The 72089-nt window shown below is 42.3% G+C and overlaps 1 protein-coding gene across 1 annotated transcript; it reads right to left on the reverse strand.

Moving 5' to 3' along the window:
* Positions 1 to 12189: 12189 nt before the first annotated feature.
* On the reverse strand, positions 12190 to 33973 carry MAP10 (microtubule associated protein 10). Its single transcript, XM_020786789.3, has one exon. The coding sequence runs from the start codon at positions 19982 to 19984 to the stop codon at positions 17399 to 17401; it is 2586 nt and encodes an 861-aa protein (XP_020642448.3). The 5' UTR covers positions 19985 to 33973; the 3' UTR covers positions 12190 to 17398.
* Positions 33974 to 72089: the final 38116 nt, after the last annotated feature.

Here is a 72089-nt window from a genome sequence, read left to right on the forward strand (position 1 = left end):
TTATTCCCTGAATCCAGGAGTGATTATCCAAAAGTAATTTTCTGAGCTCTAGTAAATCTAAGAGTCCATTGCAGTAGCAACTACGTAGGTGCATTTGATGGTGGCACGGGAGAGAGACTTTTAAACTTCCTCCCACAGGAGGACAGACTGGCTCTATCTTTGCTGTCCTTCCTCAAGCAGGAGACCTTTCGTCGTCGTTTAGTCGTTTAGTCGTGTCCGACTCTTTGTGACCCCATGGACCAGAGCACGCCAGGCCCTCCTATCTTCCACTGCCTCCCGGAGTTGTGTCAGGTTCATGTTGGTTGCTTCGATGACACTGTCCAGCCATCTCATCCTCGGTCGTCCCCTTCTCCTCTTGCCATCACACTTTCCCAACATCAGGGTCTTTTCCAGGGAGTCTTTTCTTCTCATTAGATGGCCTCAGACAAGTGTTCCCTCAGTGACTGTCTGACTGGGTGGGATTTTTTAAACAGATTGTTATGCATTACTGTTTTGACTGTGTTTTTAGTACTGCTTTTGTTAACCTTTTGTCAGAGTAGTATTTGTTCCTTTTTAATATTTGTATACTTATTGTTTTTAGCTTTAAATATTGTCTTTTAATGCTGTAATTCACCTTTATATATCATTGCTTTTAGCATTAAATATTGTCTTTTGATTGTAAGCTGCCTTGGGTCCTTTTTAAGGACAAAGGAAGGATAAAAATATTTTTAAAAAATAAAAAAATAAAATAGGGGCATAATATCAACTGAAGACCAAAATTCCCCAGAATCAGTCGTCTTTATCTCTTCTACAAAAAGAACTTTATGTCAGCAGAGAGTTCAGTCAATCCACAGACTGGGAGAAATCATGGCAAAGACCTTGCTCCTTCAAACAGATTCTCCTTCTTAATGATTATACGGCCGCACAGCAGAAGAATCCACCACCCCCAAACACAGGCAGAAGCTTATACAGCAAGAGGCAATTTAACACACACACAAGACTGCAGTTTAGGACTTTGAAGGAAAGAGATGAGCACCTTAATTAGTAACCATGGTAGATTCCTAATGGATATGAATAGATTTCTTCAACTTCCCAGCCTCAACTAAGGCTGGGAAGTAAAAGCAGAATGTTGGTGGGCACTAATATTCTGCAATAGGGGTACAGTTGTAGTAGCTTCAAAGTTGTCTTACAACATGACCTCCTGTGAAGCATACAATAGTTCTGAATCTTACAAAGGCCCATGCTTCAAACTGACATGTTCCCCCTTGTCCTAAACACTTGCAACCAGTGCTCAAGATTAGTGGTTCCCAAACTTGGGTAATCTAGGTGTTGTTGGAGTGCAACTCCCAGAAATCTTGGCCACCACAGCTGGTGAAGGCTTCTGGAAATTGTAATCCAAGAATACCTGGGTTACCCAAAGTTAGGAGCCACTGCTCTAGATTAGTGGTACTCAAACTGGAATCTCCAGATTTCTGGAAGTTTGAGAACTATTGTTCTAGATCAGGGGTGTCAAACACAAGGCCCGCGGGCCAAATCCGGCCCGCCAGACCTCGTCTGATGGCCCGCGGAGCCGCCGCCAGCCTTGCAGCCTCCCCTTTTTTTTTTCAATGAATTTACTCCATGCCTGCACGGAGTAAATTCATTTAAAAAATGGCTCAAGTTAACAAAAAAAATATTTTTACTTACCTTCCGGGACCTGGCCCGACTTCTTCCTGCCCCACACTGCTCCCTGGGTGTCGGATGTGACGTCATCACGTGACGTCCATCCGACATCTCCAGGGATCAGAGGAGCGCGCGGACGCCGCGGAGAGGAGGGGGGGCGGAAGGAGAGAACAGTCCTCCGCAGAACCCGACCCGCATCTTGCGTGCACGTGAGAACGGGAGCATCCTACCTCCCTGGTTTGTTTTCCCCCTTTTTTTCCAGGGTGGGGCGGGCTCGGCCTCCCGGATCGCCTTTGGAACTCCCCCCGTTTTCTTTCCCCTCCTTCCTTCACAATCTGGGGGCTCAGCTTGCACGCCAGCCTCTTCTCTCCTCTCCCCCCCTCGTCCCCTTTCCTCTTCCCCCACCCCCTCCTTTCTTTCAATAATTGATCGCCACCCTAAATAATAGATCCCGGGGCTTTTGTTGGCCTCCCCGGCTCGCGCCCCCCCGCCGCCCACAATGTCCTCCCCCCGCCTCTCCTCCCAGTTATTTATATTTATTTATTTCCTATGCGCCCGGACCACTTTACGAGCTCCCCCGGCCGCCCTTGTAAGGTGTAAGGGACAGCCAGGCTTTTTGGGGGGGGGAGAAAGAGGGGGGGCAGGAAGGGAAAGGGAGGGAGGGGGAGAGAAAGAGAGAGGGAGGGGAGAGAAAGAGGGAGGGGGAAAGAGAGAGGGAAGGGGGAGAAGGGGAGAGAGGGAGGGGGAGAAAAAGACCCTGGGAGGGGGGGACAGGGAGGGGGGGAGCTCATGGCGAGGAGATGAAGGGCTGGTTTGATGTGCGTTCGTGCAGAGGGGCTTTTCTTCTCGCTTGCTCCCTCGCAAAGGCTTTCTCTCCAGCTCTCCTTCCTCCCCCCCTCCCGGCTTTTTTTCTCTCTGTCCCTGCCCTTTGATGGGGACCAAACTGCTGAAGCGGCCCCCGATGAATTTGAGTTTGACACCCCTGTTCTAGATGAAACTGATAAAAGCTGTTTTGAAGGCTTCTGCTCACTGTCAGCATTGTCTACCTCGGAGTAACCTGGACAGTTGCAGGTTGCTGACTTAATCAGAGAGACTACCAGTTCATCTATCACAGAATGGCGCACTCCCTTCCAGAGATTTGGAATTATAGTACCCTCTGTAATGTTTGCATCCTGTTTCACCCTGATAAATTTCATATGCTTAACTACAGCCTTAAGGTGCTATCTCAGAAATTGAGGCAGCTGTTCTTGAATGTTTAGTAAACAAAATATAGAGCAGGAAGTCATCAGCCTTTTGATGTTACCCAATTCTATGGTCTGGAAGATCTCTCCCAACAGCTTTTTCTGTATGTTAAACAGCATTAGTTAAGTGAACCATGAGAGACACCACATCATTCTCTAGAGGGCAAAGTAGTATCCATGGTAATAAAACTAAGAACTTTTCCAGAAAAAATGCTGAAGAAACAGACCTGCTATGCTCGTTTGCTTTTCAATATGAGACAATTTAGTTAAAATATTTCTTCCTCACCTACTGGAGGTGGGCGGAATAAAACCCTCACAAAATCAGCTTTGAAAACACATTACAGTATGCAACATAGATTGAAAATACAAACAGCTGAAACCTCAGAGTAAAACACAGAAGAGTTTTGGTAAACTCAGGAAAGCTTGAAAAAAAATAATGACATTTCAGCATTTGTCTAAAAATGGCCAGGGAGAATAAATCGGGGAGTTGCAGAGATGTGGAGCCACTGCTCAAAAAGTCCTGTTCCAACTTCCTTCCGAACTGATAGTTTTTAAAGACAGGGTGGAGTTACCTACATCTGAGGCTTGACCCAAAGGGTCACAGGATTATTGCAGATCAATGATCTAGTTCTTTAAAGGTCAGTATCCACACTTTATATTCAGCTTGGAAATGAACTGGCAACTGGTGTACAGTAATGGAACAATGGAACACATTGCATTAAAATCCCAAATGCTGAAAATTCCAAAAGTTTCAAAAGAGAGGAGTTCTCTTGTCAACATCCATGCATAGTTCATCCCACTGGCCCATATGATATATTTCAAGGTATGCTATATCAGGAACATCCAAGAGGACTTCTACTCAAAACATTTGCCGTCTGCTGATCCATCAACTGTTCTTTAATGAGTATGTGTGTACCAATGCTCTGCTAATCATTTGATGTTCTTTTCCCAATTAGATTACAACTGCCAGCATACAGACTTTAATGGTGTGCAAAGGTAAAGGTTAAGGTTCCCCTTGACAATTTTTGTCCAGTCGTGTTCGACTCTAGGGGGCGGTGCTCATCCCCGTTTCCAAGCCATAGAGCCAGCGTTTTGTCCGAAGACAATCTTCCATGGTCACATGGCCAGTGCGACTTAGACACGGAACGCTGTTACCTTCCCACCGAGGTGGTCCCTATTTATCTACTTGCATTTGCATGCTTTCGAACCGCTAGGTTGGCAGGAGCTGGGAGAAGTGACGGGCGCTCACTCCGTCGCATGGATTCGATCTTACGACTGCTTGGTCTTCTGACCCTGCGGCACAGGCTTCTGCGGTTTAGCTCACAGTGCCACCACGTCCCTTGGAATGGTGTGCAAGTGAGGGACAAAAAATTGGTTCTCCTACCTTACATTTTAAAGAAGCCATACACAAAGAGTGATTGTGTTTCACTGAAATGTTAATTTATTATATCTATAAAGGTAAACATTTAACACTCACCATCTGTTAATCATCATCATCATCATCATCTTAGAATTGCAGTTGGAAAGGACCCTATGGATTATTGAGTATAGCCCCTGTCAAAAAGGCACAGTGGGCAATCGAACTCCCAAATTCTGGTTCTGCAGCCAGAGTCCTAAACCATTGATCTGTCTAGTAGTTAATATACAATACTGCATTTTACTCACAAGCAGGAGAGTACAAGCTCTGTCAGGAAAACTACAAATCAATGGCAGGCAAACTCTAGTGCAACTTCTGAACCTGGACCTATCAGTTGATTAAAACAGAACGCCAGATCATGTGTCTCAACTTGATATTATTGCATTTCTAGATGAGAAAAGATTTGTTTTTAAAAGCAGCATTGTGGGTACTTTTGCACAGTCTGAGATTTCACAAAAGGTAAGTGCTAATCCACAATGTAATATATAGGGCTCCCCTAATCTAGCCGCACTGTATTTTGAGGCAAAAAAGAACTGCCGATCTCTCCTGGAGGGGAAAAGACACACTTGTGCCCTAAGACAATGGGCCAGATTAATACTGTTCTCTTATCTACCTCTAAGTCAGGCTTATACAATTAATCTCAGCTTTTGCTGATTTCTGCTCCAAGAATGATCTAACCATCAACGCTGATTAATCAATGATCTTGATAGTCTCCAAATCTTGGAAACATAACAGCTGGAAAATAAATGAGAAGCCAATAGAACAAGTGAAATCTTTTCGGCTTGTTGTTTCGTTACAAATTAAACTGGTCTTACCATTGTAAGAGAGTTTTGGTCTTACCAAAAGCCAGAGAGTTCCAGAAAAACATCTACTTCTGCTTCATTGACTATGCAAAAGCCTTTGACTGTGTGGAGCACAGCAAACTATGGCAAGTCCTTAAAGAAATGGGAGTGCCTGACCACCTTGTCTATCTCCTGAGAAACCTATATGTGGGACAGGAAGCAACAGTTAGAACTGGATATGGAACAACTGATTGGTTCAAAATTGGGAAAAGAGTACGACAAGGCTGTATATTGTCTCCCAGCTTATTCAACTTATATGCAGAATACATCAGGCGGAAGGCTGGACTGGAGGAATCCCAAGCCGGAATTAAGATTGCCGGAAGAAATATCAACAACCTCCGATATGCAGATGACACCACTCTGATGGCAGAAAGTGAGGAGGAATTAAAGAACCTTGTAATGAGGGTGAAAGAAGAGAGTGCAAAAAATGGTCTGAAACTCAACATCAAAAAAACTAAGATCATGGCCACTGGTCCCATCACCTCCTGGGAAATAGAAGGGGAAGAGATGGAGGCAGTGACAGATTTTACTTTCTTGGGCTCCATGATCACTGCAGACGGTGACAGCAGCCACAAAATTAAAAGAGGCCTGCTTCTTGGGAGGAAAGCGATGACAAACCTCGACAACATCTTAAAAAGCAGAGACATCACCTTGCCAACAAAAGTCCAAATAGTCAAAGCTATGGTTTTTCCTGTCGTGATGTATGGAAGTGAGAGCTGGACCATAAAGAAAGCAGACCGCCGAAGAATTGATGCCTTTGAATTGTGGTGCTGGAGGAGACTCTTGAGAATCCCCTGGACTGCAAGGAGAACAAACCTATCAATTCTAAAGGAAATCAACCCTGAGTGCTCACTGGAAGGACAGATCCTGAAGCTGAGGCTCCAGTACTTTGGCCATCTAATGAGAAGAAAAGACTCCCTGGAAAAGACCCTGATGTTGGGAAAGTGTGATGGCAAGAGGAGAAGGGGACGACCAAGGATGAGATGGCTGGACAATGCCTGCGAAGCAACCAACATGAATTTGACACAACTCCGGGAGGCAGTAGAAGATAGGAGGGCCTGGCGTGCTGGGGTCCATGGGGTCACGAAGAGTCAGACACGACTAAACGACTACACCACGATGACCATTGTAAGGTGGCAGTTCCTTTGGCTATTAATCAACTTTCTCCATTAGTCAGCTTCCATTTCCATAGTGGACATCATTATGTTCCTGATGCTCTCCATGTTTTCTAGGTGAAAATCACTAACCAGCTCCTCTTTGGGGTCCCTGTTTGGATTATGGCTGCCAACTACAAGATAGACCACATAGCTGCCCTCTTTCTGCGCAAGATTTTAGGCTTTCTGAATACGATTAGACTTGTAACATTATTAAGTAACTTGAGCTTCATTTTCCAATAACCCTTTGCCTGGTTATTCACTATTAAGTTTTGGCTTCATTTACACTTTCAGAAATCTTCCCAATCCCTTTTGACTGATTTATTAAATGATCCCTTTATCTCCATATGGTACTCTTTTTTTAACTCTAAAATCAATTCCACAGGTATTAACCTGAACCCCCTGACAAACTGTTGAGAAACTCAACTTTACCGTATTATCCACCAAAGAATTAGGGACATTGAACTTCAGACTCTGGCAGCTGATTTGAATTTAATTTGCTCTTCCTCATTTTTATGGTTTTCCCCCTTTGTCTGTAACTGGTGCCAATTATTTCACCAATCTCATTAACCCACTGTGGCACCAGGCACTTATGCTGGCCAGATTTAATATATTTCCCTCAACTGTTCTTTCCAGCAGATATCGTAACATCCCTTTAAGAACCACTGGTGTAAGCACTGCTTAACGGAACCGGACTCCATTTTACATATTCTTCTTTAGTGTCCTAAATTTAGAAAGCTCTGTCAATTAGTTAGCTCTGTTATTTCAAATTTCTCTGGCTCCCCCGAGAGCTTAATCTGAATTATGTTAGCAGATAAACAACCTGATTTCACTAAGCGGGTAGCTGAATATCTTGCTATTGTAATAAACTAGGCTGACTGTTTCAAGGAGCCTTGCTGTAACTTGATCATATTTATCTTATTGCAGTGGAAAGTATAATCTTGATTGTATGGTTACTGGTTTTAATGCCAATAAACGTTTTGACAGATATATAAGACAAGTAAATTTCTTTCTTTGATGATATAAATCATTAATAAAAATATTGGCCAAAATCCTGTTGCAGTTATGCAAATTGCTCAAGTTTGGGAAGCAAACAGCCAGTTAAGGAATCACTGTTGACATTATCAGTTGCATAGTGATATGCAATTAATAATCTCTACAGTAATTTCTTAGTTTAAGGCAATTAATCCCACAAAGTTGGGTGTAATGAGGCAAGGGGATATGGCCACTGAATAAAATGGACAAGGTGTTTGGAGGAATTACACCATCTTGCCTCAAATTTGAATGCTTGCTTGTAATTACTATCCAGTAATGACTCATAAAAACCCAGCTTTTAAAAATGAATTGTATTTTTACCAGCAGTCAAAAGCTAGAATTATTAGATAATAGCATTTCCTTTATCCCCAAACCCGGACCTCCATAGATAAGGGAGCTTGCTGAGTGTACAGATCATAATTTATGTTTGAGTGAATTGCCACTCAATGCTCTAAAAGTTTTTTTCTTTTTTTAAAAGCAGGAAGGACGTACATAGAAAGGATCAAGACCCACTTAGATACTGTAGGGAAGGAGAACAAAGAAAATACTGAAAGTTCTGTAGGTTGGTGTAATACTGGTTGCTCTTTGTGCCACTCTGTGCACACCATATATCAGGGATAGGAAATATGTGGCCTTTCAAATGTTCCTGGACAGCAGTTCCCATTGTCCCTCAGTATTTGCTTTGCTGGCTCTAACTGATGGGATCTACAGTTCAACAAAAACTGGATGCCCACATATCCTCCCTATTCCCCAGTTTATACACTGATGTGGAAATGATCGGTCATCATCCTCAATTATGTTATTTGTAAATACAATGGTATGGACAATGGGGACTTTGTGAGAATGTTGCAATAACTATTAAACCCCAAAAGTGAAGTCTCCAGGCAAGAATCCAATTTCACAACTATCACACAATAAAATGTTGCCAATTTGTATGCCAAATATACCAGCTTCAGCAAAAAAAAAAACATATTCTGAAATTACTTTAACATATGTGAGTTAAGATAATTATGCTACATTGCTTAAGGCTTGCTGTACAGCTGAAGATATTTTGTATCTTGTAAAATTTTGTTTTCATCTTGTCTGTGCCTTTCGTAGCAGCCACAGTTGAATGCATTTTGAAATGTAATTTTTATAATTGAATACATTTTTTAAGCTGAAATTTTGCCAAAAGCAATTGTAATTGCTGACTATAGTTATAAGCTTTCTCCACCCGGCTGTGTGATTAAAACAAGAACCATCAGCTGCCAGTGGATTTCTTAGTATCTGCAGCATGGACTGAAAAGATTTAATAGCTAGATTTCAATATGTCCTGTTAAAAATACCAAAGACAAAAGAAAAATAAAACATAAAAAAGACAAAATGTTCTGGCACTTTGAAAGCTAACTCTTATATTTTAGTGTGAGCTTTTGTGGATCAAATCCACTTCCTCAGACATGAAGGAGATTTCATGGCAAATCTTTGTAAGAGACAGTGGTTTGCTTATTATTAGACATAATTTGCAAATTGCGTGAGTCAGTGTAATATTTCACACTTGGTAATGACTTCCTTTTGATATTCAGGTATTTTCTATTTAAGCTTTGTACTGTAAAAGGCAACAGTGGTTCATTGCTGAAGACACCCCTAGCATAGAATAACAATAACTGAAACATGATTGTTAATTATACATAGCCAAAACAAAAGAGACTGGCATTTCACAACTGGGAATGACTTTTAAGACCCCTGTTTGATATTCAGTTCCTTTTTCAGAGGTTTTATTCTGTACAGAACAATTGTAGGTGGTTAATTTAACCCAGCTACAGATAGCAAGACAACATGGTTGTGGTGCTCACCCTTATTATGCTGAATAGGCTATGCATTATTCATGTTCTATGCTGATGTGGTTGAGAGGTGGGGCCACCTGAGAGGTTAAAAAGGCGGAGACTGAGAGGAGAAGAGGGGAGTAGAGTTCATTCAGAGTTAGGGAGGGAGAGAGGGAGGGAGAGGTAGTTGGGAGATCTGAGATGTGATTAGTCTGAGGAGTGAATAGTAACCTGTGAGATTTAAATAGAAGATTGATGCTTGATGAACCTGAAGTAAATACAAATTATTAAAGAAACATCTGTAAGTAATAAACCAGCTTAAGAAAAAGTGAAAACTGAATGGGCCTTCATCTTTCCTAAGTAAAGTACGTCGATTTAGTGATCAACTGGTGGCAGCATGTGAAAAGGTGTTTGGTTTGCCTTCGTGTGCTCTGCGTTTGGAAGACAAACAGGGGCCATGAGGGGCAAATGTCACAATGGTAATGACTCATTACTAACAAATTAAAAAATTCTGATTACCTTTGAAGCTTTAAAGGTGGGGCTGGGAGATACAGCAAGTGCAGCACAATTATTGTAGTGTTTAATATTTTGTAGTGGCCTAGGAAGACTTGGCTAATATTAAGTCCCTTGGAATGGATTCCCAGCATGTGTATATATATTTCTCTTTTTTGTTGCCATGTACTAAAATTTGCCATGTAATCTCACTCTTATGTCTGAGGAAGTGGATTATAGCCAAGAAAATTCACATTAAAATATAACATTGAGTTTTTAAGGTGCCATCATGTTTTTGTCTTTTTTATTTATTTTTCTTTTGTTCTTGCCTAATATGCTTGCATAGACTAACAGGGCTACTTCTAAAACTACCACTGTTAAAAAATAACATCCATTCCTGAAATTCTGTTGTGTAAGCTATGTAGCAATTTTTCAAAAAGAAAATATTTCTGATTCCTTCCTCAAAGGTCCTGAAGCTCCCAGCCGCAATGATTTTCAGTACAGACTTTCCCTTCCCATCCCATGGCCTCCAATGGCTTCCCACAAAGATGAAAGGGATTCCACAGGAGCCTTGGAACCTCTGGAGGAGAAATCAGAAATGTTTCAATTCCAAGAAACTGCTCTGACCAACACCATTCTTAGCCTTATGTACATACAGTAGCTTACAGCTACAGGATTTTGACCATCTTGTAGGTAGCTTTAATATATTTTAAGAAATTAATGAGGCAAGACCAACCTCAGCTTAAAAGAGCATAAGAAATACTGATCACACCTTGGAAATGATTCCTTCAAGGAAGCAAGGAATGTAGTTTACAATTACAAAAGTATGTGACAACAAGCAAGAATGATAATCTAAAATGAGATAACACAGGGCATCATCCTAAAATACAATGTCAAATTGCATAAAACATATTTGTAATGCTACAGTCCCAAATATATTTGCTAGCAAGATTTTGATCTAAATTTTATTGACAAAAACACTTTCAATCGGCAGTGTACCAATCCAACTAAAACTGCACTTTAGAGCCATGGTAATTTGTGATTGTTTGAAAACGAAGACATTCCACAAACAGAGCGTTAACAGCATTTGGCTAGTCATATCTCATTATACAATGGACTGTGTTGTTTAAGAAGCATTTGGAAAATATTTCTAAAGTAACTAATGCAAGATCAACAAAGAGTTCTGTGGCACATTCAGACTAACAACTTTGTAACAGCATGAATTTTCATCGGCTGTAACCTACTTCATCTAATACAGAAAAGATTGCCCTGAATTTCAAATATATAAGCAAAATGCATAGTTGAGGTCAGACTGTAGTCAGTGAAGTCTGAAATAAATAAATGAAGGTACGGATAGTGACAATTCCATCATTAACACTGCCAATTTGCTGAACTGTTCACCAATACTCTGGTACTAGGTATCTCAATTAACATGTAAAGAAACTGTAACCCCAGTTCAAATTTGGAGGACAAACTTTGGGAATGTCTACCTATCAACAGAATGTTGAATTTTTAATAGACAATCTTATGTATTATAAATGGGATGCTGGCCATTGGACTGTCATGACTTAACAGAATTGTTTTGCATGCATTTCCTTCACTGTTATAGATTGTACTCACTTTATTATTTTTGCTGGCCATGTCGCTGTAGTTCTTTATTACAGCAAATGGCTGAGAAAAATCATAGAATCATAGAAAAGTGAAGTTGGAAGGGGCCATCAAGTCCACCCCCTTGCTCAATGCAGGAATACAACCAAAGCATATCTGCCAGGTGATTATCTAAGATTATCTGACTTTTAAAGAAAAACAATCTAACTGAAATTGGTTGTGCTTAATCCCCACCCATATTAATAAGTAAGGTTTGAAAAATTATTAATTTGTTCCATTGATTTCAGAAAAATAAAACATACGCAATTTAGAAGGTTAAACCTTGTAATCTGCTGCAGTAGACCTGCCAAATCAATGTGACTTTTGTAAGTATTAACAGTCCCATTATTTCACTTGCTCTACTCTAGTTAGGACTGATAATTGACTTTAGCCTACAGCAAACAGCAAAGGTGATTAGGGAAGAAACCCCCAATTTTCATGTTCACACACTAAAAAACCTGAATTAAATATTTAGAAGATAGCTACAGAAAAATAAGAACAATAAATGATCAAAAACATGTGCACATGTCACTGGTTAGCTGTAGGCAAGCAGAAATCATCTGCAGCAGAAAACCATGGATTTAAAACAGCACGTAATATAAAGAGGTTATAGATAAACATATGCTGGGCTAATAGGACATGTCTGGAGAAAGCCTTCTCCAAATGTAAGGAAAAAGAACAGAAGGAATATTACAAAAACATTTATCTTTTCTGCTAATAACTAGGCACTCATAATAAAACATATTATCTTGAAAAATAATATAATACTATATAATGTGGCTCACGGGTAAAAAGACAAACACTGCCTAATTTGCATTGTAAATTTCCTTACCATGACATAGTTTATTCTTTACAATGAGACTGTAATGCAAAAAGAACACATACCAGAATTCTATAATGAATGTACGTAACACTCACTACAAATAGCAATAGTTTATTCATGTTTAATATTGCCAAGAGTTTAGCATTCAAAATAAGGCATGTTTAGGTTATATACATAGCACTTCAACACTCAGCAGTTAATTACCTTGGGTTAAATCTAGTGTTAGTCCTACAGGGTGTAGAATCAGAAAAATAAATGAGACTTGTTAGTCATAGCTAAATAAATCCCCCTGATTTTACAGAACTATCTAAATTAGGAGTAATGCTGGATTATCCTACTACACTTTTTTCTTACCTTAGTCAATTTGTATGTTTTCCTACCATAATTTCAGTCTATCTCAGACATCCAATGTTGTTATTTTGCCTACAAACATTTATGAAACAATAACCATATGTGACACATATTTCAAACATGGAGACTTGTTGCGTGATAAATACTAATAGTTACTGTATTGTGATCCTCCATAGCACAAGATACATTAACTACTATCTTCATGTGGCAAGATGCTTGTTTTGTTAGTCTTTATGGTACAATAATATTTGTTGTTGTTTAGTCGTGAAGTCATGTCCAACGCTTCGTGACCCCATGGACCAGAGCACACCAGGCCCTCCTGTCTTCCACTGCCTCCCGGAGTTGGGTCAAATTCATGTTGGTAGCTTTGGTGACACTGTCCAACCATCTCATCCTCTGTCGTCCCCTTTTCCTCTTGCCTTCATACTTTCCCAACATCAGGGTCCTTTCCAGAGACTCTTCTCTTCTAATTAGATGGCCAAAGTATGGGAGCCTCAGCTTCAGGATCTGTCCTTCCAGTGAGCACTCAGTACTAATACAATAGTACAGTGGTGCCTCACTTAACGGGCGCCCCGTTTAACGCCGAAACCGCTTAGCAAAGATTTTACGATTGCCGGCAAAAATGGCTGCCGTATGGAGGATTTTCGCTTTAAGGTGAGTTTTAAGCCCATAGGAACACATTGAAGGGGTTTCAATGCATTCCTATGCGCTTTTTATTTTTGCATAGCGATGAAATCACTTTGCAGAGATTTTTGCTGCACGGATTATCGTCACTATGCAAGACACCACTGTATTAGTATGTGATCAAAACACTAGCTCCTATTCAAATGGACCTATTGAATCAACTGTTGAATGTTAAGTCAACATGAATCCCATTAATACTATTCTCGGTGGAACTATCAATACAATTCTGGCTTAGTTGTGCAAAAGCCCCACTAATTTAAGTGAAATTTAAACACAGCTTATCCTTTCTGGATTGCACTTTTGATACTACACCATTAGTTTTGTTTCTTTCTCCATAAATCCTCTAGCATTACAGAATCTGAGAATATTACTCCAAAGGATTCCAGCAAAGCAATGAGTATACCATGCTAAGAACTCTGTGATATGCATTATTTTGCTTTATTACAGTATTGCCAAAAATGTTTCACTGTACGGAACCTTGGATCCTTAATATAAATTGAGTTTGGTCCTTGGAACAGATTTTACGTCTATTTTATGGCTGCACCCTGCAAAATGCTGCTCCTAAGAATCTGAGGGCCCTCTAAAAATGACATGGTATACTGGCTTGCAGCACTGTGTCTGAAAATATTTTTTAAATGGGTTGTTTTACAGTTCAGTTTATGTATATGGAAGATGTTCCCAGAGTCAGCTGCAAATTATTTGACTGGATAAAAGTAGTCCACTAGCACACGTAAAAACAAAAAACAAAAAAACCCTAAATTATAAAATATCCAACTATCCCATTTTAAAACTAAGGAAAACATATTATGAGAAACTGGAATTTCTCAGTGTTAAAAATATTTCATAAAATATTCTTGCTTTAAAATAACAATTCTAATGAAATGGAGCTATAACACACCTTGTTAACCAAGCAGGCCCAAGACATCTAAACAGCTCTATTTGTAAATCTAAACCAACTTCTAGTGGAAATATCTCACTTCTTGGGTGGCATTTTGTTCTACATATTTAAAATACAGAAGCTAATAAATCTAAGAAATGCAGAATTACTTGGATTCGATACAAGGAAATCTTGATAAAGAACAAGAGATTGGGAAGAACAAACTATAGAAAACACAGCATAATACAAAAGGTGACCTCAAACTTCTAAACCCAGCCTGCCACTATTAGTGTCTCAGTACCTAATCAAAAGCCTGGTGGAGTCTGTTGAATCCTACTTGTACCTAATCACTTTTTTATTACAAGATAGTTGCAAAATAATTTGGCCATCAACAAAAGTAAAAAACCTGAACACTTACTGCAGTGGTCCCCAACCTTTTTGGGACCACGGACCGGTTGGGGGGGCGGGCTCTGTGCGCGGGGCCCCCCCACACTTGCAGGGGGGGTCGCGCTCGCACGCATGTGAGTGCGACATGCTAACTGTGCGGGGGAGGGGCGAGATCCGTCTCCGCAGCCCAGTTCCAGCAAGCCCACGGACCGGAGTTGGGGACCCCTGACTTAGTGCACATGCAGATTTCCTTATACAATTGAAGCATTAAATTCTACATGATAGTTTGCAACAGTACCCTAAAACATAAATTACTCCATGTTGATGTACCATACCAAGAGCCAATGAGTATTTAGAATGTTTTACTTGTTAAACTGATATTTCATTCAACATTTCATTGTTTTCATTTCTGACAAAGTGGACGTATCCACAAAAGCTTACATTAAAATATAATAGTTAAGATGCCCTATATTTTTGTCTTGGTTGTGTTTTGATTCTTTAGATTTTGCCTGATATGGCAGCACAGACTAACACGGCTATGTCCTCCAAAACTAGTTAGTCCAACATGTTGAAACCAGATACTCCCCAGTCTAGTTGTATAGCATTCTTAATGCTACTAGCCCATTCCAAACTTAACTGAAATTTTCCTCCCTCCAGTTAATCCACTCTATTGTTCTATATTTTTATTTTATAATGTTGCTTAATTACTTATTTTAATCTATATTCCTTTATTATTTATTTATCCCTTCTCCCTGTAAGAATCTTATCATATTGGAAAAAAGAATACTGAAATCTACCCTGTGTAACTGGAAGCCAAGTCATGTCAACTGCCACGACTCAACTTCCAGGTAACCACACCTGTATGACTGAGACTCTTCACAGAAATACTTTGTGTAGCATACTAGTGTTACTTATGTTTTAGATAAACTATTCTTCTAATGAAACTTAAAATAATTTGTATTTTTATACAAACATCAGAGCAATCACAGCTTGCAATGATGCACTAACAGCCATTTTGTTCAAATGCATCACTCAATTCAATGTCCTTAAGTACAGTATTTCCCATTTCTACAATTAGCTAAAGAATTTATTTCTGTCTTCTCAGAAATAAGCCCTACTATGTTTGGTGAGATTTACTTCCATGCAAGTGAGTACATGACTGTAGTTTAAGTAGTTTTTTTCACCTTTTTGTGTTTTAGTCCAACTGATATGACTGCATATAATACTTTATCACAAAACTCCAGCCACTCAGATTAAGCAGAAAGTATCAGGATGCATCTTATTTAGTGTAGACAGTTCAATAATTCCTGCTACATAAATGTAGGAGTGATTAGTAAAATCTGGTGCATGTGTGTAAAAACCATTCATGATCATATCATAACAGGTTTCCTCCTCTTACAGTTTTCTAATAATTACTTTTCAAAGAGGTATCTATGTTAATATGTTTTAGCATGAATTCACAGCAATGACAATGTCTTGCGGCACCTCTAAGACTAAGAGATTCATTTTAGGATGGTTGTCCACAAATTATAATCCACTTCTTCAGGACATTGTGTACGCCATGGTCTCAGTATTGAAGATGCAGATTATAATCCAGGTTCATACTAAAATAAGTGTTGGACTTAAAGGTGCCACAAAGTTTTGTTTTGTTTGTGCTACACATAAAGAAAACAAATCTTTTGCTGTTTATTCATTAAAATGTGTAGCTTCTATGCCTTATTTGCCTACATTCACACTGTTTTAATTATCAGAAAATCACTGGATGCTGGTGTAGTCGTACAAAAACACTTTATGTGCAAGAAGGTAGTACAAGAAAGAACTGAATACCAATTTATACAACTGTCTGAGCGGTGACGAGTCATTTAGTGCAAGGTGAATTTTTTGAATGATTGTCATACACAAGATTTGACTTTTTACTTACCAGCTCAAGTACATAAAACCATTTGCAACAGCATGGCAAAACCCACACCTGGCAACAAGTCACTGAAAGCCACACACTGAAAGCTTTACACACTGAATTTAGGACTAAATATGCAATATGCTAAATAGGTAGCATGCAGCTAAAACTCTTTTCCCTTTCAAGTAAGGCTCTAAGTGGGACTCTTGCATGTGCATAAATAAATCTTCCTCCCAGTGTCTAATTTTCTTCAAATCATTCACCCAACCCTTTTAGTTTTAGTGCAGAGATATTCTCTTTGAAGTATTATCTAATGGCTTTGCTTGCATTTTTGCACCAAAAGCACAAATGTATTTGCACAGAACCTTTTAAAAATACCTGAACAGACACGCATACATAAGGAATGAGTCATACATTATCTCTGTGAAAAAATGCATGTGCCTCTCATCAACACTGGTAGTCATGGCTAAAGTGCACTCATCTTGGCAAGGGATCAGGTGACTTTTGCAAGTATTCTTCTGCCACTCTTTGCTGTCTACCAAAGAAAACAACCTCCTGCTTTTTTTCCTCTGGAAGCTTATTTTATGTTCAAGACCTGAACTCACACTGTCCCATCACTGAGAGTAACAGATAAATCAGCCATATAAATGAATTAGGCATTCATTCGCATATGAAGTGAGATTTTGTTAGATAATATTCTATGTTATTTTCACTCTCTCAAATTAAATTTGCCATGCAAATACCAGATATGGAAACAGACTTTTCTTCTTGCATAAACTCTAGCTGCTTCTAGGTGTTAAACTGGAAACTACCTTTCAAGTCTCTTAAGTTTCAAAACTTACTAGGATATGGCTTGGGAACAAAACATCTGCAGGTATACAAGCTTATATATGTGAGTGAAACTCCAAAATATGTATTTTAATTGTGCAGATTTAAACATATCATACAGTCTCTAGATTGTTCATTAATCTAAAGATACCAATTGAACATTTCTAAATGCATTACTTATACAACAAAATTTGCATTTGTGAAACACTAAGATTGTTGTAAAATGCTTGCTTATAGAATAAAGACATTTTCACTTTGATCCAGTCATTGTTATTGATAACTACATTGTATACCCAGGAAGTTTATTTACTACCAATTCACTGATATGTTTACACTGATTAGCAATATCCACCATCTCAAAGTCATCCTCTTTTTCTTTTTCAGATGCATTGCTTTCTTCTAAGCCACTAAGATCAAGGTCAGATACATTGGACGGTAAATAAGAGCTAACCTGAGATGTCCTTAGTGAATTGCTCTTTTCTGCAGATGACTGGTCTTTTGCTATGCTACATCTCATATCAGAGTACACTTCTTTAGTCTCCAAGGTCTGCTCATCTTTGCTCCTTTCCTTCCTGATCTGTTCAATGCCTAGTCCCTCCTTTAACATCCTTGCAGGAGGGGAATCATCAATAGATTTGTCAAAAGAAACAGTAGGTTTTTTCCCATTCAATTTTAAATCACAGGTCTTTTTAAGATAATGGACAGGTGACATAGCTGAAGGTATTGGAAGAAGAGATGAAATGCTTTCATCAGCCAAACTTCTTTCAGATATTTTAGAATCTGAATCCATGATGGACTGGCTTTGATCTAGGTTTACCAACAAAGGCTCATGGCTACTCTCTTGCGCTTCCAAGTTTGTGCCCGAACTGTCATCACCGGTGAAATCTTCTGAATAGGCAGCACTCTCAGAATTAGCATGGACTTCCTCCAAATTCTTAACTTCACGGCTACTTTCACAGTTGTTGCTCTGGGTATCGATATGTATGACTGAAACATCAGAATCACTATGCTGTACATATTTTACTACTTCTGTGTCTATTTTATTCTCATGAGTTTCAGCATCCTGCAAAAAGACTCTTGGCAGATGGACTTTCAAATGCTTTTCTTCATAAGCAGAGCCAACCACTTCAATTGATGTATTTTGTTTCCCATTTTCACTGTTTTTCACAGCTTTAGCTGCAACTTTCTTGCTTGTAGGGCAATCATGGCAAACACTGTTTTGTATTAAAGTCTCCACATTTTCATTAATTTGAGCTTTTTCCTCTGGGATGCTTTTTTCATCCAAGTGCTCAGAAGACTTTGCATGGCACTCAGGAGAACCATGGAGTAGTTTGCCTTTGGCTGAAGAGCTTTTACCTTTCTTTTCAACTACGTCTCCTTGTTTTTTTCTTCGAAGTTCTCTTTTTTCATGAACTTTTAACATACCTGGATTGGACCGCAGCAAGCGAAGTTTTAAAGTATTTGTAAGACCATAAGTAAGCTTTCTTCTAGGGGGAGAGTTTTCCTTAGTATTGTTTTTCTCAGGGCCACCAAGCCTTTCAGAGTATGTCAGTTTTGTGAATCCTTTACTAGGGCAGTTGACTTGGAAGGAGGGAGAGATGCACTTTAAATGATCTGGGCGATTTCTTTTTAACTTGGGGCTAGCTGACCTTCCCCTCTCTTTGCGATGAGTAGTTTTTTTCTCTTCATGGTAAGGACATGTGCTCTTGGCAATGGGAGGTGGTGATTTTGTGCCTTCTTCTGCATTTTTATACAGCCATGCTAACTGAGGGTGCACAGAAAATGGTTGTGCTTGTGGAGGCTGCTTGTTCAGCAAGGAGAGCTCTACCAATAAAGCATTCAAAAGAGGCAGCTGGTTCAAAGTTTGTCTGAGCTGCTCAGGGCTGCCAAGTATCTGGGGTGATGGGGTTACCTCCTGGATAATACTTGACGGTTTTTCCTTAGTAAGAGGCACAGGGGAGGGAACTCTGATTTCTTCTCCTGGAAAAGTGTTTTGCGCTGGTGCCACTGTCACTACTGCAGGTGCTGGCGACCTAGACCTGGGATGGGGATTTTCACTTGAACAGGTGTAGAACATTGGTGGAGGGCAAAAGACATTGGCCTCAATCTCTAGCTCTCGAACTCCCTCCCCAAGGCCAGACATGTTGGAGCGTCGCTCTATCTGAGGGCTGCTTAAGGACGCTTGGCTGCCACCTTCCAAGGCAGGCTCCTGATCTTCATCCCCCTCTGGGATGAGCTCCAGGCTGGCTCGTACATTGCTTTGGTTGCCCAGTGTGCGGGAGAATTCCTGGTGTCGCTCCTGCTTGGGGTGGGGCTGCTCTGGGGCCGCTCCTTCCCCTAAGTGCCCCAGGAGGGAGATGCCCAGGTTGGTCAGCCGGTAGCTCAGTCCCAGCTCCCCTACTTGCTCCCCCATCAGGTCTTGTAGCGGGAACTGGCCCCTTCGCCCCCCAGGACCCGTCCCCAGCAGCAACTCCTCGGCGGCGGAGGCCAAGGAGACACTGCAGGAGCCCAGGAGGCGGGCAGGGCCTGGCGTGGGCGGCAGCGCCAGCAGCAACGCCGAGAGCGGAGAGCGCCTCAGGAGGTCCTTCAAGGCGGCCGGCCGTAGCCTGAAGAGGCACGACTTGCCCCGGCCGAAGGGCACCACAGGCCCCGGCGCGGCGTGCGGGGCGCGCACCAGCAGGGTCGGGAAGTCCAAGAGGCGCAGAGCCACCGCGGGACGAAAAGGGCCGCAAGCGGGCAGAGGCATCGGGAGCAGCCGCGGCTCCACCCGCGCCGACTCCACCAACAGCTCTAGGGAGAAAAGGCTCTCCTCGCAGCCGTCGCTTCCCTCCATGCCCGGTGCCGCTGAGGGGAGAAAGAGAGCCATGCCGGCGGCAGCGGTGGCGGCGGCGGCGGCTCAGAGGAGGAGGAGGAGGAGGGCTGGTTCTCGCGAGACTGAGCGGGAGCCGCCGGAGTCGCAGGGCCGCAGCCGTGGGTTATATAATGATCTCTATGGAAGCGGCGGGCCTCTGTTGTCTAGCGACGGGAAGTCGTCGGTGGCTCGTCAACCCTGGGAGAGGGTTGTGTGTGGGAGAAGGATGTTGGTTTGCCAGCCTGCTTCCGAACGGCAACGAGTGCTATGAGCATTTTTATTAAAACAGGAGAATAAATGTGCAGCTGCTGCAGCGCATGGGCACTAGGAGTAGAGGATAAATATATTTATTTTGTCTTGTTGATTATACCCACCTATCTTACTCTTTTAACAAGCTCAAGATTATCTTTCTCCCCACATCGAGCCTCACAGCAACCCGGTGAGGTAGCTCAAGTGCTGAGGGAGCACCTGGCCCAAGGTTGCGTAGTTCCATAGTTAAAATTTGGCACTCGGGCTTTCATTTTGATTGGTAAGATTTGTTAGTTTTTGCACGCACCTATAGAATGCATGACACTGCATTTAATATTTTACTTATTTATTGAATTTATGTACTCTTTTTTCCCCTAATGTTGGAACTTAAGGTAGCATGCAATATTGTTTGGAAAGTGACAGAAAATTAAAATATTACAGATTTATAACTGTTAAAATAGAATTAAGTTCATTATAATGTTAGAATTAAAATTGTATTACTTTAAACTATTTGAATAAAGGTTAACAATAGTTTACTTTTAAAATGAGAGTCGCCACATTGATTAAAATGTTATAGCTCAAGACATGCAATTTCCAAAGGCCTGCCTGAGTGAAAATGTCTGCCAACTGCCAGAAGGTTAGCAGAAATAGGAAACCATGAGTGCAAACATGCTTGGTGAATTCATAATCGAAACAAATGAGAACTCAGACCTTCAGTTTTCCTCCTGGCTAATTGTTATGGGAGGACAAATAAAATATTTAGAGTATGAAGAACAAGGTTGTAAGTCTATTGGACATGAAACATGAAAGTAGGGTCTAATTCCACAAGTTCTTTTGAAAATTCAGTGATTTCTTGGGAGCAATTTTATGTGAACAATATCACTGTAAAAAGTGCTTTTATTATTCACTGAAGCAGAGAAACACTTCAAAGAGTTAATGAACTGTTCCAAACATTTAGCAATCAGAAGGGAAATTAAATGTATTCCAAAATATTTATTCTTCAAATTCACTGACTTGTCCTTAATCTGATTGTGTTTTGGGCTTCATCCAAGACTTTAAAACACTTGGGGTTGGAATTATTTGGAGTGAATAATTCATGTATGGTACTTTATTTGCAGATGAGAAAATTGCTTTTCGCAGCAGTTTGAACCAATTCATCAGATTTGATCTGGCTTATTCTTGCTTATTGGGATTAAAGTAACTCATCTCAGTGGACTGGAATTTGAGCTGCAACAATAGTAACGCTCAAACAGGCTTCTAACTGAAGATAATACTGTACTGTACAAAGCACATGCTCTGTAGCTGAGCTGTGGCACTTTTTTCTCATGTTAAAACACTGACCCATCCTATAGAAACAACCAGATATTTCTTCTTTGTTTTGTAGTATGAATTTTTGTATACTATTGATGAGATTTAAGTTTGTGTTGGTCATGTTAAAAATACTGGAATTATGGAGTACAAGTTTCACTAGCCAAGTAGAGTATGGATTGCATTAGATATACAGTTTTTATAGAAGGCAGTGAACAGGCTATTACCATTAGAGTTATTTTAAGCTGAAATTCATGGTTATTTTCTGGAATCAGCAGTCTCAACAAAATATAACTATAGATGTATTTCATTTCAAGAGAGAGGTGATGTACAAGAGGTAAGGTTACCATGCCAGTATAATTCCATTCCCTGAGGTTTCAGGGCCAAAACCTGGGACCAGAGGCCAGGCCATAGTGATGTTATTGTTGTTGTTTTATACACCACCCCATAGTGCTAGACCACTTTCTGGGTGATTTATAATTATTCAAACAACACATTGCCCGCCTGTGAGCTGGTTATTCTTTTGCCAACCTCGGAAGGATGGAAGCCTGAGTTAACCTTGAGCCAGCTAACTGAACCTTTGGGATTGGACTCGGGTCACGAGCATACACTTGACTATAGTACTGCAGTTTAACTACACAGGACTCTCTGTGATGTCACAAGAGACTCGGCAAGCAAGATTGAAAAGAATGCCAAAACTATTTCTGGGCCACAAATGGAATTTTATAAATGGCTCCAGCAAACTAAATACGCAACTGAGAGACAGACAAATCAATCAATCAATCAATCAATCAATCAATCAATCAATCAATCAATCAATCAATCAATCAATCAATCAGTGGGCAAATGTGAAACTACCAAAGAGGAGCAACAATTTAGACTGTTCCTGCTCAGGCTCACATCCCATACAGCCTTAAAATATACTTGACACATGGGGAATTTGTCCAGTCCTATCATCCTATGGAGGGCTCACTAGCAGCCCATGAGGAGCTTTTTGATTTTAAAAGCCTTATGCCGCAGGAAGATTTGAAAGTTAGAATATTCCCAACTCCACTCTCTGTCTTGCACAAAATGACATGAGGGGTTGAAGTGCAGACATATTCACCAGCACACATTCTTCTCCCTTAACTAATGGCTTTCTGATGTGCCAATGTTGTTCAAGTACATAGCTATAAAATACCTTCATGTTAAGGTAGTGAGCTCTGGTACTAATTAGGAATAGATAGAGATGGGTGCTCAGGCTTAAAAAAACCCCGCTACACAGACATAGTGTTTCCTCCTCAGCCTGAGATTTCACTCCCTACCTCAGAATACAGAAAGCACTAATTACCTATGATGTTGGCCAATACCCTGAAATCTGATATCCCTGATAGGAAGACTATATCTGAATTATTGAAATTTCTATTTATACATTGTTTCAAGGTAGCAGTAATTTAAAATGTTTTCTAAGCCAAATGCATATAGTGAAATATTTGTTTTATTGTATGGTACAGTATCGTTCTACTGCATAGTGAAATACATTACTAACTAGAGCAGACCCAGTGAATTGAAGGGACTTACAGTATATAAGTGTTGACTTAATGGCTAGAATCCTGTTGTGGATTTGTGGTGGCCTAGGATCACAATGTGAAACCCAATATAGTATAATGCACTGGTCCCCAACCTTGGGCCTCCAGATGTTCTTGGACTTCAACTCACAGAAATCCTCGCCAGCAGAGGTGGTGGTGAAGGCTTCTGGGAGTTGTAGTTCAAGAACATCTGGAGGCCCAAGGTTGGGGACCACTGGTATAATGGATAGAGTGATGGACTAGGACTCAGGAAGCCTGGGTCTGAATTCCCAATCAGCCATGGAAACTCATTGGGGGAGTGGAACTGGTAATCCTTAAATATCTCACTTACTTGAAAGCATTTTTAGGGTCTCTATAAGTCAGTTACAATTTGATGGCACATAACAAGAAAGTCCACAATAGAATTTTTACATAAAAGTCTTCTCATTAAGTAGGTCTACTCTAGTTGGGACTAATATTTGAATTTAGTGCTCAGTTTTAAAACTAATTTCATAAATAGATCACTGCCACCTGTGTCATCACTCAGTTGCCTGTTCTGTCATCTCTTGATTTTTTTTTATTTTTTATTTTTTGGTTAGGTGCTGTCAAGCAATTTCTGATTTATGCCAACCATTTGAAAAAATGATCTCCAAGAAGTCGTATCATTAGCTCATGTGTTGCAAACTAAAAGCTGTGGCTTGTTTTATTGAATTAACCCATCTAATGTTGAGTCTTCCTCTTTTTCTATTGCCTTCCACTTTTCATAGCATTATTTACTTTTTCACTGAGTCTTGTCTTATGATATGTCTATAGTATGATAGCCTCAGTTTATTCATGTTATCTTCTAGTAAGAGTTCAGGCTTGATTTAATTTAGATCTCACTTATTTGCCTATCTGGCAGTTAATGGAATCTGTAAAGCTTGCCTCTGACACTGCTTCAGATGAGTAAATTTTTTCCTCTAATCTTTTTTCATTGTGTAGCTTTCACACCCATATGCCTCAATTAGAACACTATAATATGGACAATTTTGTGCTTGACTTCTAAGTAATATATGCTTATAGCTGAGAATCTTTTATCCTTCCTCCGTAGTTGCCCTTCTGAGTATATCAGGCTCCCATATGATGCATTCTGCATATAAACTGAAGAGATAAATAGATAAAATACACTCTTTTTTTACATATTTACCTATTGGAATCCATTCTGCTTCTCCATATTCTGGCCTAACAGTAGCTTCTTGTCTAGAATATAGGTTTCTTAATCACTGAGCTAGCTCACACATTAATTTAAATAAGTAATCTTAGAACTGTGTTTCTTCAGGTAATCACATAGTGAATCATAAAGTGACTTGAACAATGATATTTTTTTTCAAAAAGGCAAGAATATACCCACATTCAGTAGCCTTGTATTTCTGTTTCTCTCATCATATTTTTCCATGCCAGAAAAAATCACATATAGGCAGAAATTCCCACATGTGCTTGCTCCTTGTTTGATGCTTTGCAACCTAATCCTAAACATATTTCTGCAAATGTCAGCCCCACTGAGTTTAATGGAAGCTTCTTTCCCTTCAGTGTGTTTGTAAAAAAGCAGTCTTTGTAAAAGCGTGTGAAAGCACAGTGTTTCAAAAAGTGGATGCCATGCATGTTCTTACCCTCTGCAGATTATGGTACTACACTGTTTCCTCAGTAATTCTGGTCTTTTTGTATGTGGACTACCCTGTTTCCCTGAAAATAATACCTAACCTGAAAATACTGTAAGCCATAATATGATTTTTCAGGATGCTCGTAATATAAGTCCTACTCCCAAAATAAGCCCCAGTTAAGTGAAAGCCTGCCCTCCACCATTGTACAGCAACCAGAAGATGACATGACTGTATTTGAATAAACATAGATTGTTGTACATGGAAAAAATAAAACATCCCCTGAAAATTTTTTGGAACAAAAATTAATATAAGACCCTGTCTTATTTTTGGGGAAACACGGTATCAAGATGAGTCTGTGTTTGAAGTTTCTCTGGGGGCTGCATGTGATGAATGAGCACTTGAGTCCTCTGAAGACTACAGCACATAATTTTCCCCTGTATGTACCAGCTTTAAATCAGGGAACCAATGTGATCTAGATGTTAAGAATGTTGGAGCAGGATTTGTGTGGGAGTTAGTGCATCTCACTAGATGATTCTCAGTCTCACCTCACTGCATTCTTGTGAAGGTAACCCTCCTTTAATGTACTGAAAGAAATGCAGGATAGAAGTGCAACAAAGTATTGTATACTCACTATGGTGCTACTTAACATTTCAGAATTACATTCCATTTCCTGGTTCCAGAGAAGGTTATATACATATGTAAGGTCTGTACGGTTCTGTGCACATATGAGGAGTCACAATTATACTGTAAATCGGATGTCTGTTCAATGGTACAGTGAAGTCATGACTCCCAAAGTCAAAGTACTGTGACTTTCTGACTAGTAAAAGCTATGACATCAATTGCTACTGCCTTGGGACTTCCCTGTTCTGTCTGAATTTATTGCTAGTCTACAGCTGCTGGAGGAGAAGTGGGTGTTTCCACAAAAAATACACAATTGCAAGCTATCCCTGTTCTAATACAAAGCATTTGAGTGTTGTTTGTTCTTGAATAGGTAATTAAGAGCCCTCTGGATTACAAAAGAGCTGGTCCTAATGGAAACAAAAAATGTATTTGTTGATACAGATTGATCCTTATGTTTGAGGAAGTGCCCACAAAAGCTCTCATTAAAATATCGTATTTTGTCATTAAGGTGCCACAATGTTTTCATCTTCTTTATTTTTTTTTTTTGCTTTTGCTTTTATAGTTTTGTTTCTTATTTGATGTACTTGCACAGATTGATCCAGCTGCCAGCTGCCTGCATTCTAGATTGTTCTCACAGAAGGCAAGAGCACTGCACCTCTAAATGTACCACTGCATCAGTATGCAAATCACATTGTTGTTTACACTGATTTTACTTCTGAGTAGCAAGAAAGTGTTATTTTTGAACATTCTAACTATAATGGTAATTAATTATTTATTTAGGTCTTTGAGCTGTACCTTTAACCAACTACTTTTAACAATACATTTCCAGGCACAGTTGGCTAGACCTTTTATTGAATTGATGGAAAAATTATTTCAAATCTATTTGTTAAAAAGTGGTTGTAAGTTCTTTGAAAGGCCTGTTCATGTAATAATGCCAAATCAGTGTTCTGACAGTAAAAGGACAAGCTTAGCAGATTGACAAGGTGGAATGAAAAATATGAGTTGAAGTGCTATCTCTTTGAAAGGTCAGGTTTTATTTTATGCAGTCTTCTCTTTCCTGACAAGCAACATGGTAGACAAGATTATCTGCTTGTTTTCATTTTTATTGTCCTTTTCATTATTTATATAATTCTTCTGTTTATGGTAGGTGGTGGTCACTTTTTATTAGGCCTTCAGTTTTTCCTGGGAGGATATCAGAAGGCTAAGAAAATAATATATATGTTGAGATATTTTTATGTTACAGAAAATGAAGTAATGTATTTTCTGATTGGTCACAGAACTGTACATAAGTCATGTGTAAAATGAACCGCCTAGAGTGGTCGAAATGACTAGATAGGCGGGGTATAAATACAATAAATAAATAAATAAATAAATAAAAATAGTCCAATTCAAGGATAAATCCAAAAATAGGTTCATTAGCTTTCCTAGGCTCTGTATGTGATATCCACTTTGTCTCCTGCTAATTGCCTGGCATGCTCTGGTCCATTGGGTCACGAAGAGTTGGACACAATTTAACGACTAAACAACAACAAAATTTGCCAAGAATTGGGGAAAAAATTTGAATTCTAGGTTTGCAGTGGTTCTCCTGTCACCAGATACTCTCTAGAAGTATTGGCTTGTAATATCAACATTCCCAGCAACCTTAGACATTGTTATTCTTAAATGATAGGAGTTTTGATTGAATACATTTGAAGTGTACCAAGTTGGAGTAGGCTATTGCAGTTTTCCTCCATGTGGTCCTCCTGGAAATCATTCATTCATTCAAACAATCAATCATCAATCTACCTAGCTAGCTAGCTAGCTATCCAGCTATCTAGCTATCCAGCTATCTATTTATTTATTGCATTTATACTCCGCCCATCTAGTCAATTAACTACTCAATTGTGTATTGCTGGTACAATTAAGTGGTAATTATATCCATTCAAATCTTGATACTTTTGCATATGGTACCCAAGAAGCTTATTGCAAATAGTTAAAAATCCCAAAATTATTTATTTAGCCATAGGTGGCAACTAGATATGGACTTAATGAGGGTCCGCCCCCGGGACCAGTCACAGCGGCGGCCCTTCTGTTTCTTCCAATCACCACCCAGCTAGTGACTCAGCAGCCTTGCAGATAGACTCGTCCTCCCTCCCATTACTAGGAGCAGCCAGCCGAGTGGGGCTCCGGGATTGGAAAGAAGAGAGGGGCCGCCGCTGGACGCCTGAGTGGACGGTATGGCCCCCGGGAGCCGGACTCTCGTTAAGTCCAGCTGTGTGGGGGTATTCATATACAAATACCCCCATCTCTAGTGGCAACAATCTATTCCCACTGAAAGACATTGGCATCCCATTTACTTAGTTATCCATAAAAGAGAGTTTTGTCAAAGCTGCACGTTTATGTGTGAAGCAGTGAAAATCTTGAGGCTACATCTTGAGGTAGTCTATTGTACAGATATCTCCTGCTGAAATAAAGCAATCCTACAGATACCCAGAACCTTTTAAGATTGAGCCCTTTCTTTCCAGGAGGATATTTATTCAGCTCACTCAACACCACCTGAAAAGCTACATTTACAGTATTCTTACAGGTCAAGCTGCAAACCCTGAAGGGCAAATTGCAGTTAAAAATCAGACAGTGCCTTTGACTTTGAAAGCCATTTTAAAGCCTCAGGAAGGTTTTGAAAGTGAATTAAACAATTACATGAGCTTTTATGAACAAAAAATAGCTTCAAATATTTGTTTGGTTAAGAATATGTTTTTACTGTGTGCATTCTAGCGTCAGTTCATAGACTCATCGTGAAGCCAAACCATATTTTGTCAGAGGTTTATAATTTGGCAGCTTTGCCCAGAATCTAAACAGAAATATTTTATCTTTTCTTTTCTTTTTTTTTCCTTTTTCTTTTTTATTTTCGCCCTCAAAGAACAGATGGCAGCTCAGCTAAGCTCTGGGCTTTCTTTTTCAGCTGCAGACTTCAAGAGGATTCCAGTGGATGTTAATGGTTGAGCTGCTTACTTTTATTGCTATTTATTGCTTCAAACAGTGGTTTTGAGGATCAAAATAAACCCAAGAAGCTTCAGTTAGTCTTTCTTGAAGTAGTCAGCCTTGTCAGGATGGCCCTGGTTGCAGAAGAGGTCAGCACTTCTATATGTTTAATGGTCAAACAAAAATTGCAGTGTTGGTATATACCTTTTGTCAGTTGAAGAGAAAGCATACATGCAGAAAGCATCCCTTATTATTAAAGGCACAGGAACCATGTCTTTCACTGTTGCATGTCTTGGAGACACAGGCAATTTAGAAGGGTACAAATCCATTAAGCACAGGCAAACTATGTTCAAAGCCTTCAGGATCAGGAATTCCTCCCACTTGATAGACCAACAGTGCCATTAAAGATTGAAGCAGAGGGAAAGGGCAAGAGAGAAGCCGGGGTATATGGGGGTATGTTAGGGTCAAGATATCTGTAGCAGGTCTTTCAGCAGCCAGAACAAATCCTCCAGAACAGACAACATATCCTACAAGATATCTTGTCTTCTGCTGGAATTTAAGGGCAAATTAAAGACAGAAGGTCTCAATACCACCTGCTGATGTCTAGGAACATAGTGATTACTTTACAGCCTACAATAGTTATTTGTGCTCTCTATCTATTTGGCTAATTTAACTTTTCCCAAATTCATGAACTCCTTTTCACTAGCCCAATTGAATGATTTACCTTCTGTACTCTTGGAGGGGATATCTCAAGAACCTTATCAGGTTTATTTATGTCTCAGAAATAGTGGGGAAGTGGAAACTGTGGGACAAATTCTTTTACACTGTACCTTCTACCAGGCCCTTCATAACTGTCTATCTATTCTTTTAAAAAAATCTCAGGTAGAATATTTTTATATCTCATTGTTTCTTTCTGATAAGGTCCTCCATATTACGAATAAAGTGACCAGATTTTATGGGACTGCTATAGCTTGCTACAGTTATAACACAATGATCCCCGGCCTGGTTTTGGATACTTGTAGCATACGTTTTATATACTATGTGGATGCAGTGTTTGGCATAATGTACATTGCATGTTCTATTTTGTTTTGCACGGTGCAGTTTGTTGGTAATAAATTCAACTCATTCATTCAACCTACAAAAGTCTTCTTAGCTGAGACATACTGTCTGAACTTCAGTAACCTTCTCAGATTTTATCCCCTTGCTGAGGACTGTGGAACCTTATAGAAGCAATAATTTCACCTTCTGTAAAAGCATTTTGAGTAGAGATGTGCACGAAGTTAACAATGAACCACGAAATTCATAAAAATGGCTAATTCATTGATTCAGCTTGATTTAGGTTCACTCAGACTGGAGAACCAGTGAATTTTTTGGGTGACTTATGAACCCCCTGCTTCGTTGCCTTCCACAGCTTGTCCCTGCTCCCTTTCACCTGCCCTTTCCACTGCCCCACTACCTCCTTACCTTTTCCTGCTGCTGCCTCTTCTTCCTCCACTGTCGCTGCCATCTTGAGTGCCCCAATGCAGGCCAGTGGCCTTTGCACATGTTCCCGCCTTTCAACTGGAAGACGGGGACATGAGCAGATGGGTGACAGGCTAGCGAACTAGAAAAGAAAATAAATTATTTTTTTAGTTCATTGACCTGTCAGTTGGTGGGGGTCCTCTCAGCTAAGTGGCAAGGCCATGCGCAGAGACTAGCCAGCTTGTGGGAGCAGCAGTCTCTCCAGATGGCAGTAGGAGTGGAGGAGGAGGTAGCAGCAAGAAAAGGAAGGGATGCAATGGGGGCAGTGGAAGGGGGGTAGGGCAGGTTGTGTGGGTGGGGAGGCAGCCAGATTTTTGGGTTTTTTTAGACAGCCACTGGGCTGTATTTTAAAAAATCCCAAACTGCTGCCCCTATTTATGGTTCATTTGGGGAAAATTTGTAAATTCATGGTTCATGGGCTTTCACAAACCAAGATGAACCACCATTTAGCGGTTTGTGCCCATCTCTAATTTTGAGTCTACGCTAAACATACTGCTTCTGCTGGTGCACAAACTCCATGAAGGATGAGCCCCCTAGAAGTGAGTATCACTGGACCTGGGTTTAGGCACTATAGTCTTTCTTGGGAGCTCAGAAGTGTCAGGGATCTCAAGGTCATTATTGATACTCCCCTCCCTTACATCCTCTGTCTGCAGCACTGGACTAGTCCTGTGTCTGAGTCATTTCTGCATTTTTGCAGCAGTTATCCTAGAAATTATAAGGAGAGTGCCTCACCCTGTAATATGTCCCTCTTTTGCATGTTGTGCCTCTATTAGATTCTTCTCAGGTCTTGGCCACCCTCACTTACAGCTGCCTGTTTGCTTAACAATTGTCAGAGAAATTTAGAGAACTAGCAGCCTCCCCAGCATGAGGCATGACATCACATGCTGTAACTTCAGTATAAGATTAGAAGGATAAAAGGATGTTTACAAAGCATCTCTGCCTGTATTTGTGTCTCTCCCTGCTTGAAAGCTGAAATGAATATTAATAAATATTCAGAATTTGCTGGAAAGTGATTTCACCATTCAGATTTTGCGTTCATGCTTTGAATGTAAAATTGCATGTGAAGATTCAGGTCTTTTAGATTTGCTCAACAGTGATGCTGAAAGTAAGTTTTGTGTGATATGAATTCATGAAACATAAAAGTGGTGCTGATGCTGATAAGTAAATGGATGATTCAGTTTCCCACCTGAATTTGTAGATTGTAAGACTCTAATATCTGAGACAAAACCTTCTTAAAGAATGTTCAGTTTTTTTCTCCATTGCTGTATCATGGTAGGCCAAAACATCTCCATTATATTATTGCACTATTATCTGATGATATTGGGTGCTTAGCACAATTCTCTCCAGAAACATACTTCAGTAGTGAGAGTTGACAATATTATAAAGCAAAACAGGGACGTTTCAGCAAATATTTGTTTCTAATTCTGTAAACTGGAAGGTTGACAATAGTAAAAGTGAGTGAGAGAGAAGAAAATTGTTCACAAAGACCTAGAGAAAATTAAGTACAATCACCTACACAATGTTGGATGTGATTTAGAAAACAGACTACTATGTAGTAAAATGTGACTGACTTGGAATTTCCGTACTTGAAACTCCCAGCAGAAATAACTCTGTAAAATTACACTGCAACATTTTATTACAGGTCCAACTTGGCATGTTATATTTTTGGCTTAGAAAACTGAATCACAAAAGCTGCTATTTCTTTTTGCATTTGCTGCTTTGCAACTTTCTTAATTTAATAGTGTCAGGTTCTCAGTTCAGTAGTGTTAGAAAAAGCTTCTTGTCAAAAGCATGCATTGTTTGAGAAAACACTGCATTAATTATTGTGTGAATTGCTTGCTGTGTGGGTGCTGTGGAGGAAGTAGATGGGCGCTATTCCAAATAGTCTTTAATGAGTTCAGTCATCCGGGATCCAGATTTCCATCTCATAAATAATGAGCTGTCCCCAGTATGCTAATTAAGTCTTGCCTTTAGATTGCTTCTTAAAATTTTGTAGAAAAGGGGGAGTTTTGGAAAAATACAAGTCTGCTCTTAAGTGTGCATCAGAAGGGTGTCACATCTTCTCTAATTCCAGAACGTTCTGGATCCCCTTCAAAAAGTACAAATTCTAAACAAAGATGCTTCTAAATTCTAAAGCTAATACACACCTATTTTGAATTTATCCTTGAATTGTGGCTAATTGATTAATTGTTAAGACACATCTTAGTCATGTGTCTAGTCACATGTCTGATTGCAAAACATGCTCCAACTTTTCATCAGTTGGTTACCGTTAGCCATAGATTATTAAACAAACCTTATGCATATTAGCCAATCAGGGTCACTGAGGGATGCTATAAACCACTACTGAGAAAGGTCTTCTTTTTGAATGGCCATGGCAGAGAAGATCTTGGGGCAGTGGCTGATAAGGGACAAGTCAGTCAGTGCTATGGTGTAACTCAGAAATGATTGCATGTGTGTTGTTAACCAGTAGGATTCCAGCTATGACATTTGGAAAAAAAATACACAACATTTTTTAAAAAAGTTAATGTGAAGGCAGAATCAGACCACAAGGCTCCTTTTCCTGGGCATAACAGTTAGCAACAGAGATGCAATATTTTCTGAGTTACACCATAGCAGGAAATAAATAAACATCTCTCAAACTCTGATGGTCACTGACTGACTTGTTCCTCACCAGCCAAGGTCCCGAGATCTTCTCTTTCATGGCCCTCCAAAAAGAACTTTCTCAGCAGTGGTTTAAATATCCCTCAGTGAGCCTGATTGGCTAATACGTGTAAGTCATCAACAGCATCATTTCTAACATCACTGCCCTTTTATCTAAGGACAGTAATCATTTCCTCCCCTTTTCTGGCAATGGAACATGAAGAGCCATTACTTTTTCTGTATGTTATTTCATAATGGCATCAATGAAACTATTGCCCAATATCTGTCTCCTCATCTGATTGAATGCTTAAGTTCAGCATCCAGATTTTTCCCAAGTCTACAGGCTGGAGAACTTTTTTGCCCAAGAGCTGAATTGCAAAATGATTTATAATACTGTTTGTGCAATAATAGTGCATGGCCTAAAAAGTAGATTCGAGCCATGGAAGCTTGCAAATTGTTTTTGCTTCTTTGTTTAGATATTGCCTCTCCTGCACTTGTATCATGTAAGGGCCACATGGCTCACTTTGTATTTTTCAGAAAAGTGGGAGGAGTTGGGGTGATATTATACTAGCAATGGTTGGGGCCACAAGGCAGCACAAAAAGCAGTGTGTCGCCACTGGCAGTCATTCATGTAAAGCTGCAGCAGAAAGAGATGAAATTTCTACCTTGCTTGAGGAAAGATTACAGTACTTGCCTTTCCCCTCTCAATTCCGCCCCCCCCTTTTCCTTTGTTGTACTGTGCCTTTTCATATTGTAAGCCTGCAGATATGAACTATCTTGCTTTCATTTATTGTTTGTAAGCTGCTCTGGGAGTTCTTTCTTGACGGAAAAATTGGTTAAAAGAGCTTTAAATACATTTAATAAATATTTTATAAATAATATATTTTGTATTTTAAAACATAAAACAGTTTTGCATTAGGTCCCCTCCCCCAGATGAAATGATTCATATTTGATAGGTTTTACTAGGCATGCCTTTACATGGTTTTCTGCTTAACATACAAATTATCCCAATGTCTTGTGTGAAGTGCTAAGCCATCATTTCATAATCCATTTATATACTTTGCCTGATACACTTATTCTCTATGTCTGGGCTCTTTATTCCAATTGTTCTAAGGCCATTTTAAGGAATTCCCCTTTTGGCAATCATCCTTTAGGTATCTTGCTATTGATCTTTTAGAGAAATGTGTCACTTCAGCATAAAATTCTATTAGAGTAGAAATAAAAATATCTGTTTACATTAGAAAATGTATTGTTGGTTCAGACGGAGGTTTATGATAACTTCACTATGCACTTTTCAATATGTTTATGCTACTTTCCATTTAAAAAAATTATATGAGCATCTTTACCAAAAAGAAACACATCACACACAAGAAAAGATTTAAAGTGAGAAATGGACTCCATTACAGTACTAATCTAGAGATGAAGCTTAACTGGATTCAATTTTTGATTGAGTCTTATCTGTAACCTAACTTTCCCTGCAGTGGTGTCCTCCAAGTGTTTTCAATGACACCACCAATAATCATTTGGCCGTTGGCCATGCAATTTGAGGCTGCAAGGAACTGTTGGCCAAAATACCCAGAGAGCACTAGTTTGCAATAACGTAGCTCCAAAGCTGCCCCTTTTTATACAGCTAACATTTTGAGGCAATGAGCTATAAGCAGCCAGTAGGTCAGCAGCAGCTCTATAGGAAAAGGCCTATAAAAGGGTGATTAAAACGGCCCAAAACATCATTGGCTGTTCACTCCCCTCTTTGGAAGAATTGTATAAGAACAGATGTAAGAGGAAGATATCTAACATACTGAAAGACTCCTCTCATCCGGGACATCAGCTCTTTAAATTATTACCATCAGGAAGGAGATTCAGGGTATTGAAAGCAAGGACAAGCAGATTCAAGAACAGTTTTTACCCAAGTGCAGTATTGAGTTTAAATGCGGGGCCATAGGTTTTTGGTGGAATTTAAATTGCTGAGAGAAAACGGGGTATCTATATTTGGATGGTGAAAGTTGTGTATATTTTAACTTTTTTTGTAGTGTTGTCCAGTTTTACTTTGGGGAAGAGCACCTCATTTCGTTGCACCCACTTGTGAGCGCAATGACAAATAAATTTCTTATGTCTTATGTCTTATGTCTTAAAGCCATCAAATCAAACACCCTGCTCAATGAAAGAATCCAAACCAAAGTAGATCTGTCATATAGTTGTCTAATTTTCTCTTGAATGCCCCCAGTGTTGGACCACACGCCATCCCTTGCCTAGGGCATTCACTCTTTTCGGCATGATTCAGAGCATAGCAGGCTCAAGGGGCAGGTGAGGAAGAGCAGCCAAAGAGACTGCCTGAGACCAGGCTCATCATGGCATAGTGGTTGCGCAGCGCCCTGACAGCGAGCATTGCTGCTGCCAGCAGACTCCAGAGATCACCTTAGCGGTTGGGGAGGCAGCGGTGGCAGCAGTGATCAGCCAGGAAGCTGACAAGAACAGCTGTGAGGCTGCTGTGAGGCTGCGAGCCCCTCCTGCTCTGGCCCCAAGACCAGCTTCCCACCTCTGCTGAGCAGCTGTCAAGCAAAGGGTGAGAGGCAGTGAGCAGATGAATGAGAGGTGGGCGAGCCTCTCCAACACTGCGGCCAGCTTCTCACCCTAGTTAATTGGCTGGGAAGGGGAGAGGAGCGGCAAAGAGCCAGTGGAGTCTCTCTGACACCAACTTCCCATGAGTTTCAAGGCTCCAGTGTGGGCAGATGGATTGCTTAAAAGACAGCTTAAAATAATCTGCTCTGAAGATAAGAACTTTTTAAGCATGGGTGTGATTGCCCCAAATTTTACAGTATGGAAAGGCCCCTAGTTAGCTTGCTAATCAGGATGTCATGGGGCACTTTGTCAAAAGCTTTCCTGAAGTACATCAGGGCAGCAAAACCTTCATTTTATCCCTGTATGTGCTAAAGCTAGGCTGAAAATTGTGAGGCCACCTATAGGGATGGGGACTCAAGTCATGGGACTCACTGTAAGGTTGGACTTAATTGCACTGGCGACTTGACTTGGGTTCCCCACCACCACCACTAACTCAGACTCAACTTGGAACCCACCCACCCCTCCTTTTTGTCTGGGGAAAGAAGCTTGTTTTTAATAGGACTTGGGGCTTGAGACTCGGGACTTGGTACCAGAGACTCAGACCCAAAGAACTGCTAACCTCCCTGCCATCTCAGACCCTAATGCAGCTTTTAAGGCTGCCTCGTCCTGTAACCTGCCAAAAATTGTAGATTTTTGGACTACAAAAGGACTGTTCTGTTCTTAGAAGCCTCAAGGGTTTTTGATGACTTCTGTCTATTTTGATGGTCCCCACCCTACCCACAGCACCCATTCCTTTTAAAAGCCCTGTTTCAAAACATTCTGGTAACTTTGAGTTTTGAGAAAGAGGGATGGGTGCACACTTTTTGGGTCTGGGGTGATGGATGACCAACTTATATGGCTCCTAGACAGTACATGGTGTCCACTCCAGTACATGGTGTCCACTCCAGTGCTGTTATTTATGTGAATTTAAAATATAGAACTAAACATGCTCAGAGTATTTGTTTCTCAAGATAGCAGGGCTGGCAAACACTCTTTTTGTTTAATCCCCCCCCCCCCCCGTTTCACTGAGAATGTAGAAGTAGTTGGACAACATTAGCTGATGATCTAGATTCCCAGCCTTGAGTAACCCAGGTGTTCTTGGACTATAACACCCAGAAACCCCAGCCAGCACAGCTGGTGGTGAAGGCTTCTGGGAGTTGTAGTCCAAGAATACCTGGTATACTCGTTTGGGAGCCACTGATCTAGGGAAAAGAGACATCATAATTGTGCTTCACAAGGGAAGCATGGTAATCCTAAGGGGCATCTTTGTAAGACCATTAAGACCAGGTTCTAAAATTATCTAGATGCATGACTGATTAGAGCAGGGGGAGTAAAACACAGGCACACCACTGTCATTAGTCCTACCCATCATAATCACTATCATGAGCACTATGGTACAATATAGATAATCTTAAGAGTCAGCTAAGCAATGGTTTGTAGAAGTTCTGAGAATTATTTATTTATTTATTTATTTATTTATTTATTTATTTATTTATTTATTTATTTATTTTGTCTTGCCTTTTTGAGAATGAATCCTGTGATTTCACAAGCAATGTAGTCAAGTGCAAGATTGTGGATGATCTTAAACAGCCAGAGTGGAACTCGGGTATCAGTAACTGGTTATCTAAGAAAAGGTTTTTTTTTAAAGTATTGTTTGTTTTAATATTGTAAGCCACCTTGGCTCCTCTTGAAGAGAAATGCAGGGTACAGATATTTTAAATAAATAACCACACGTGACATCAGAGCACAATGTGTTAGATTATGACTCCCATGAGCTCTAACCAACATAGTGAATTTTGAGGAATGATGGAAGCTGCAGTCCAACATCTAGAGGGAAGACATTCCTAGTTAAAATAAGTGACTAGCATTTTGCAGGAATCCACACTGTGAAGCATAGAGAAAACATTTATTTTAGTTGTAGAAACCTGCTGTATGCATATTTTGAGAGTAAAGACAGGAAGGAAAGCAGAAAGTATAACTTCTTATGTGTCCCTACAGCCTCGCTTGTGGCCATGCTCACATTAGCTAAAGGTCTAGTTTTCTGTTATTTGAGATGAAAGGTAAATACAACAGTGGCAGCACATTAAGGATTTATATTTTTCCGTATGATCATATACAGCAGCTGAAAAATATTGGGCTCTGCTGAAAGAAATCTTAACTGCCATTGAGGAAAACTTGTAAATGAAGTTACAAATTCATTAGTCACCATAGCAATGCAGATGCAATCATGCTGAACAGAAGCAAACAAAAATAAATGTTGGCAGCTGTTTTCTAAAAAGTCTTCTTTTTTACTTATTAAAATCCCATATCTAGTGATCTGGTGCAATAGTTATCATTGTTTCAGTTACCTTCAGCGCAACACTTTGAGAAGAACTGAAAGAATCAGCTATAGTAGCGAAAAGCTAGTGTGATTGGGTTCATTAAAGATCTGAAGCAGTTCCTCCTTTTTGGTGGGAAATGATGACTGAGTCTCTTTTTAAACCTTAACAGATTTATTTAGTTTAACGTTAGGTGAGTCTACAACAACTTCTATTGGTTCAAAACAACTAAGATCTGGTAACTGTCCAAACTGTGAGGATGATAACTCTGTCTGGAAATTGACAAGATTCATTGAGGGGCTGGCCCAAAACATTCCCGATCAGTGGGCTTCCTCAGAGGAGCACTCCAGACCGCACATATTGTCCCAGAACAAGGGTGTCTGGCCCAATCTCCCTCCGGCGGTGGATGGTTAAAGGAAGGGTCCGGCCGAATCACCTTCCTCAAGTGACCTTGTCCCCACAGAAAGACCATGTCCGTCCATTCTAGAGCTTCTGCTGATGTCCCCTTTTCTTTACACTTGTCTGGGTCAGGTAGCAACCCTCCTACCTTCAAATTAGGGAAGTCCTCCAACAACTCACACATTCTATAATATTCCTATTCTCTTTTCTCCCCTCTTTTCCCTCCCCTTCCTTCTTTCTCTCTCTCCTTGGTACACTGAACTGTCTCTTCCCACTTTGTTCCCATATATCCTCCTGCCACATAGGCAAAATTAACTCCTCCCCCCTTCCCCCACCTCTTCCACTAGACAGATTTCAATCTTCTCCTCTTTCCCCTTTGATCCCCTTCTTTTCCCTTCCTCCACATTCAACTCCTCACTTTCTATTGTCTTCCCTACTTCTATATCTCTCTCTCACTCAGACGTCTCTAGCTGAGGGGGCGGCTCACTCTGTTCTTTCTCCTTTAGGTCTACTGCTCCCTCACAGCTAGTTAATGCATTTCCCTTCACTGGACTAAATATTTATGACAGGGGCCTAAGCCGTTGGGAACATCTCCTCTGTCTGCCCCATTGAAACAAGTAAGAGATATTCAATTATGGGGCACTCCTTGAGCAGCTGCAATCCATTGCAAAGGGAATACACAGGAAAATCTTCCTCTCAAATGTTCTCAATGCTCTAAGGATCACATCTACTAAATATGGGAGAGCTTGCAGCTCAGTGATGGAGCACATACAGTTTTATGCATGTAGAAGGATCCAGGTTCAATCCCAAGTATCTGCATTTATGGGCGAAAAAGGTTCTTGCTTCAAACTCTGGACAGCTTCTGCCAGTCTCTTTTGACAATACTGGGCCCATGATGGACCAGTGATCTGACACTGTAAGGCAGTTACATGTTCCTGTGTTCCTGAGTGAGTGTTGGCTCAGTACCATGTGAGCCCCTGGGGAAGAAATGTCTTGTTTTCCTGGGAAAATGTCTACCACAAGAAAAGTAAAAACTGACAAACTATTTCAAAGCCATTAAAATCATCAGCAATGTTGTGCATAAGTACTTTCCATTGCATCTGCAAAAGTCACTCAAATGTAAATCTTTGTAAGTGCTTATTAAAATATAAACTTGGGAAAGGATGTGTTGCTATACTTTATTTAAGCAGTAAAAGCAATACAGTGTTTAGTCCAGGTGAAATGTTCCACCTCTTCATTGCCTTGCAGGTGATCTGGATCCTAAATAGGTCACCTCAGTTCTATGCAGACTGAAAGATGTGTTTAAATAGTGATGCATCTCTAGGGACTTGCACAAATTATTGATTATAAGATCTGATGTGTGACTAACCCAGAAATATCTCTTGCCATAGTAGTTAGTCTGTGTGCTGTGCATTAAAGTAGTATTAAGTCAATATGGAAATGCCACAGAACCTTGCTAGTAAGTTGCTCAGATAAAGTTCCATAGCAGATGGGAAGCAACTATAACTAGTTGCAATAGAATAGAGTAGCACATGGGTAGATGACTGCATGCTTTAAGTGTAGGTTTCCAGGTTTCAAGCTGCAGAAAGTGTTGATTTTCCTGCAGTCTCAGTTTACACCTTCCCTTCCCAAAATGTTCAGTGGGCCCTTACTGTAATGATGTTTGTTTTAGAGCAGTATGACAGTGGAACCAGTTACCTTGGGAGTTGGTGAGTGCTCCAACACTGGAGGCACTCAAGAAAAACTTAGATACAGTGGTGCCTCACTAGACAGTTACCCTGCATGAAGTTTTTTTGCTAGACATTGACTTTTTGCAATCGCTATAGCGATTTGCAAAACAGTGATTCCTATTGGGGAATTTCGCTGGACAATATTTGGTCCCTGCTTTGCAAACTGATTTTCACTAGACGAAGATTTTGACAGCTCCTTCCGCGCTCGCAAAACGGGTGTTTTTGGGACCTAAGCTTCACAAGATAGCGATTTGGACAGCTGATTGGCAGTTCGCAAAGTGGCTTTCCTATGGCCAATCTCCGCTAGACAATGACGGTTCTTGCCCATTGGAATGCATTAGACAGGTTTCAATGTATTCCAATGGGGAAATGCTTTTCACTAGACAAAGGTTTCGCTAAACAGCAATTTCAGTGGAATGGATTATCATCGTCTAGCGAGGCACCACTGTAATCACTTGGCAGATAAGCTTTGATTTTATTCCTATGTTCAGCAGGGGGTTGCATTTTCCTCCCAGGACTTCTGGATAGCTCGGTGGTTTAGATTTGGCTGTGGAGCCAGAGGTTGGGAAGTTGGTTTCTCCACTATGCCTCCTTGAACAGGTTCTGGCCTCAATGATCCATTAGGCCCATTCCAGCTCTGCTGTTCTAAGATTATTATTATATTTGACACTGCCCCCCTTGTTTTATTGAGCTGCAACAGAAAATACTATATGTGTAGACATGTTGAAGAGGAAATCAGATTGCAATACAGTGAAGGCAGACAACCATCACTGCTCTGATTGGTCACAATCTAAAATACGCCTGCAGCATTCTATGACAATTATTTAAAAGTTTCAGAAAGGCTGCAATCCCCCTTTCAAAGTTCTCTTTTCTTTACAAATCTTGCTCCTTTTTGTGTTGGGTTTGGAAAACCACTTTTAGGCGTGTGCCATTTGGACTCTTTTGGCTTCAAATCCCAGAATTCACCATTCTGGGAGTTCCACCTGCCAAACCCACACTTGAATTATGCCCAGCAGGAGAAAGGCTAGGCTGGAAGCTTCATAGCTTAGGCCAAGCTGTGACCTAGCAGCTTGTGAGAAGAAGGCGTTTGCTCTGTTGTGGATGTTGCGTCAGGATAAGATGATGAAACATCTAGTAGCATGGGTTGTGTCTATATGCCATCCAGGAACGTGATAAACCTCCTGTTTTTTCACAGTATTCATATAATGAATTGTGATCATTCCTGTGGGTATTGTTTCTAAGGGGCCAGGGGAGTGCAAACATGGAATAGAGCCCTAAGTCCTACAGTATGTTGAAGTCCACAAGCTGTCCAGCCTGGCTTTAGGTTAAGGATGACTATCCCCCTTATAACAGATTTAGGGGGCGGAAAAGAAGAAATATGAACATTTGACAACAATGTAGAAAGAGAGGCACTACAGAAATGGCAGGAAAGGGGGTTCTTAGCCAATATGGCCAGGACAGGTTAGGGAGCAGCAAAATGCTGAGGCTGGTGTGGAGACAAGCAGTGGGTAAATTTAGGGAGAAATTAAAGGAATTGAAGCAGGAGAAATGTGAGCCCAGGTAGTCCCTGGGACTTCTGTGGAGTTACCATATACATTTTCCAAGTTTGTACATACAGCAGACAGAGGAGAAAATTCAACTAGGTTTATTAAAACCTGGGCAGTGGGGAATATAATGAATAACCACAAACAATACTGCTAGTTACAGTCCTCATTTCTAGTTCCACAGTTTCCCCAATTTTTGGTTGCTCCCTGGTTCCCTTCACCAGGATGGCCATAGTCCCTTGAAAATATCTAGAATCCTTTGCTGGATTTGCAGTCTCTCTGTTTGGCAGAGGTAACTCCTTTGCAAGAGGCAGTATGCCCACATTGAGGGCAGGTATGATACTTCTTCTCCTTGTCTGTTTCAGGTTCTCTCACCTCCTGAAGCTGACAGCCATTTTCCTTCTTCCTCTACTAGAGCTGGTATGAGGATGGCTGAGGACCCCCTTCTTTCTTTCTTTCTTTCTTTCTTTCTTTCTTTCTTTCTTTCTTTCTTTCTTTCTTTCTTTCTTTCGGGATATGCAAACCAACAGGGGCAGTAATGATCTTGTCCTTTTCACAAGTCAGGATGTACACACAGCTTGGAAGAAGGGTGAATTAGATGGTTTTGTTTGATTTTTTAATCCAAAATCATGTGGACTTGCTAGTTTCATAATATCACTATGGGTACGCTGGCCACGTGACAATGGAAACTGTCTTCGGACAGGCGCTGGCTCTATGGCTTGAAAAGCGGGATGAGCGCCACCCCCTAGAGTCAGACACAACTGGACTAAAAATGTCAAGGGGAACCTTTACCTTTTTATATCAGTTTTATTGCTAGGATGGGAGACAGTGACTAGGACAGTAGTATAACCTTTCTGGTCTCCCAGATGTTTTTGATGTGCCAGCATGGCCAGTGCTAAAGGATTATGGGAATTGTAGGAAAAATATCTGGAGGGCCAGAGGTTTCCTCTCCTCTGGACTGGAAGATGCCATGAAATAGCATGTAACTAACATAGATATTTGGCATACATCCGATAGAGATTTTTTTTTCATGTCATAGGCCACCATTATGGATATATGAAGTTGTGGTGGCAGTCAAAACTAGGGTTGTTGTTTTTTTGGCACAAAACTAGTATAGATATTTGACATAAATTCAGAGAGAATTTAATGCTTTGTTTTCATTTTCATTTTTATCTTTGTTTTGCTTTGGCATTATCTGTGAACTTACATGCTATGTTTCAGTACATGTTTGCTGCAGGCAGAACAAAACCCAGCAATTGGGGCATAGAATAATGAGAAGCTGGCACAAAACCTGACATAGTTTTGGAGAGGATGTGAGATTGCAGGCTTTGTAGTTAAAACACTAGGATTTTGAAATGTACTAGCTTCTGTTTGCTCCTGAAACTGTAGGGTCCCATGCCATATACAGCTGGAGGAAGCAAATGCCCCCTAAAGGCACAGACCTCAATGTGCAAAGTGCATTATAATTTTGACTCTTCGGGTCTTCACAAGTTAATCATTAAAAACAGATTAAGCAACCTTAATATTCTTACCATAAATTATCTTTAGCTGTCAATAAGTACAGGTCTGTAATCCTGGTAATGAATCAATTTCAACATCCATAACATTTCTTCTTTGGGAAACAATTAATGTCCTTTCCTTGCAACATTTTACATGTGAACTAGAAAGTAGACTTTCTAAAGACTTTAGACTTTCTAAAGCATAACTCCAGTATGCCATTTTCTACCATTAATGACAAGAGTTTCTTCATGAGAAAATTTATTTCATTGCTAGTCATGAGCACACAAAGGGTGTGTCCTGAATCTTCTAGTGAGGGCCTCATATTTAGGCTAGCTTCCAACTGTGCAAGTACTGGTTCTTTCCCTCATGATTCTTTTTCAAAGAAAGGCATGAAATGTGGACAAGTGGAACATTCACAGTGATAGGAAGATATCAAAATTGAATAAGTTGTGGATTCATTTATAAATATACTGATGGAAAGGGGCAACTTATTTTATTTTACTCAGAGTGAGAATGGCTACCATAGGATCCTAACAACAGATGACCAAGCAGCATTAGCCTCTTCTGTGTACTGAGGTTACAGGTTGCTTGTTCCAGTATTGTCAGACTTCCAAGTGCCATCAGAAATGGTCTTATAAGCATGGAAGAATCATAGAACGATAGAATAATAGAATAACGAAGTTGGAAGGAGCCTATAAGGCCATCAAGTCCAACCCCCTGCTCAGTGCAGGAATACAAATCAAAGGATAATTGCTGTGTGGTCTCTAAATTTCTCTTGAATGCCTCCAGTATTGGAGCACTCACCACCTCTTGAGGTAATTGATTCCATTGCTGTACTGCTCTAACAGGAAATTTTTCCTGATTGTCAACCAAAATCTACTTTCCTGTAATTTGAGCCCATTATTGTGTATCCTGCACTACAGGATGAGAGATTCTGCCCCTCCTCTGAATGATACCCTTTCAAGTATTTGAAAAGTATTATCCTATCTCTCCTCAATTTTTTTTCTCAAGGTTGAACATGTCCAGTTCTTTCAATCTTTCCTCACAGAGCATGATCTCCAGTTCCCTCATCATCCTTGTTGCCCTCCTCTAAACTTATTCCAATTTGTCAGCATCCTTCTTGAAATGTAGTGTCCAGACTGGACACAATACTCAAGGTGAGGCCTAACCAATGCTGAATAGAGGGGGACTAGCACCTCACAGGATTTGGAAACTATACTTCTACGCATAGCATTTGTCTTTTTTGTAGTCACATCACACTGTTGTCTCATATTCAGTTTGTGATCTATGACAACAGCAAGATCCTTCTCGCTCATAGTATTGCTGAGCAAGGTATCCCTCTTTGTCCTGGATGCAGTATTTTGCACTAATCCCTGTTAAATTTCATTGTGTTGTTTTCAGTCAAGTGCTCCAGCCTATCAGACCATTTTGAATTTTGTTTCTGTCTTCTAGAGGATTAGCTATTCCACCCAATTTTGTGTCATTGCAAATTTGATTAGTATTCCCTGTGACCCCTGATCCAGGTCATTAATAAAAATGTTGAAGAGCACAGGGCCAAGGACTGAGCCCTAGGGTACCACACTTGTTCCTTCCTCCCAGTTTGAGAAGGAGCCATTAATCATCAGGAGCCATTAAAATGTCATTCTACTTTTTCAGTGCTCCCATGGCCCCAAATAATTATCTTGTCTATTTTTTTAATCTGTTTGTGCAATCTTTGGACATTCGCAGATGAGGTGTGACACACTTTCACCTTTTTCTCGGCAGAGTCAAGATTTGCTGTTAGTACTAATTCCTTAGATTTTAGCTTTCATCACGTTGGTTTGGAATGCTTGTTCTTGGGTAGCAAAAATCAAGCCTTCAGTTTTTTTCTAAAGGGTCCCCAGTTTTAGCCATGCCCATGTTGAATTATGATCATGCTTTTCATCAATATTTCTCAGGTGTTGTCCATGTAGCGGTTTATTTTTCCAGCTGTTTAATTTACTTTCAAATTGTTGTTTCTTATATTGAGCCTTGGTTTCTGTTGTTTCCAAAATATTCTCCATTTTCACTGCCTTAAGTAATTTTTCTCTGCTTGTACTGGTATAATCATTTAGGCTTCTTTTTTCCTCCTCTACTACCTGCTGTATTTGCAGTAATCCATGGCTTCTGATTTTTCGTGGTAAATATAATCTGTCCACATCACTTTTTTGGATGTAGTGCATAATGCATGTTCATTAGCTTCCATGTTTTCTGATCCTGTTTTTCTAATTTGTTTTGAGTCCAATCTATTATTTCAGGTGGGTGTCTAATTACTGGAACTGTCCATGTGTTTATGGCTTTGATTGTGTTTCCCCCATTTCATTTTGATTTTAAGATTTTCTGCAGTCTTTTGGTATATTCCCTTTCAGTTCTTTGACTTTTGTGTGCAGGATAGCTGCTTCCAGTATTCCAAGGTATTTATAATTTTCATCACTTGATAGAGATATTATAATATTGCCATTTTAAAACTCTATTCCATCTAGTTTTGGGATCTTGCCATGGTGTATAGACAGAGCTGCACATTTGTCCATTCTGAATTTCATTTGCACTGTGTTTAGCAGTGATTCTATCTCCGTGGAACTTTTTGAATATAGTTTTAGATCACCCTTGTATTACAGATGATTGATTTTTCCTGCTTGTTCTGAAATATGGTAGCACACTCCAGTTTTATTTAAGATTATTGACATGGGAATTAGTGAGATGATAGACAGCAGTGGTGACAATGTATCCCCTTGAAATATTCCTCTGTTGATGCTAACTTCCACAATTTCTTCACCATAGGCCATTAAGACCATTTCCCATAGGTGGGTGTTAATTCAGCTGTGTAGCAATGAGACAAATGCCTTTTTATTGTCTATCCAGGCCATGTTAAGGTTTATTTTTCATGTTTTTCTACTAATTAGAAGGCAATATCAATATAACAGCAGCAGCAGCAGCAACAACAACAACAACAACAATGGCGGCGGTGATGATAAACAAACAAACAAACAAATAAACTGGGGACCCTTAAGAAAGAAACTGAAGGCTTGATTTTTGCTGCACAAGAAAAAGCATTCTTAACCAATGTGAAGAAAGCTAAGATCCAAGGAATTAGTGCTAACAGCAAATGTCGACTCTGCCAAGAAAAAGATGAAACTGTGTCACACATCATCTGCAAATGTCCAAAGACTGCACAAACAGATTACAAAGTCAGACATGATAGAGTGGCAAAATTACTACCCTGTTTCCCTGAAAACAAGTAGTAGGCATCCTTCAGTCTCGAAAGACTATGGTATCGTGCTCTGTATGGAGGACTTGGAACAGCGTCTAGTGTGGCTGAGGAGGCCAATTCGAGAGTGACAATCCCTTCCACACTGGAGACAAATCCAATCTGTCCCCTGTCCAGCTCCCTGGTTTTGCTTCCTTTGTGACTTCCTCTTTGCCTCAGCCTGCTGGACAAGGGTCTCTTCAAATTGGGAGAGGCCGTGATGCACTGCCTGCCTCCAGGCTGAACGATCAGATGTCAGAGTTTCCCATCTGTTGAGGTCTATTCCTAAGGCCTTCAGATCCCGCTTGCAGATATCCTTGTATCGCAGCTGTGGTCTCCCTCTGGGGCGATTTCCCTGCACTAATTCTCCATATAGGAGATCCTTTGGAATCCGACCATCAGCCATTCTCACAACGTGCCCAAGCCAGCGTAGACGTCGCTGTTTCAGTAATGTATGCATGCTGAAAATTCCAGCTCGTTCTAGGACTACTCTATTTGGAACTCTGTCCTGCCAGGTGATACCAAAAATCCATCGTAGGCAACGCATATGGAAGGTGTTCAGCTTCCTCTCCTGCCGGGCACAAAGGGTCCAGGACTCGCTGCAGTACAGGAGTGTGCTCAGGACACAGCAGTGGTGGGATTCAAATAAATTAACAACCGGTTCTATGTCCTAATGATTGATTGATAAATAAATAAATAAATAAATAAATAAATAAGTAAGTAAGTAAGTAAGTAAGTAAGTAAGTAAGTAAGTAAGTAAGTAAGTAAGTAAGTAAGTAAGTAAGTAAGTAAATAAATAAATAAATAAATAAATAAATAAATAAATAAATAAATAAATAAATGCCCAGGACAGTGGGATCTGATGAGGGTTTCTTCCATAGTGGTCTCCCTACTGCCTATTATCACAACTACCTCTCACATGATTAAGACATCTGGATAACTGTACTGTATCTCTTTGGGCATACCACTGCTGTTACCCTCACCATGGGCTTGTGCCAAAAACGCACACACAAACACACACACCTCACAGTGAGTGCTTATGACCAAGTTTGACAGAGAACTGACACATCTTTCCTTTACCTCCAATTTCGCCCTATAGCTCACCAGTAAAAATTACTTCCCTCCCCTTTCCTGCTCCTGAAATGACTGATAGCTCAGTTTGTTGTTAACTGGAGGCCAGCTTTGCACACCTGCAGAAGTTGCTGCTGACAAATCCATTAAAGCTGTTAATCAAATTTCTATTCCAAAGAACTCGACCTCTCCATTTCTCCCCATATCTAAAATCAAGGAACTGTCATACCCTAGTGACAAACCCTGTCACATCTGCTCTGTGGATCTCTGTACTTCTACTGCAACACACAAAGGAATTTGACCAGAAATTTAAAACTTCAGAAGATTCCTGGTGAAAAGAATGTGAACAACTGCTCTTCCAGGTGTAGGGATTTACTTTTATTTTATTTATTTATTTATTCAATTTCTACCCCGCCCCTCTAGACAACGTCTACTCGGGGCGGCTTACAAACATTACCTTACAAAATATCTACAGGGCCCTTTGGCATTACTGAGCATGCGCGCGCGCGCACACACACACACAAAATAACTCTTTTTGAAAACCAGAATTAGAATTCTAGCTTCTTTGGGAAGAAGAAGGAGGTGGACTTTGCAACTTACAGACTTTGCGGCAAAAATTGAGACCAGGGGCAACAGACGTTGCTCACCCCTGCTGTACATAGATATTATATTTAAATTATTCAAGAGAATTATGCTTCTCATAAGTTTCCTTAAACTGCTGTTGTGCTACACAAAACTTTAATTTGCTAAAACCCAGTCTGTGTCTAAAATATAGAAAATTAGACACATTTTTCTCCCCATATCTGCACACATGGGAAAATAGTAAAACCGCATAAGAACCTAAGAGGAGCCCTGCTGGATTAGGCCAAGGGCCCATCTCAGTCCAGCATCCTGGATCTCTCAGTGGCCCCATCAGATGCCTCTGGGAGCAAAGAGACAACTAGACGCCTGTCTCCTGATCCCCCTTCCCTGCATCTGGAATTTGAAGGGACCTTCCTTTTAAGCCTGGAGACCTCAGCAACCACTGCCTCAGGGTCAAGCCTGTAGTTATGCAGAGTGTGACAACTACCTCATGTCATGAAATGGCAGGAAATTATTAGTAACTTAGGGTTACTTGTTGTATTTTTACTGACAGAATTGGGGAGAGGTGCTTGCAGGATTTTCTGCTTCACACTACTTCACGAATTGTCTTTGGGTGGCCCTGAATGATTTCACATACCTTCATCAGTACATTATTATCTACTACAGCACTATCTAGTTATGGAAATATACAGATTGAACAAGGAACAAGACAGGGATGTAAAATCATGTTGACTCAGCAGTAGGCTGCCAGACACTTCCTCCCCCCGCCCCCCACCCCCCAATTCACCAACAATGTGGTTGTCGAAGTTCCTCTGGCTTTTGTTCTCTTAACTGCAGTTTAACATTATCAATGACTTGTTTCCATAAATGTTTACTGGAAGCTACCTCTAGACTGCTCCTATTTCATGCCCCAAAGCTACCACATTTGTAACGAAATTGTAGGCTGGTAGTATTAATGATGACAGTGAAGTAGAATTCTCTCCAGAGAAATTTTTCAAGAGAAATCAAATTTTTCACAGAGACAAAATAGGACATGCTTATATGCTTGCAAATAATAACATCCTGCCTTTCACAACAACCCTTAACATTAAGTAATGCAATTCAGAGAGGGACAGACTGGGACTCCAGAGTCCTGCATTCGAATTCCCATTCAGGCGTGGAAACTCACTGAGGGCGTGGAACTGGTAAAACGTAAAGCCACTCCTTAGATATCTCAAATATCTTTAAATATCTCACTTGCCTTGAAAGGCCCATTAGGGTCATCTTGAATGGCACATAACACACATGTAAAGCAAAGATGAACTTGAGAATAACTCTCAAATTCTCTGACCCCTTCTGAAGAAAAAGTTCTTACCACAAAGCAACAGTAACAAAGCTTTTTCTGTAGCACAAGCAAGAGAGGGCTGCCACCCTGGGATTTGGAACTGGTCTCTGAACAACGTCACAATCATTTAATCCCTCCCCATTCCAGGTTCTGCAGAAAAGCTGGAGGCAACAGGAAAAGAGGAAAACCAAATGTGAGATGGATTGACACCATCAGAGAACCCACAGGGTTGAGTTTGCAGCAGCTGTGCAGGGCTGTTGAGGACAGCACAAAGGGGCAATGTTGATAGCATGTAACAACAACAGAAGCTTAAAACAGCTTGCTGACACAAAGAGGACTGTCCCAATTAACAAAATTACGATCATCTTTGCAGACACCCTTGGCCTGATCAGATCGTATGGCAGATACTCTGGACTGCCAAAAAAGATGAGTAAGTGGGTTCTCGATCCAATTAAGCCTAAATTATCTCCAGAGGCAAAAAGAAAAAAACACACAAACAAACAAACAAACCTGAGGCTGTCCTACTTCGGGCACATCATGAGAAGGCAGGCATAGATTGAAAAAGACCATAATATTTGGAAAGGTGGAAGGCAGCAGGAAAAGAGGAAGGCTAAATGCAAGATAGACCTACTCCCTAAGGAAACAACAAGCTTGAGTTTGCAACAGATGGGCAGGGCTGTTGAGGCCAGGCCATGTTGGAGATTGCTCATTCCTGGGGTCACCCTAAGTAGAAATCACAGGCTTTGTATGGATTCCCTGCATCTAACTGCCAATTCCAAAAAAGTTGAAAGGTTATTCCCTTAATTGGTTGTTGTGAGTTTTTCGGGCTCTTTGGCCATGTTCTGAAGGTTGCTCTTCCCGAAAAACCCACAACAACCATCAGATGCCGGCCATGAAAGCCTTTGCAAATAAATGTCCTTACCAGCTTTTAAATTTTTTAATCATCATCATAATAAAATATAATACCATCCCCTCCTCCTGACCAAGCCTGGTTCCCCATTAGTTTTTCCATAGATCCTAAATACTAGATTTCTGCATACCAATGAAAAAAGTGGCATGTTATGCCCTCCCTCCCTGAAAATCTAAACATAGTGGCCTATATCATAAATGTTCATTTTCCCTTGAAAGGACATCACTGGAGGGAGGCAAATTAACTTCATGTTAAAAAGCATTAACTCATGGTGGCAAAATTTGGTTATGTTTCTTGGGGCACCTGATGAACACAATTAAACTTAAGCATGTGTTAATCACAAATACAGGAATAGTCTGGCATATTAGGACTCTGGAGACCAGGGTTCAAATCCTCACTCAGCCATGGAAATTCACTAGGAGTGGAAATTGTAAAATCACTCTTTAAAAACATATACTTTCTTTGAAAACCTAGTTGCTGTAAGTTAATTTTGCATAACTAATTAATCACCAACAGGCTTCTGAGCGTTTTTCTCCAAAGTTCAGGTATTTATTTATTTCAAAAAATAGAAGTATCAAATTTTCTAAACTCAAACACAATAACAATTACATAAATGCTAAAAGGTCCTAAAGGGAATCCTGTTGAAATAATTTTCAAAATATATTTTACATGATAAAATACCATTTCATTTTCCTCCTTCCATTTCTCAAGACTGCATGGCAAACAGCTAAGGCAGGGAAATATTTAATGAAAAGCGGCTTTATGCTCAGACATAGAAATGTATTATACTTACCTACTTACTTGAATAATCTTAAAAATGAAAGCTTGTGAAAGCAAGTTTGAACAGTCCTCTGAAGATGCTGGTCACAGAGACAAATGCAGCATGCATGCTTGAATTAACATGCTCTGTGTGCCCTTTCCTCCTCTTCCTCTCAGTCCCTCCGGCCCCCACCCCCACCCCCACCCCCAGCCTGAAGGTCTGGATCTGGATAGTTCAGATTTCCCTTTGATATGTTGATCTGCTCTGCTTTAACCCTGGCCTGGTGGTAAATCTTACTAGTGTTAAAAAGCTGATAGCTGTCTTCCTGTTTTTGAGTGAGGATCAATGTGTGCCATTTGTCTCCACAAATTGTCAGAGCAACAGCCTTAGTTACGTTTAACTTGGGGAAAAAAAACATAGCCCCCCTCCCCCCCCTCCTCGCTGGTCACCTGGCCCTCCTTCATTCATCAGTTTAGGAAACGGTTCGGCGAACTATTATTAGATTTAGGAAACGGATCGTGGGAACCGGTGCGAACCTGCTGAATCCCACCTCTGGGACACAGGCTCTATAGACCTGGATCTTGGTATGTGTTGTCAGTTTCTTATTGAGCCATACTCTCTTTGTGAGTCTAGAGAACATGGTGGCTGCTTTCCCAATGCGTTTATCCAGCTCGACATCTAGAGAGAGGGTGTCAGAGATGGTTGAGCCAAGGTACACAAAGTCATGGACAACCTCCAATTCTTGTGTGGAGATGGTAATAGAGGGAGGTGAGTCCACACCCTGGCCCATGACTTGTGTTTTCTTCAGGCTGATTGTTAGTCCAAAGTCTTGGCAGGCCTTGCTGAAACGGTTCATGAGTTGTTGGAGGTCTTCAGCAGAGTGGGCAACAATGGCTGCATCGTCTGCAAGGAGGAAGTCCCTCATGCATTTCAGCTGGACTTTGGTCTTTGCTCTCAATCTAGAGAGATTAAAGAGCTTTCCATCTGATCTAGTCCGGAGATAGACACCTTCTGTTGCAGTTCCAAAGGCATGCTTCAGCATGACAGCAAAAAAGATCCCAAAAAGTGTTGGTGCGAGGACACAGCCCTGTTTCACTCCGCTTCGGATGTCAAAGGGATCTGATGTTGAGCCGTCAAAAACTACAGTGCCTTTCATTCCATCGTGGAAGGACCTGATGATGTTAAGGAGACGAGGTGGACATCCAATCTTGGGAAGTATTTTGAAAAGGCCATCCCTGCTAACCAAGTCAAATGCTTTTGTAAGGTCTATGAAGGCCACTAAGAGTGGCTGTTGTTGTTCCCTGCATTTCTCCTGCAACTGTCGGAGGGAGAATACCATGTCAGTGGTGGATCTATTTGCTCGAAATCCGCACTGTGATTCCGGATAGACTCTGTCTGCAAGCACCTGGAGCCTCTTCAGCACAACACGAGCAAGCAGCTTCCCTACAACGCTAAGAAGAGAGATACCACGGTAGTTATTGCAGTCACCCCTGTCACCTTTGTTCTTGTACAACGTGACAATGTTTGCATCCTTCATGTCCTGTGGTACTCCACCTTCCCTCCAGCAGAGACAAAAGATTTCATACAGTTCGGTGATGATGATCTCCTTACCGCATTTCAGCACTTCAAGAGGGATGTTGTCCCTTCCAGGTGCCTTGCCAGAGGTGAGGGAATCCAAGGCCGCATTTATTTCTGCTAGGGTTGGTTCGCTGTCCAGCTCTTCCATGACAGGCAGGCACTCAATGTTATTTAATGCTTCTTCGGTTACTACATTCTTTCTGGAATATAGCTCGGAGTAGTGCTGCACCCAGCGTTCCATCTGCTGTGCTCGGTCCTGGATGATCACACCTGTAGTAGACTTCAAGGGAGCAGATTTCTTCTGTAATGGACCTAAGGCCTGCTTGATACCATCATACATTCCTTTGATGTTACCTGTGTCCGCTGCTATCTGTATCTGAGAGGAAAGCTGAAGCCAGTAGTCATTGGAGCATCTCCTGGCAGCCTGTTGGACTTGGCTACGAGCGGCTCGAAGAGCTTGCAGGTTGTACTCGCTAGGACAGGTTTTGTATGCTGCTAGAGCTCTTCTCTTATCCTCAATGGCTGGCATTAACTCCTCCGAATGGGCTTCGAACCAGTCAGCCATCTTTCTGGTCTTCTTGCCGAAGGTGGACAAGGCAGTGTTGTAGACAGTGTTCTTGAAGTGTTCCCATCGTTCAGGTGCATTTACATTAGCTGGACCTGGAAGGGTTTCCTCGAGTGCTTGGGCAAATTCCTTCACTTTTCTTTGATCGCGAGTCTTGTTGATGTCAATACGTGGTCTTCCTTCCTTTTTCATGTGATACAATTTCTTTGTTCGCAGTTTTACTCTACTACACACCAGGGAGTGATCAGTATCGCAATCAGCACTCTGGTAGCTGCGTGTGATCGTAACACTAGGAAGGCTAGAACGTCTAGTGAGGATCAAATCGAGCTGATGCCAATGCTTGGATCTTGGATGTCTCCAGGAAACTCTGTGTTGCAGCTTCGTATTAAAGAATGTGTTGCTGACACAGAGACCATAGTAACAGCAAAACTCCAGTAAGCGTTGGCCATTTTCGTTCATCTTTCCAATGCCAAAGCGGCCTAGACAAGTGGGCCAAGAATTGTGATCAGCACCAACTCTAGCATTAAAGTCTCCAAGAATGAACAGTGACTCTCTTTCAGGGACTTTTTGATAGTAGCTGCCAGATCGTCGTAGAATTTGTCTTTCACTTCTGGAGTGGATGACAGTGTTGGTGCATATGCACTAATGAGGGTTACTGGTCCTGCTGATGAGTGGAGCTGCAGAGACAGGATTCTTTCACTCCCCACAGTGGGTGGAACAATGCATCTCAGGAGAGTGTTTCTGACTGCAAAGCCAACACCATATTCCCTGGTCTCATTCGATGGTTTTCCCTGCCAGAAGAATGAGAAGTTTTTTTCTTTGACAGATCCCGAGTCTGGCAATCTTGTCTCTTGCAGGGCAACAATGTCCATCTGCAGTCTACTCAGTTCCATGTCAATGACAGCTGTCTTGCGCACATCGTCTATTTCTTGCAGGTCGTTAGGAAAGCCGTAGTCAGGAAAGCCAGGGGTCATTGTCCGTACATTCCAGGTGCCCAGCTTTAGGGCAGAAGTTTTCTTATGATTGTTGCATGGTGCACGGTTGTCGATCTGCTTGTCGGGTTTCACCCTAAACCCCACGCACGCCGTGAGGTTAACAGACCGTGGCGAGGTAGCACCTTACTGGCTGGGGGCTGCCCAGCTTAAGGCGGGCGGTATCTACCTAGTGAGGTGCAATGATCTCTCCCACCGTCAGAAGTAGCCCCTGGCGTCCTGCTCTACGCCAATTGAGCAGAGACTTATAACCGGTAACTGCTACTTCCCGTGTTGTTTCGACGCTGTATGCGAAGCTGGAGTGTCCTCTCCAGAGCACGAAGCCTGGGTAAAATAGTATGGAGGATAGGCTGTTACCCAAGCAGCAAATCCCCCCTCTCCACATCGCTGAAATGGTCCAGTGGAAAGGCAAGAGCCAATACAACTGGTTCCAGCAACGTCGCAGGAGTTGGCAGAATGAAAGAAAATGCCTCCGGGACTCCAGCTCCGGATTTTGCCTCGAGGTTATCTCCTGAAGCCCTTTCCATAAGTGGATATAGCCACAAGGCAGTGGAGGTTTAAATTCAGAGTGGTCCTTCTCCTAGATGGGCTGACTTCCAGGGCTGACGAGCCCCACCTACCCGGCCTGATCTCTAATGATATGGAAGTATGATCTGACCTTTAAAAGTATACTCCCCCCAGGTGTACGAGATGTTAGTTGGTTTTCCTATTTACCAAATTTGGGTAAAAAGTAGGATTAGAGAGTTTCACATACCGTTAGACACACTCTCCTGCTCATCCTCCTTTACAGCTGAGACTCTGCCTTTGCTCAGGTGATTTCTATTTACCATATTAGGATTGGAGATAGAGAGAGTATTTGAGAATTTCGCGCGCCGTTAGGCGCGCGGTCCAGGAAACAAAGGCTTCAGTAAGACATCCAAAGAGAACGCACCTGAGTTTCATCCAGGCCCAAACCTCCTAAGGAAATGAAGGCAAGGTCCAGAAACTTCCCAGTTAAAAAAGTAGGCCCTCCCTCTTGGCCCATGTGATTAGAGAGAAAACAAGCAGCCCCCCCCCCAGAACAAAAGACTTCAGCAAGACATCCAAAGAGAACGCACCTGAGTTTCATCCAGGCCCAAACCTCCTAAGGAAATGAAGGCAAGGTCCAGAAACTTCCCAGTTAAAAAAGTAGGCCCTCCCTCTTGGCCCATGTGATTAGAGAGAAAACAAGCAGCCACCCCCCCAGAACAAAAGACTTCAGCAAGACATCCAAAGAGAACGCACCTGAGTTTCATCCAGGCCCAAACCTCCTAAGGAAATGAAGGCAAGGTCCAGAAACTTCCCAGTTAAAAAAGTAGGCCCTCCCTCTTGGCCCATGTGATTAGAGAGAAAACAAGCAGCCCCCCCCCCAGAACAAAAGACTTCAGCAAGACATCCAAAGAGAACGCACCTGAGTTTCATCCAGGCCCAAACCTCCTAAGGAAATGAAGGCAAGGTCCAGAAACTTCCCAGTTAAAAAAGTAGGCCCTCCCTCTTGGCCCATGTGATTAGAGAGAAAACAAGCAGCCCCCCCCCCAGAACAAAAGACTTCAGCAAGACATCCAAAGAGAACGCACCTGAGTTTCATCCAGGCCCAAACCTCCTAAGGAAATGAAGGCAAGGTCCAGAAACTTCCCAGTTAAAAAAGTAGGCCCTCCCTCTTGGCCCATGTGATTAGAGAGAAAACAAGCAGCCACCCCCCCAGAACAAAAGACTTCAGCAAGACATCCAAAGAGAACGCACCTGAGTTTCATCCAGGCCCAAACCTCCTAAGGAAATGAAGGCAAGGTCCAGAAACTTCCCAGTTAAAAAAGTAGGCCCTCCCTCTTGGCCCATGTGATTAGAGAGAAAACAAGCAGCCCCCCCCCCAGAACAAAAGACTTCAGCAAGACATCCAAAGAGAACGCACCTGAGTTTCATCCAGGCCCAAACCTCCTAAGGAAATGAAGGCAAGGTCCAGAAACTTCCCAGTTAAAAAAGTAGGCCCTCCCTCTTGGCCCATGTGATTAGAGAGAAAACAAGCAGCCACCCCCCCAGAACAAAAGACTTCAGCAAGACATCCAAAGAGAACGCACCTGAGTTTCATCCAGGCCCAAACCTCCTAAGGAAATGAAGGCAAGGTCCAGAAACTTCCCAGTTAAAAAAGTAGGCCCTCCCTCTTGGCCCATGTGATTAGAGAGAAAACAAGCAGCCCCCCCCCCCAGAACAAAAGGCTTCAGCAAGGCGCGCGGTCCAGGAAACAAAGGCTTCAGTAAGACATCCAAAGAGAACGCACCTGAGTTTCATCCAGGCCCAAACCTCCTAAGGAAATGAAGGCAAGGTCCAGAAACTTCCCAGTTAAAAAAGTAGGCCCTCCCTCTTGGCCCATGTGATTAGAGAGAAAACAAGCAGCCCCCCCCCCAGAACAAAAGACTTCAGCAAGACATCCAAAGAGAACGCACCTGAGTTTCATCCAGGCCCAAACCTCCTAAGGAAATGAAGGCAAGGTCCAGAAACTTCCCAGTTAAAAAAGTAGGCCCTCCCTCTTGGCCCATGTGATTAGAGAGAAAACAAGCAGCCACCCCCCCAGAACAAAAGACTTCAGCAAGACATCCAAAGAGAACGCACCTGAGTTTCATCCAGGCCCAAACCTCCTAAGGAAATGAAGGCAAGGTCCAGAAACTTCCCAGTTAAAAAAGTAGGCCCTCCCTCTTGGCCCATGTGATTAGAGAGAAAACAAGCAGCCCCCCCCCCAGAACAAAAGGCTTCAGCAAGGCGCGCGGTCCAGGAAACAAAGGCTTCAGTAAGACATCCAAAGAGAACGCACCTGAGTTTCATCCAGGCCCAAACCTCCTAAGGAAATGAAGGCAAGGTCCAGAAACTTCCCAGTTAAAAAAGTAGGCCCTCCCTCTTGGCCCATGTGATTAGAGAGAAAACAAGCAGCCCCCCCCCCAGAACAAAAGACTTCAGCAAGACATCCAAAGAGAACGCACCTGAGTTTCATCCAGGCCCAAACCTCCTAAGGAAATGAAGGCAAGGTCCAGAAACTTCCCAGTTAAAAAAGTAGGCCCTCCCTCTTGGCCCATGTGATTAGAGAGAAAACAAGCAGCCACCCCCCCAGAACAAAAGACTTCAGCAAGACATCCAAAGAGAACGCACCTGAGTTTCATCCAGGCCCAAACCTCCTAAGGAAATGAAGGCAAGGTCCAGAAACTTCCCAGTTAAAAAAGTAGGCCCTCCCTCTTGGCCCATGTGATTAGAGAGAAAACAAGCAGCCCCCCCCCCAGAACAAAAGGCTTCAGCAAGGCGCGCGGTCCAGGAAACAAAGGCTTCAGTAAGACATCCAAAGAGAACGCACCTGAGTTTCATCCAGGCCCAAACCTCCTAAGGAAATGAAGGCAAGGTCCAGAAACTTCCCAGTTAAAAAAGTAGGCCCTCCCTCTTGGCCCATGTGATTAGAGAGAAAACAAGCAGCCCCCCCCCAGAACAAAAGACTTCAGCAAGACATCCAAAGAGAACGCACCTGAGTTTCATCCAGGCCCAAACCTCCTAAGGAAATGAAGGCAAGGTCCAGAAACTTCCCAGTTAAAAAAGTAGGCCCTCCCTCTTGGCCCATGTGATTAGAGAGAAAACAAGCAGCCACCCCCCCAGAACAAAAGACTTCAGCAAGACATCCAAAGAGAACGCACCTGAGTTTCATCCAGGCCCAAACCTCCTAAGGAAATGAAGGCAAGGTCCAGAAACTTCCCAGTTAAAAAAGTAGGCCCTCCCTCTTGGCCCATGTGATTAGAGAGAAAACAAGCAGCCCCCCCCCCAGAACAAAAGGCTTCAGCAAGGCGCGCGGTCCAGGAAACAAAGGCTTCAGTAAGACATCCAAAGAGAACGCACCTGAGTTTCATCCAGGCCCAAACCTCCTAAGGAAATGAAGGCAAGGTCCAGAAACTTCCCAGTTAAAAAAGTAGGCCCTCCCTCTTGGCCCATGTGATTAGAGAGAAAACAAGCAGCCCCCCCCCAGAACAAAAGACTTCAGCAAGACATCCAAAGAGAACGCACCTGAGTTTCATCCAGGCCCAAACCTCCTAAGGAAATGAAGGCAAGGTCCAGAAACTTCCCAGTTAAAAAAGTAGGCCCTCCCTCTTGGCCCATGTGATTAGAGAGAAAACAAGCAGCCCCCCCCCAGAACAAAAGACTTCAGCAAGACATCCAAAGAGAACGCACCTGAGTTTCATCCAGGCCCAAACCTCCTAAGGAAATGAAGGCAAGGTCCAGAAACTTCCCAGTTAAAAAAGTAGGCCCTCCCTCTTGGCCCATGTGATTAGAGAGAAAACAAGCAGCCCCCCCCCCAGAACAAAAGACTTCAGCAAGACATCCAAAGAGAACGCACCTGAGTTTCATCCAGGCCCAAACCTCCTAAGGAAATGAAGGCAAGGTCCAGAAACTTCCCAGTTAAAAAAGTAGGCCCTCCCTCTTGGCCCATGTGATTAGAGAGAAAACAAGCAGCCCCCCCCCAGAACAAAAGACTTCAGCAAGACATCCAAAGAGAACGCACCTGAGTTTCATCCAGGCCCAAACCTCCTAAGGAAATGAAGGCAAGGTCCAGAAACTTCCCAGTTAAAAAAGTAGGCCCTCCCTCTTGGCCCATGTGATTAGAGAGAAAACAAGCAGCCCCCCCCCCAGAACAAAAGGCTTCAGCAAGGCGCGCGGTCCAGGAAACAAAGGCTTCAGTAAGACATCCAAAGAGAACGCACCTGAGTTTCATCCAGGCCCAAACCTCCTAAGGAAATGAAGGCAAGGTCCAGAAACTTCCCAGTTAAAAAAGTAGGCCCTCCCTCTTGGCCCATGTGATTAGAGAGAAAACAAGCAGCCCCCCCCCAGAACAAAAGACTTCAGCAAGACATCCAAAGAGAACGCACCTGAGTTTCATCCAGGCCCAAACCTCCTAAGGAAATGAAGGCAAGGTCCAGAAACTTCCCAGTTAAAAAAGTAGGCCCTCCCTCTTGGCCCATGTGATTAGAGAGAAAACAAGCAGCCCCCCCCCCAGAACAAAAGACTTCAGCAAGACATCCAAAGAGAACGCACCTGAGTTTCATCCAGGCCCAAACCTCCTAAGGAAATGAAGGCAAGGTCCAGAAACTTCCCAGTTAAAAAAGTAGGCCCTCCCTCTTGGCCCATGTGATTAGAGAGAAAACAAGCAGCCCCCCCCCCAGAACAAAAGACTTCAGCAAGACATCCAAAGAGAACGCACCTGAGTTTCATCCAGGCCCAAACCTCCTAAGGAAATGAAGGCAAGGTCCAGAAACTTCCCAGTTAAAAAAGTAGGCCCTCCCTCTTGGCCCATGTGATTAGAGAGAAAACAAGCAGCCCCCCCCCCCAGAACAAAAGACTTCAGCAAGACATCCAAAGAGAACGCACCTGAGTTTCATCCAGGCCCAAACCTCCTAAGGAAATGAAGGCAAGGTCCAGAAACTTCCCAGTTAAAAAAGTAGGCCCTCCCTCTTGGCCCATGTGATTAGAGAGAAAACAAGCAGCCCCCCCCCCAGAACAAAAGACTTCAGCAAGACATCCAAAGAGAACGCACCTGAGTTTCATCCAGGCCCAAACCTCCTAAGGAAATGAAGGCAAGGTCCAGAAACTTCCCAGTTAAAAAAGTAGGCCCTCCCTCTTGGCCCATGTGATTAGAGAGAAAACAAGCAGCCACCCCCCCAGAACAAAAGACTTCAGCAAGACATCCAAAGAGAACGCACCTGAGTTTCATCCAGGCCCAAACCTCCTAAGGAAATGAAGGCAAGGTCCAGAAACTTCCCAGTTAAAAAAGTAGGCCCTCCCTCTTGGCCCATGTGATTAGAGAGAAAACAAGCAGCCCCCCCCCCAGAACAAAAGGCTTCAGCAAGGCGCGCGGTCCAGGAAACAAAGGCTTCAGTAAGACATCCAAAGAGAACGCACCTGAGTTTCATCCAGGCCCAAACCTCCTAAGGAAATGAAGGCAAGGTCCAGAAACTTCCCAGTTAAAAAAGTAGGCCCTCCCTCTTGGCCCATGTGATTAGAGAGAAAACAAGCAGCCCCCCCCCAGAACAAAAGACTTCAGCAAGACATCCAAAGAGAACGCACCTGAGTTTCATCCAGGCCCAAACCTCCTAAGGAAATGAAGGCAAGGTCCAGAAACTTCCCAGTTAAAAAAGTAGGCCCTCCCTCTTGGCCCATGTGATTAGAGAGAAAACAAGCAGCCCCCCCCCCAGAACAAAAGACTTCAGCAAGACATCCAAAGAGAACGCACCTGAGTTTCATCCAGGCCCAAACCTCCTAAGGAAATGAAGGCAAGGTCCAGAAACTTCCCAGTTAAAAAAGTAGGCCCTCCCTCTTGGCCCATGTGATTAGAGAGAAAACAAGCAGCCCCCCCCCCAGAACAAAAGACTTCAGCAAGACATCCAAAGAGAACGCACCTGAGTTTCATCCAGGCCCAAACCTCCTAAGGAAATGAAGGCAAGGTCCAGAAACTTCCCAGTTAAAAAAGTAGGCCCTCCCTCTTGGCCCATGTGATTAGAGAGAAAACAAGCAGCCCCCCCCCAGAACAAAAGACTTCAGCAAGACATCCAAAGAGAACGCACCTGAGTTTCATCCAGGCCCAAACCTCCTAAGGAAATGAAGGCAAGGTCCAGAAACTTCCCAGTTAAAAAAGTAGGCCCTCCCTCTTGGCCCATGTGATTAGAGAGAAAACAAGCAGCCCCCCCCCCAGAACAAAAGGCTTCAGCAAGGCGCGCGGTCCAGGAAACAAAGGCTTCAGTAAGACATCCAAAGAGAACGCACCTGAGTTTCATCCAGGCCCAAACCTCCTAAGGAAATGAAGGCAAGGTCCAGAAACTTCCCAGTTAAAAAAGTAGGCCCTCCCTCTTGGCCCATGTGATTAGAGAGAAAACAAGCAGCCCCCCCCCAGAACAAAAGACTTCAGCAAGACATCCAAAGAGAACGCACCTGAGTTTCATCCAGGCCCAAACCTCCTAAGGAAATGAAGGCAAGGTCCAGAAACTTCCCAGTTAAAAAAGTAGGCCCTCCCTCTTGGCCCATGTGATTAGAGAGAAAACAAGCAGCCCCCCCCCCCAGAACAAAAGACTTCAGCAAGACATCCAAAGAGAACGCACCTGAGTTTCATCCAGGCCCAAACCTCCTAAGGAAATGAAGGCAAGGTCCAGAAACTTCCCAGTTAAAAAAGTAGGCCCTCCCTCTTGGCCCATGTGATTAGAGAGAAAACAAGCAGCCCCCCCCCCAGAACAAAAGACTTCAGCAAGACATCCAAAGAGAACGCACCTGAGTTTCATCCAGGCCCAAACCTCCTAAGGAAATGAAGGCAAGGTCCAGAAACTTCCCAGTTAAAAAAGTAGGCCCTCCCTCTTGGCCCATGTGATTAGAGAGAAAACAAGCAGCCCCCCCCCAGAACAAAAGACTTCAGCAAGACATCCAAAGAGAACGCACCTGAGTTTCATCCAGGCCCAAACCTCCTAAGGAAATGAAGGCAAGGTCCAGAAACTTCCCAGTTAAAAAAGTAGGCCCTCCCTCTTGGCCCATGTGATTAGAGAGAAAACAAGCAGCCCCCCCCCCAGAACAAAAGACTTCAGCAAGACATCCAAAGAGAACGCACCTGAGTTTCATCCAGGCCCAAACCTCCTAAGGAAATGAAGGCAAGGTCCAGAAACTTCCCAGTTAAAAAAGTAGGCCCTCCCTCTTGGCCCATGTGATTAGAGAGAAAACAAGCAGCCCCCCCCCCAGAACAAAAGACTTCAGCAAGACATCCAAAGAGAACGCACCTGAGTTTCATCCAGGCCCAAACCTCCTAAGGAAATGAAGGCAAGGTCCAGAAACTTCCCAGTTAAAAAAGTAGGCCCTCCCTCTTGGCCCATGTGATTAGAGAGAAAACAAGCAGCCCCCCCCCCAGAACAAAAGGCTTCAGCAAGGCGCGCGGTCCAGGAAACAAAGGCTTCAGTAAGACATCCAAAGAGAACGCACCTGAGTTTCATCCAGGCCCAAACCTCCTAAGGAAATGAAGGCAAGGTCCAGAAACTTCCCAGTTAAAAAAGTAGGCCCTCCCTCTTGGCCCATGTGATTAGAGAGAAAACAAGCAGCCCCCCCCCCCAGAACAAAAGACTTCAGCAAGACATCCAAAGAGAACGCACCTGAGTTTCATCCAGGCCCAAACCTCCTAAGGAAATGAAGGCAAGGTCCAGAAACTTCCCAGTTAAAAAAGTAGGCCCTCCCTCTTGGCCCATGTGATTAGAGAGAAAACAAGCAGCCACCCCCCCAGAACAAAAGACTTCAGCAAGACATCCAAAGAGAACGCACCTGAGTTTCATCCAGGCCCAAACCTCCTAAGGAAATGAAGGCAAGGTCCAGAAACTTCCCAGTTAAAAAAGTAGGCCCTCCCTCTTGGCCCATGTGATTAGAGAGAAAACAAGCAGCCCCCCCCCAGAACAAAAGGCTTCAGCAAGGCGCGCGGTCCAGGAAACAAAGGCTTCAGTAAGACATCCAAAGAGAACGCACCTGAGTTTCATCCAGGCCCAAACCTCCTAAGGAAATGAAGGCAAGGTCCAGAAACTTCCCAGTTAAAAAAGTAGGCCCTCCCTCTTGGCCCATGTGATTAGAGAGAAAACAAGCAGCCCCCCCCCAGAACAAAAGACTTCAGCAAGACATCCAAAGAGAACGCACCTGAGTTTCATCCAGGCCCAAACCTCCTAAGGAAATGAAGGCAAGGTCCAGAAACTTCCCAGTTAAAAAAGTAGGCCCTCCCTCTTGGCCCATGTGATTAGAGAGAAAACAAGCAGCCCCCCCCCCCCAGAACAAAAGACTTCAGCAAGACATCCAAAGAGAACGCACCTGAGTTTCATCCAGGCCCAAACCTCCTAAGGAAATGAAGGCAAGGTCCAGAAACTTCCCAGTTAAAAAAGTAGGCCCTCCCTCTTGGCCCATGTGATTAGAGAGAAAACAAGCAGCCCCCCCCCCAGAACAAAAGACTTCAGCAAGACATCCAAAGAGAACGCACCTGAGTTTCATCCAGGCCCAAACCTCCTAAGGAAATGAAGGCAAGGTCCAGAAACTTCCCAGTTAAAAAAGTAGGCCCTCCCTCTTGGCCCATGTGATTAGAGAGAAAACAAGCAGCCCCCCCCCCCAGAACAAAAGACTTCAGCAAGACATCCAAAGAGAACGCACCTGAGTTTCATCCAGGCCCAAACCTCCTAAGGAAATGAAGGCAAGGTCCAGAAACTTCCCAGTTAAAAAAGTAGGCCCTCCCTCTTGGCCCATGTGATTAGAGAGAAAACAAGCAGCCCCCCCCCCAGAACAAAAGACTTCAGCAAGACATCCAAAGAGAACGCACCTGAGTTTCATCCAGGCCCAAACCTCCTAAGGAAATGAAGGCAAGGTCCAGAAACTTCCCAGTTAAAAAAGTAGGCCCTCCCTCTTGGCCCATGTGATTAGAGAGAAAACAAGCAGCCCCCCCCCCAGAACAAAAGACTTCAGCAAGACATCCAAAGAGAACGCACCTGAGTTTCATCCAGGCCCAAACCTCCTAAGGAAATGAAGGCAAGGTCCAGAAACTTCCCAGTTAAAAAAGTAGGCCCTCCCTCTTGGCCCATGTGATTAGAGAGAAAACAAGCAGCCACCCCCCCAGAACAAAAGACTTCAGCAAGACATCCAAAGAGAACGCACCTGAGTTTCATCCAGGCCCAAACCTCCTAAGGAAATGAAGGCAAGGTCCAGAAACTTCCCAGTTAAAAAAGTAGGCCCTCCCTCTTGGCCCATGTGATTAGAGAGAAAACAAGCAGCCCCCCCCAGAACAAAAGGCTTCAGCAAGGCGCGCGGTCCAGGAAACAAAGGCTTCAGTAAGACATCCAAAGAGAACGCACCTGAGTTTCATCCAGGCCCAAACCTCCTAAGGAAATGAAGGCAAGGTCCAGAAACTTCCCAGTTAAAAAAGTAGGCCCTCCCTCTTGGCCCATGTGATTAGAGAGAAAACAAGCAGCCCCCCCCCAGAACAAAAGACTTCAGCAAGACATCCAAAGAGAACGCACCTGAGTTTCATCCAGGCCCAAACCTCCTAAGGAAATGAAGGCAAGGTCCAGAAACTTCCCAGTTAAAAAAGTAGGCCCTCCCTCTTGGCCCATGTGATTAGAGAGAAAACAAGCAGCCACCCCCCCAGAACAAAAGACTTCAGCAAGACATCCAAAGAGAACGCACCTGAGTTTCATCCAGGCCCAAACCTCCTAAGGAAATGAAGGCAAGGTCCAGAAACTTCCCAGTTAAAAAAGTAGGCCCTCCCTCTTGGCCCATGTGATTAGAGAGAAAACAAGCAGCCCCCCCCCAGAACAAAAGACTTCAGCAAGACATCCAAAGAGAACGCACCTGAGTTTCATCCAGGCCCAAACCTCCTAAGGAAATGAAGGCAAGGTCCAGAAACTTCCCAGTTAAAAAAGTAGGCCCTCCCTCTTGGCCCATGTGATTAGAGAGAAAACAAGCAGCCCCCCCCCCCAGAACAAAAGACTTCAGCAAGACATCCAAAGAGAACGCACCTGAGTTTCATCCAGGCCCAAACCTCCTAAGGAAATGAAGGCAAGGTCCAGAAACTTCCCAGTTAAAAAAGTAGGCCCTCCCTCTTGGCCCATGTGATTAGAGAGAAAACAAGCAGCCCCCCCCCCCAGAACAAAAGACTTCAGCAAGACATCCAAAGAGAACGCACCTGAGTTTCATCCAGGCCCAAACCTCCTAAGGAAATGAAGGCAAGGTCCAGAAACTTCCCAGTTAAAAAAGTAGGCCCTCCCTCTTGGCCCATGTGATTAGAGAGAAAACAAGCAGCCCCCCCCCCAGAACAAAAGACTTCAGCAAGACATCCAAAGAGAACGCACCTGAGTTTCATCCAGGCCCAAACCTCCTAAGGAAATGAAGGCAAGGTCCAGAAACTTCCCAGTTAAAAAAGTAGGCCCTCCCTCTTGGCCCATGTGATTAGAGAGAAAACAAGCAGCCCCCCCCCCCAGAACAAAAGACTTCAGCAAGACATCCAAAGAGAACGCACCTGAGTTTCATCCAGGCCCAAACCTCCTAAGGAAATGAAGGCAAGGTCCAGAAACTTCCCAGTTAAAAAAGTAGGCCCTCCCTCTTGGCCCATGTGATTAGAGAGAAAACAAGCAGCCCCCCCCCAGAACAAAAGACTTCAGCAAGACATCCAAAGAGAACGCACCTGAGTTTCATCCAGGCCCAAACCTCCTAAGGAAATGAAGGCAAGGTCCAGAAACTTCCCAGTTAAAAAAGTAGGCCCTCCCTCTTGGCCCATGTGATTAGAGAGAAAACAAGCAGCCCCCCCCCCCAGAACAAAAGACTTCAGCAAGACATCCAAAGAGAACGCACCTGAGTTTCATCCAGGCCCAAACCTCCTAAGGAAATGAAGGCAAGGTCCAGAAACTTCCCAGTTAAAAAAGTAGGCCCTCCCTCTTGGCCCATGTGATTAGAGAGAAAACAAGCAGCCCCCCCCCCAGAACAAAAGACTTCAGCAAGACATCCAAAGAGAACGCACCTGAGTTTCATCCAGGCCCAAACCTCCTAAGGAAATGAAGGCAAGGTCCAGAAACTTCCCAGTTAAAAAAGTAGGCCCTCCCTCTTGGCCCATGTGATTAGAGAGAAAACAAGCAGCCCCCCCCCCAGAACAAAAGGCTTCAGCAAGGCGCGCCGTCCAGGAAACAAAGGCTTCAGTAAGACATCCAAAGAGAACGCACCTGAGTTTCATCCAGGCCCAAACCTCCTAAGGAAATGAAGGCAAGGTCCAGAAACTTCCCAGTTAAAAAAGTAGGCCCTCCCTCTTGGCCCATGTGATTAGAGAGAAAACAAGCAGCCCCCCCCCCCCAGAACAAAAGACTTCAGCAAGACATCCAAAGAGAACGCACCTGAGTTTCATCCAGGCCCAAACCTCCTAAGGAAATGAAGGCAAGGTCCAGAAACTTCCCAGTTAAAAAAGTAGGCCCTCCCTCTTGGCCCATGTGATTAGAGAGAAAACAAGCAGCCCCCCCCCCCCCCAGAACAAAAGACTTCAGCAAGACATCCAAAGAGAACGCACCTGAGTTTCATCCAGGCCCAAACCTCCTAAGGAAATGAAGGCAAGGTCCAGAAACTTCCCAGTTAAAAAAGTAGGCCCTCCCTCTTGGCCCATGTGATTAGAGAGAAAACAAGCAGCCCCCCCCCCCAGAACAAAAGGCTTCAGCAAGACATCCAAGGAGAACGCACCTGAGTTTCATCCAGGCCCAAACCTCCTAAGGAAATGAAGGCAAGGTCCAGAAACTTCCCAGTTAAAAAAGTAGGCCCTCCCTCTTGGCCCATGTGATTAGAGAGAAAACAAGCAGCCCCCCCCCCCAGAACAAAAGGCTTCAGCAAGACATCCAAAGAGAACGCACCTGAGTTTCATCCAGGCCCAAACCTCCTAAGGAAATGAAGGCAAGGTCCAGAAACTTCCCAGTTAAAAAAGTAGGCCCTCCCTCTTGGCCCATGTGATTAGAGAGAAAACAAGCAGCCCCCCCCCCCCAGAACAAAAGGCTTCAGCAACACATCCAAAGAGAACGCACCTGAGTTTCATCCAGGCCCAAACCTCCTAAGGAAATGAAGGCAAGGTCCAGAAACTTCCCAGTTAAAAAAGTAGGCCCTCCCTCTTGGCCCATTCAAGATGGAAAGAACTTGACCTTTAAAAAAAATGATTGCACAAGAAACTTAGATTGACAGATTCATCCACCCAGCCCCAGGTCTTTGAATGTTTAACTCTTAAAACTCTGGATTTGAAATCCTGTGATTTTTAAGGGTTATATCTTAAGGCTGTATCTACGGGTTGGAAATGGAGATGAGCACCGCCGCCTAGAGTTGGACACGACTGGACAAAATTGTCAAGGGGAACCTTTACCTTTTTTTACCTATCTTAAGGCTATATTAGCATTGCCTCCCGGTTCTTTCTGACCAATTTCTCTTTAACAGTCACATGGCAGGTAGGTGCAACATGGAGCATTACATGTTGGAAATAGCTGTACTTACTGAATTTGGCCAATGAAGATGGGACAGAATTTAGTCTCATGTTGGTTTTGAGGTGCTTACCAATCTTTGTGAATTTCTTCAGATGCAAGACATAAAGATTTGTGGTTAAAAAAAATCAAAAGCAAAAAAAAAGCATGAGAAAGCAAAACTGACAGATTTCCCCATTTAGTGAGGTAGAGAGGTTTATCTGTTGAATAACTTATCAAGGGATAACAAAGAGTTGAAACCTTAAAAAAAACAACCAGTTGTATTTGTCATAAGCTGTTTTGGGCTGTGACCCAGTTCATCAGTTGCATCAGTGTGAAACCTGATGTCTAACACAACTGGTTAGACTTTAAGGTGCCTAAAGACTCTTGGTTATTTTTCTGGCAACAGATTAAAACAACTACCCCACCCCGTGGAAATGTTTTAAAAAGACAACGTGTCCTTTCAGCCCAATTCTCTGACTCACTCTGAGATCCTGATCTTAATCTCTGCTCTCTCAGAGAAAATTTAAACAGGAGTCAAGACTGACCTTCAGCAATTTTATGCATTGCAGCATGACAGACCCTCTCAGACACCTGAAAACTCATTGTTCTCTCCCCAGCTCACAGAATTAACCAGTCCTCTGTAATTATCTGAGTGGAAAATGGAGCAGATGGTTTTCAAGCCAAAGTGCTGAAACAGGATCGGCAAATTGGCGGAAAGCGATGTTGCTGCTTTATCAACGCTTGTTAAGTCACAGTGCAGGATAGATGATGGGGAGTCTCTGTGTGCTGATGTTGGCACTACATGCCTCTGAGTGGCTGTTCACAGAGTCAGCATTTGTGAAAGGAAAGCATTCCAAGGTGACATATAGAAAATTGAGAAAAAATAGCTTGCCCCTCCAGAGTGTTATGAGTTATTTTTACGTTTTCAGAACCTAGGGTCACTAACCAAGTCCTGCCTTAGTGCTTCCAGCAGCACCAATATGATGTGATCCAGAGAATCTCTTTGATCTTGCAAGAATTTAAAACCACATATAAATGGAACTAGAGAACATTTTCAATGAAAGGCAAGAGTGGCGAAGCCAGCAAATCCAATATTTGTACTAGGCTTTTAAGGGCATAACAGCATAACTTATGACTCACCAAGCGAACTCATCCACTGCGGGATCAAAAAATCTACTATTTTTCTTCCTGCTTGGAACTGTGACTGTTGGTAGAGGATGATCCAAAGCACCTGGCAAGTCATTGTTTATCTAAATGCTGTCATGGCTCCCTATACTTCTGTTTCTTGCTGGTTCAGGATATATTTTACCAAAAGCAATGGACACTGACAGGTAGCCAGCCTTTCTGTTTTCAGAAATAGAGACCAACCACTGATCTTTGTTTACTAGTGCAATCTGATACCTGCACAAATATCAAAGATCTATTTACTCTCTCATTCATCTTGAGACCTATGGCCACAACATCTGACTCATTTTTAAAATATAATTATTTCTGTTTTCTCCCCTCACTCCCTATTTATCTTTCACCATCTACTCTGATGAAGAGTTGTGGGGAATATAAAACTCATTAACTTTTGTGTCATTTTGGTTGGTCCTAATCAAGGTGTTGCCTAGCTACGTTAATCCCTAAAGATAAGAAACATGAATATTTTGGACTATAGCTCCTGGAATATCCATTGCAGTGTTGACCAGGGTATTCTAGGATCAAAGGTGCACAATCGAGAAAAATCAGATGAAGTTTACAGCAACTCCTGTCACTGCATATGACTCAAGCCCTACTGTGGTTTTTAAAATGTGTCCAATCTATATTTTTAAAAATCACTGTAGGGCCTGCATAGCTCCCTAGCACAGCACAGGGAATTAGGTTAGGCCTGGACTTCTGGAGGTGGCTCTTCTCTCTGTAGAGTGTCCAACCCATTGTCGAGGAGGAGGGGGACAGCTGTAGCACTCTCATGTCAACACTCCATGTTCTGAGACCTGCTGTTGATCCCATGATCCAAGCTGTGGCTCTGATGACAGCTCCTGCATCTATGCTAGTTGTGGAAATCCCAGCTGCAGCTCTCCCCTCCCTTGTGGCCAGGCGACCCTGGCCATCTTTAAGTTGGACCCTCAGGTCCTGTCCCAACCCCAGCTCTGCCAGTAGCTGGGGCCTCCTCCAATCTCTCACAAATAGGGAGTCAGTTGCTTTAATGTGTGGAAACATGTCTATTTGCAGCTAACGCACAGTAAATATCTTTGTTGTGGATTATTGCAAACGTGCAGTTCCAGCCTATGAATTGTAATCTAAACAAAACAAAACAAAACCAGCAAAACAAACTTAAAAACTCTGGTTGATTTCTAATATCGGTGTTGCTCAAAACTGCACGTTTTCCTTCATAGATGAGCAGAACTACCAGTATTTCTTTAGGGTAGCAGGGTGTTCAGCCTTATAGGCTACAAATTGTGCGTTCAGGATTCCTGGGCTCAAATCCAACATCAGCCATTAGGAAAATGGTTCTCTCTTCTTGATCTCTTGTGATATAAAATAGGAATAAGGAGTTGCTACCCCTTAATGGGAATTTGTAAGATTAACAGGCAACTTCACATGCATATACAGGGAGTGTTCTGTCCAAATGAAAACCAAAGAAAGTTTGCAGATGGGCTTCTGGCATAATACCTTCGCTGTACCCATTTGCCCTCCTTTTCTCATGTACTCTTACCAGGACAAATGTACAAAATGATGTGCTTCCCTTAGTACACGAACGTGCTGGAAGCTTTCAGCAGATTAGTGAAACTTTCTAAAGCTGAGCTATTGAGAACAGAAGTGGCATGGATTTGGTTCCTGCTCTTTTCCTGTAAGAGTGAGCCTCTTATGTGTTAGAATGATGATGCTGTCTAAATTTTTAAAAATAAGTAGACTTATTCTCACTCTCTCTCCTGTGATTCAGGGATGGAGTCCTAGATCCACTTGTTTGGATCTAAGCCCTACTGTGTACAGTACAGCATACTTCTGGGGAAGCGTGGATAGGAATGTGCTGGCAGGCTCCCGTCTTCCCACCCCCTTATTATTGGGTTGGGGGGTAGGGCCAATAGGCAGGGTGATGCCCCAGGCAGCAGCTGTTGGGTGTCATGAAAGGACAACACATGATTAGTACTGCTACTGCCAGCCATGGGGAAATGTGTGTGTGATTTTCTGCTTCATGCACCAAATCACTGGTTAGCTTTGGATAGAAATCACCTAAGGGGGGGGGGAGAATGTCATTTTCCCACCTCAAGCAAAATGTCTTGGGCTCCCTGTGGCTGTAAGCAAAACAAGCTAAAAGGAAAGGATGAGGAAGGATGCAAAGAAGCCTGAAATGTGATGTAAACACCGACTCATGCTACTAAATCCACACTTTTTATTTTGAAACTGTATCCCACCAACAATGTTTATTTAATAGCAAAATGTTTTCCTGGCATTATTAAATTCGTTCTGGAATGTTTCTGTATTGAACTAAAGAGGATTTCAGCTACGGTGAAGTGAAGAAGAATCACATCTGTATGCTGGTGTTTGCCAGGGAGGTAGAGAGATTCTGGCAGGTCTTTTCTTAAGCCTCTCCTCATTGTTGTGACCTTTTGCTCTGAGTCATTGTTATTCTCAAAGTACCAACGACCCAAGGCAGTCTTCTTGATAAGTCAAGACAATGACATGCCTTCAGTAAGCTAAAAATATTACATCAGCCTCTCGCAGTGAACAGCAGTGTGACAGCAGGAAACGAAAAAGCAGTGTGGAAGTACAGTTTATCAAAATACAAAATTGCCCCTCAGTCTTAGATGTTGTTTAATAGCCCTTCTGCCATTTCCAGGCTTTCCTAACAGAAGATACCAAAAAAGTAAATTCTTGCTGTACTTAAGTCATCATTATTACTTAAGTCATCATTATTATAATTATTACTCTTCTTGTTGTTGGTATCTGGTGGTAAAATATACTGGGTAAATTGACATAGAAGAATGGACCTACCATATGATTCTACCTACGTTTTAAGGGAGAGGCCCTACTCTAAGTCCCAACACCCTCACTGGCATGTGATTAGTACTGCTATTGCCAGCGATGGGGAAATGTGTGTTAGCAGTACTAAGCAGCAGGAGCTGCTTTCAGGCTGTAGAATCCCCTTCCATGGGATGCTCAGTTGATTCCTTCCCTGCTATCCTTTGGTCTACAGTCCTTTCTATTCGGGAGGGGCTTTGAGCTGCTAGTCAGGCAGCAGAGAAAGGAGTTTTGTGTGACACTTTGTTCTTTAGAAACTTTTTTTTTCATGTTTATGTGTCTTTTGCTGGTTTTCTGGCAAATTGTTTCAATGTTAATGTTTTTTAAAATTATTGCTTAATGTTTACTTGGATTTTAAATATTTAATTTATGTGTCTTTCCCCCCACATTTTGTAAGCTGCCTTGAATCTTTGACGTGGAAAAAAGCAGGATAAGACAGACAGACAGACAGACAGACAGACAGACAGACAGACAGACAGACAGACAAGACTGTATGTGCGTGCGTATGCTATATGTGTATTCAATATGCTATAGTTTAGGGACTCATGTTATGAAGAATAATAATTGCACGTCATCCAGTCTATTCCAACTTATGGCAACCCTTTTTAGGGTTTTCCAGGTAGAGAGTGGTATGTGATCTACCATTCCTTTCCTCCAGGGGTGTTCTGGGACTGTGCAGTTTGCCCAATGGCTACACAAGCTGGTAGCCAATGGGCAAGGAGTCACAGTGAGCTATTGAACTTCCAACCTCTGGCTCTGCAGCCAGATACCTAAATCACTGAGCTATCCTGCCATATATCATGTTATGGGGAAACATGCATAATTCCAACAGATTCTTTTCTTTTTCTTTTGAAGTTAGAAGCTCATCTAAATGAAAGACTTCTAAATTCAAAAAGCAAAAGATAAAATCTGTTATAATTATGCACATTTCAAAAGTAATGCTTAGCATGTCTCAATATGACTAAATCCAATGCAGTTGTCATTTTTTCCAGAGTTGTGGAATGTTCAAGCCCCCTTGTGTAGCAAGACTAAGTGATCATATATTTTTAACTACTAACACACAAACACACACACGGAGAGAAAAGGGACAATACAATTTTACTCTGTATTTTTCAAAATGTAACAGTTTAGACTGTTGTGCACAAACTCTCATATACATTTTCACCATGGAAAGGGTTGCCAAAAGTTGAAAATTAACCTGGCCGCACATAATCATCACTACAGTAGTACACACAGGCTGGTAAGATACTGATTTTATTAGTTCCACTGCAAAATGTTCCATGTTAGAAGCCCATGCCATTCGTCTCTTTTCCCACATCTGCCAGCCAACGCCACAGAAACTATTTTTCCAACTTTCTGGCTTCTGGCTTTTCCTTCATCTAAAACACTAGCCAATAGAAAAAATGTCCAGTTTCCCCTGACCATAAAGCAACAATAGAAAAGGCAGGCTGTGCTCACCGTGGGAACAGAACCTATGGA

The sequence above is a fragment of the Pogona vitticeps genome, chromosome 1, assembly GCF_051106095.1.
Source record: "Pogona vitticeps strain Pit_001003342236 chromosome 1, PviZW2.1, whole genome shotgun sequence".
NCBI classification, from domain to species: Eukaryota; Metazoa; Chordata; class Lepidosauria; order Squamata; family Agamidae; genus Pogona; species Pogona vitticeps.

What these genes read in the sequence shown, in the direction of transcription:
- MAP10 (XM_020786789.3), bottom strand. Translation starts at nt 19,984, where the DNA reads ATGGCTCTCTTTCTCCCCTCAGCGGCACCGGGCATGGAGGGAAGCGAC.